We start from the raw sequence: 57,833 nt of genomic DNA, 5'->3' as shown, positions 1-57,833 counted from the left end.
GGATGCAGAGACAGGGCCTGGGTAAGATACTCGTAAAAAGTCTGACAACACCAGGTTTTAGTCCAACCTATTTATTTGATAATATTCTCACTAGCTTTCGAGGGGACAGCCTCTTCGTCAGGTGAATGGAGAGTTCTGGCCTCAGACAGAGCATATAAAACTCTGAGCAGAGCATATAATGCTCTGTCTGAGGCCAGAACTCTCCATTCACCTGACGAAGAGGCTGTCCCCTCGAAAGCTAGTGAGAATATTATCAAATAAATAGGTTGGACTAAAACCTGGTGTTGTCAGACTTTTTACTGTGTTTACGCCAGTCCAACGCCGGCATACCCACATCATAAGATACTCGTGTCAGAGAGACGGTGCAGACTCGATGGGCCGAATGGTTTCTTCTGCACTGTAGGGATTTTGTGATGACTAAATGCATTTACATTTACGTTCGTCTCATCAGCACCCAATAATTGTGGATTTCTCCAAGGCGATTATCATTATCTATTCCAGAAAGAGGCTCTAAAATCTTTGGCGGTACTATGGTTAGTACCACTGCCTCACAGTGCCAAGGAACCAAGTTCAATTCCAGCCCTGGGTGGCTCTCTGTGAAGTATGTACATTCTCTCCATGCCTGCATGGGTTTCCTTCGGGTGCTCTGGTTTCCTCCCACCCTCCAAAATTGCACATATTGGGTTATTTGGCCATGGTAAATTGCTCCTTAGTGTCAGAGATTGGCAAGGTAAATACGTGGGGTTATGGGGATAGGGCTTGGGTGGGATTGTTGTCAGTGCAGACTCAATGGGTTAACAGCCTCCTTCTACACTGTAGGGATACCATTCTATAAATTGCAATAATATTTAGAGTAGCCCTGACCCTCTTGTGCCCAGTGGCCACAGAGGTCTATTGTAGTGGTTCTCAAACTGGGGGTCTATTGACTGCTGGGTGTCTGCAGAGACTTGACAGGCGTCCACAAAATAATGTGAAAATGCTTTGCAAGCAATAGTTGGCCTAACCGGTTGACAGGGCTGCAGTGGTCAAGAGTAAGTAAGACAGCTGGAGGTAGGCTTGGTGCAAGCCAGGCGACAGAAACAAAGTACAGCTGCCAAATGTGCAGCTGAGTGGGCTGGCTGGCATATCTAGGAGGGGAACGTGCAAGAAGGAGCCCTGGGAACACCACACAAATTGTCAGGTAGACGCACAGTTACCAAGATTGGCAGTGGGCACCAGCTCAGCTTTGTACGAAAGAGGACGGTTTTAAAATATCAAATTACTACATTTTGAAATTAAAAATAGTCACCAAAATACAAGTTTGTCCAAGACATCATTTTCCTTAAAGGGAAGACAAAATACAGGGCTCATCTAGAAGTAAAGAATGATTTATGAATCTCATTGGCAAACATTGCGCGACAGATAGACTCTACAAAGAGAAACAGGAACACTGATAGGTGTTTTCTTGGAAATGTTATTAAAACACTCTTTATATGCAACACTTTAATTTAGATAAGGAAGTCTAGGCCTTTAGGATGGTACACCCTGCTGCCTCACAGCTCCAGGGACCTGGGTTCGATTCCTGACTTGGATCACAGTCTGTGTGGAGTTTGCACGTTCTCCCCGTGTCTGTATGGGTTTCTTCTGGGTGCTCTAGTTTCCTCCCACTGTCCAAAGATGTGCAGGTTAGGTTGATTGGCCATGCTAAAATTGACCTGTTGTGTCTCAGGATATGTAGGTTAGAAGGATTAGCAGGATTAATACGTGGGATTTCGGGGATAGGGCCTGGGTGGGGTTGGTGTCGGTACAGACTTTACAGGCCAAATGGCCTCTGTCTGCACTGAAGGTTTCTATGATTCTTTAAGATCAAGTATGGATCAAGTGTAAGATCAGGTGTCATGCCTGTTCTTGTCAGCTTGGATTTAGTCTGTCTTGTTTGTGGTGATCATGAATTGGATTCAATTTGAATTTGAATTGGTTTCTGGAGCAAATGAGGAGATGGATTAGGGATTGCCCCATCCACTCTGTGCACTGGCTTTGTAATTCTGAAAAATAAATAAAATGTTAAAATAAAAAAAGAGACCTGTGATTACTAATTCATTTCAAATGGAGTCATTCAATTAAAAAAGTTTGCAAACCACTCATAACCTCCTCCACATGAAATCCAGCGCACTCTAAATAGTGATATATTTGACTATACTAGTCAAACTAGGAAAGAAGAAATGAACAAAAAAGTGCAAACCCACTTCAAACGTAATTATAAAAAAGGATTGATTGTGTATGAGCCATTTTATTATGCTTTTTATTATTATTTAAACACCAAAGTATTAGCACCATTCATTAATACTTTTATTTAGTTGCTACATTTTATCTTAATAAATACATAACAAAAGCTATAGTGTAAATATAAGACTTTAGCTCAGTTTTACTTTGAAGCATTGTATTTAATTAATGTTTTTGTAATGTCAGGTAAGCTTTTAAAGTTTTTTTTAGCGATTATTTCCAGGTCAGCAGTAATGTACAGTTTGTTAAGGTTACTAACTAACTGCTTAACATTATAAATACAAGTTTATATGTTCCTTGCTTTGCACGATAAACAATGTGCACCTTCTAATACATACACTGGCAATTTCTCAAGCATTCATTCATTCTGAATCATAGATTGAAGAAATATTTAAAATTACTTTTTGAAAGTTCATTCTCAAAACGTGGGCAGTGCTGGCAATACCAGTATTTAATGCTCATCCCTAACTGCCCGTCACCACACTGGTGGTGACCTTAATTCTTGAACTGCTGCAGGTACTCTAACAATGCTGTAAGGTAGGCAGACACAGATTTTCAGGTCACGGGGCCCTGTGGTCAGCTTTATTTTGTACCCCCATCCCTGTTCACCGGGACCTGAAAGCCAAAGCCAATCCCTCGCACACACTCTCTCTGCTCCCAAACCTCTCACACTCTTTATATGCAACATTTTCATTTAGCTAAGGAAGTTGGTGGCAAGCACTTTAGACTCACAGCTCCAGGGAGCAGTGTTCGATTCTTGGCTTGGGTCACTCTCTCTTCCCCCAAACCCTCACAAGCACCCCTCCCCTGCCATAACCACCACCAGTGGTGTATTGGGAAACTTTGAGGTTCAGGACCTTGAAGAAAATGTATTGGTCATAAAATTTGTCAATATTCTATGACATTGTTTTCCTATGGCTAATGTTACGCCGTTGTTTAAGAAGGGTGCCAGGCAAAAGGCGGGGAATTATAGGCCTGTTAGTTTAACGTCTGTTGTAGGTAAAATGTTATAATCCGTCATCAAGGAGGAAATAGCGAGGCATCTTGAGGGGAACTGCTTGATAGAGCAGACGCAGCACGGTTTCCTTAAAGGGAAGTCGTGTCTGACAAATTTACTGGAGTTCTATGAGGATGTGTCTAGGGCGGTGGATAGAGGAGAGCCGGTGGATGTGGTCTTTCTTGATTTTCAGAAGGCGTTTGACAAGGTACCTCACAAGAGGTTATTGCAGAAGGTCAGGGGGCATGGAGTTGGGGGTAGGGTGTTAGCGTGGATAGAGGACTGGTTGTCAAATAGGAGGCAGAGAGTGGGGGTCAATGGGTGCTATTCGGATTGGTGGATGGTGACTAGTGGAGTGCCCCAGGGGTCGGTGCTGGGGCCTCAGCTATTTACCATTTATATAGATGATCTGGAGGAGGGAACCGAGTGTAGGGTGTTGAAATTTGCTGATGACACCAAAATTGGTGGAAAGGCAAATTGTGCGGAGGGTGGGGAGAGTCTACAGAAGGATCTAGATAGGCTGGGCGAATGGGCCAGGAAATGGCAAATGGAATTTAATGTTGGCAAGTGCGAGGTGGTCCACTTTGGTAGGAATAATGGTAGGAAGGATTATTACTTATGTGGAGAAAAACTGCAGCAGGTGACGGTGCAGAGGGACCTCGGGGTCCTTGTGCATGAGTCGCAAAAACCCAGCCTACAGGTGCAGCAGGTGGTCAGGAAGGCGAATGGGATGCTGGCCTTCATCGCGAGGGGGATTGAATATAAAAGTAGGGAGGTCTTGCTGCAGCTGTATAGGGCATTGGTGAGGCCGCAGCTGGAGTACTGTGTGCAGTTTTGGGCGCCATACTTACGCAAGGATATTTTAGCCTTGGAGGGAGTGCAGAGGAGGTTTACTAGGCTGATACCGGAGTTGAGGGGGTTGAGCTATGAGGAGAGGCTGAATAAACTGGGCTTGTACTTGTTAGAGTTTAGAAGAATGAGGGGAGATCTCATTGAGACGTATAAGATGATGAATGGGATGGATAGGATAGAGGTGGAGAGACTCTTCCCGCTCAGAAAGGATAGTAGGACTAGGGGGCATAGCCTCAAGATAAAGGGGGGGCGGTTTAGAATGGAGTTGAGGAGGAACTTCTTCACTCAAAGGGTGGTGAATCTCTGGAATTCTCTGCCCGTTGAAGTGGTGGAGGCTGCCTCGCTAAATATTTTTAAGACGCGGGTTGATGGGTTTTTGATGAGAGAGGGGATTAAGGGTTATGGGGAGAGGGCGGGAATGTGGAACTGAGCCACGACAGATCAGCCATGATCTTATTGAATGGCGGGGCAGGCTCGAAGGGCTAGTTGGCCTACTCCTGCTCCTATTTCTTATGTTCTTATGTTGAGTCTCCAAAAGACAGTAAAACTGTGTTTTTTAAGTGAAAACAAATATTTATTTGTTTTTATCAGTGTCATGTAGGCTTACATTAACAATGCAATGAAGTTATTTTGGGGGAAGGGAGGCGTGACAGGGAGAGGGGGAGGGGGAGGGGGAGGGAGGGAGAGGGGGAGGGGGAGAGGGGAGGGGGGAGGGGGGGAGAGGGGGAGGGGGAGGGGGAGGGGGGAGGGGGCATGGGTGAGGAAGTGAGGGGGGTGAGGAGAAGGGATGAGGGGGTGGGGAGAAGGGATGAGGGGGTGGGGGGTTTGGGAGGGGTGGGTGGAGGAGTGGAGAGGGGAGGGAGTGTGGGGGAGTGGAGGATTGGGGGTGGGGGAGTGAAGAGAGTGGGGGGAAGGGGTGGGGAGGGGGAGTGAGGGAGGGGTGGTGGGAGGGGGAAAGGGGGAGGGGAAAGGGGGGAAGGGGGAGGGGGGAAAGGGGGGGAAAGGGGGAGGGGGGGAAGGGGGATGGGGGAAAGGGGGAGGGGGGGAAGGGGGATGGGGGAAAGGGGGAGGGGGAGGGGGGAAAGGGGAGGGGGGAGAGGGGAGGGGGGAGGGGGCGAGGGGGAGGAAGTGAGGGGGGTGAGGAGAAGGGATGAGGGGGTGGGGAGAGGGGGTGAAGGACTGGGGGGTTTGGGAGGGGTGGGTGGAGGAGTGGAGAGGGGAGGGAGTGTGGGGGAGTGGAGGGTTGGGGTTGGGGGAGTGAAGAGAGTGGGGGGAAGGGGTGGGGAGGGGGAGTGGGGGAGGGGTGGTGGGAGGGGGAAAGGGGGGGTTAGGGGTGGGGAGGGGGAGTGGGGGAGGGGGAAGGGGAAAGGGGGAGGGGGAGGGGGAAGGTGGAGAGGAAGAGGGAGAGGGGGAGGGGTGGTGGGAGGGGGAAAGGGGGAGGGGGAAGGGGGAGGTATAGAGGGCATGCAGAAGGGGCAGGAGGGAGGGTGGGGGGTGGGGATGGGGGGAGGGGAGGGGATTGGGGAAGATGTGGGGGAGGGATTGGGGAGGGGAGGGAATGGGGAGTGATGGGGGAGAGGGGAGAGGATGGGGATGGGGAGAGGGAGTGAGGAGGTTGGAGGGGAAGGGAAGAGGGGAGGGGAAAAGGGGAGGGGAGGGGGGTAAGGTGGGTGGATGGGGTGGAGGGATGGAGAGGAGAGGGGCAGAGGGGGAGGGAGTGGAGGGTAGTGGGTGGGGGAGGGGGTGTGCGGGAGGGCATAGGGTGAGGGGAGGAGGGCATGGGGGAGGGGGGTAGGGTGCGGAAGGGAGAGGAGAGGAGGGGAGGTGGGGAGGGCATGGGAGAGGAGGGGTGGGCAGGGAAGGAGAGGGGATAGGGACGGGAGGGGAGGAGGCAGGGAGGGGGTGGGCGAGGGTATGAGGAGGGAGAGGGAGTGGGGGATGGGGAGGGAGAGAGGGTCAGGGTGGGGATGGGGGGGGAAGTGGGGTAGAGGAATGGGAGGGACAGGGGATGGGAGGAGAGGGGGCAGGGGAGGGAGTAAGTGGGAGACAGAAGGGAGAGGAAAGGGAGAGGGGGCTATGGGGCGGGGGATGGGGGCAATGGTTACAACATATTTGTGCTAACCGAGTAAACAAACACAGAATAATCAATTCCTCCAGATCAGGTGGATTTAGATATCATGTACCTTTTTTATCTTTTGCTTTTAACATATGTCAGTCTGAGTGGAGTCAGGTCAGATTTGGAAATAACTGCATCACAAGGATATTTTAAGTCTTTGAATTGTCAGCACTTTTGTTTGTCTAAACATGGAAGCTGTGCTTTACAACTTCTGAATTTTGAATCAAGAAATTCCATGGGGAATGCGCATCATATAGACTCCTATAAAATCCAGTGAAGCATGACTTTTGGAATTCCAAGTGGGAGACCAGATGGCACATGCCCTCCCACAGACAAATTGCTCACAAAGCCAACTGCTCAGTACATAGGGCCGGCTTATAGGAGGGGCATCGTCAAGCAAAAGAGAGCTGTGCTGAAAAAGGAGAGAAGGATAATCATGGTAACTGCAGACTGCTCAGTGTCACTTCAATGGTGAGGAAATTACTAGGCACCATTGTCAAGGACAAAATTCATTTTCACTTGGATAAACATGGACAGCCAGCATCGATTCGTTAAAGGCAAATCTTGACTGACTGACATGATTTCAGTCCTTTGATGTAATAAGAGAGGATTGCCAAAAATGTGCCATTAGATGTTGTATGTATAGTAGCATCTGGTGAAGTACTTCAGGGTAGAATATTCAAAAAATAGCAGCACAGCACTAAAGGGACGAATGGTGCAAAATTGGCAATGGGATTGGAGCAGAAAGTAGGGGTGAACAAATATTTTTCTGACTGGAGAGATGTATGTAGTGGGCTGTTCCACCCTCCCCCCAAGGTTTCAGTATTAGAACAATTGTTTTCATTATATTGTGTGTAATATTATGTGTAAATAACCTGAACAGAGTATAAAGAGTGCAATTTAGATGCCTACAGGGAGTACAAAACTTGGCAATGTAACAAATAATGAGTATGATATTAGCAGAATTCAGGAGCACTAGTGATTGGTAAAATGGGTAGACGCACAACTGACGCTATTTAACGTGAACAATTGTGAAGTAATGAACAAAGAAATGACACAGAGAGGCAGTATAATCTAAATGGTAATATTTTGGGAGGGATGGGGAGAAAACTCCAGCCTCAAAGGGACCTGGGGGTTCATATTCATAAATCTTTGACATTGGCTGGACAAGTTGATAAAATTGGCTTGGAAAACACATGGGACATCGGCTTTATAAACATGGCATTAAATACAAAAATGAGGAAGTCATACTAAACCTTTACAAGTTACTAATTAAGTATTAGTGTCACACGTAGGCTTACATTAACACTGCAAGGAAGTCACTGTGAAAATCTCCTAGCTGCCACACTCCAGTGATTGTTTACTGAGAGAGTATTTAGCATGGTCGATGCACCTAACCAGCATGTCTTTCAGACTGTGGGAGGAAACCAGAGCACCAGGAGGAAGCTCACGCAGACACAGGGAGAATGTGAAGACTCTGCAGTCAGTGACCCAGGTCCCTGGAGGTAGCAGTCTTAACCACTGTGCCACCATGCCACCCATGGCTTCTGCTTTAATATAATACACAACATTCAGCACTACACCATGATATATTTCATGGTTCTGAATAGGATTTGGAGGACTTCTATCAGAATGATAGCAGGGATGAGGGAAATCACTTATATGGAGAAATTGGTAAAACTGAAATTATTCTCCTTAGGGCAAAGAAGTTTTATCTTGTGTGATGTCTTCTGTGGCTGGTAGGCACTGCAGGTCTTGCCTGCGTTGTTAATATCATCCTGACTTAGTAGCAAAGTTGTTTTTGGTGGCATTAATGTTTATTTCAAGTTGATGACATCATCCAATATTGGTAGCACCCTAAATGGGGCACATATGATGATTTTTGTTTGCTGATCCTGGGGCAACATAGCGTCAATCTCATATAAAGGCAAAATACCGTGGATGCTGAAATCTGAAATGGAAAACAGAAACTGCTGGAACGTCTCAGCACAGCAGGCAGCATCTGTGGAGAGAGAATAGAGCCAACGTTCTGAGTCAGGGTGACCCTTCATCAAAGCTGTCAATCTTATCGGTTCATTAAGACAAGAGTGGCAGGTGCATAGGAAAATCACCATCTGCAAATTCCTGTCCAAGCCATTCACCATCCTGATTTGGAAATATATCACTGTTCCTTTACTGTCATTGGGCCAAAATCTTTCCCTTAGCTTTATTCTTTCAAGGGATGTGGGCATTTACTGTCCATTGCTAACTGGCCTCCAAAGATATGCGGGTTAGGTCATTTGGCCATGGTATATTGCCCCTTAGTGTTAGGAGGCTGGCAGACTAAATGTATGGGTTTATGGGGATAGGGCCTGGGTGGGATTGTGGTCAGTGAAGGCTTGATGGGCCGAATGGCTATACTATATCACTATACTATAGTGATTCCATGCAAAACTTGATACTCCTTCCCTAACAGCACTGTGGATTGACAACATGGGCATGTGGATAAACAAGGGTTAACAGGACAGCCAGCACAGATTTATGAAAGGCTGAACGCATAGACTGCTGCAGTTCAAGTTGACAGGGCAATTAGCAACAGACAATAAATGCCCACATCTCTTGGATTTTTTAAAATTCATTTGTGGGACATGGGTGTCGCTGGCTAGTTGCTCTTGAGAAGGTGGTGCCTTCCTGAAACGCTGCAGTAGTGATTGGTACAACTGAGTAGTTTGCTAGGCCATTTCAGAGGGCAGTTGAGAGTCAACCAAATTGCTGTGGCTCTAGAGCCACATGTAGACCAGACAAGAACAGCAGATTTCCTACCCTAAAGGACATTAGTGAATTCTTTTAGTGATCTTTTTTCAACAATCGACAATGGTTTCATAGTCATCAGTAGATTCTATATGAGTTTATAGAATCCCTACAGTGCAAAACAAAACCATTTGGCCCATCTAGCCTGCACCAACTACAATCCCATGCAAACCCTATCTCTGCAACCCCACACATTTACCCTGCTAACACTTAGGGAAATTTTGCAAGGCCAGTCAACCTAACCTGCACATCTTTGGACTTTTTAAATTGAATTTACTGATCCTTTTTGCTACATACAAATTCCATCATCTTGCCAAAACCCGGGTCCCTTCCACGCCCGTTGGGCAACACAGGGGCTCGAGGTGTTGGGGGGGGGGAGGGTTCTTTCAGGGAAACGCAGGGGCTGGGGTACTTTATCAACCCTAATAATCATATTTTAATTTGATGTTTTCAAGTTTCCTTTGTACTTTGATTTTTGTTCGGGCTGCTCCCCTTCCCTTTGGGGAGCTGCCCCTTTTACTTTGTCCTGATTTTAACTTGAGTTTGTTTATTTGGTTTGACCTTAAAAGCGGCCGAAACCCGGGTCCCCAGAGCATTGGCTGAATTTCTGGAGCAATGAGAGACCAGCGATAATACCACCGGGACATCGCCTGCCTCCCCTGACTCAGGTTGAAAAGAACCACGCCTGCAGCCCCTGGCGGCTGCCGAGCAGCAACTGGTGACGTCACAGAGAGGCGCCTGGGAAACCACACCGGCCGCGCGCTACTGTGGGAAGCTTTGATTGGTCAACAGCCACGGCAGCCTCCCCCTCCCCGGGCATAGTGAGCCCGATGGATTCTGGGAGCAGGAAAATATGGCGGATGTGGCGGAGCCGTGAGTATCCCAGACTGAACTCCGGCCGGTCAGGCCTCTTTCACATTGACTCCTTCCGCTCGTACTTCTCTTGGGTGAGCACGTCTGAACCTTCTTTTATTCTCTCTTTTTTTTAGGGAGAAGAAAAGAAGGAGAGTAGAAGAGCACACTGACAAGTTAGTGTTGAATGAACGTAGCGGCGGCCCTGGTTGTCTGCCGGTGCAGGGCTCTTGAGGCTGAGGGCTTGTTATAATAAGCTGCAGTTCCGAGCAGCGAGATCAATCCGGCCTCAACCAGCATCCTTATTCGTCCTAAACCTGGGAGTTAATTGCTTGGAGGGATAGGAATTTATTTATATAAAAAAGAGGAAATCTGGGGAATTGATTGGAATGATAAATGCACTTTCGTGCAGGATGTATCTATTTTGCAATAAACGTTGAAACATTAAATGGCGTTATTAAACATTTATTCAGTGGTTTGAATTTAATATCACAAGGCAAATTGTCAACTAAGTTCACAATGAAGTTTGCTCAATTTCTTTAGTAACATTGATGTGCACATTTAATTGGGACAAAGCTGGATTCAGAAGTTTTGCTGCAACTCTCTCAAATTGTTCTGGTTTAAATTTATATATTTCCATTTTAAAATTATTACATGTGGTTTGGTTTAAGCACCAGATAATTTCCTCTGGAAAGTCTGTATTCCTCTCCTATTTTAAAAAGAAATCTGTCCTATGTATTATGCCTGAAATGGGAAAGTCAGGAGGAGACTTCACAAATGCCTGCCAATAGTGCTGTGAAATGTTCAAGGTAGCAATCCTTCATGTTTAAATCTTTGAGCTAATTGCCCAGCTTTGACATAATATTGCAGGTCAGCATCTTAATTTGCTCCTTTGCTGTGTTGGAGTCCAATGATAATGTGTTGCTTGGTTACTGATATTTTATACTCCTGAACTATCTGTAGAGTTACGATCAATTATTTTTAAAGTTTTCCTTTTCCCCTTGCCTATTCTGCAATACATCAGAAGTATTCTTGGTTGAATGGGAAGAATTGCAAATTCAGTGTAAAATTGACACTTTTGTTTGGCTGGTGTCAGTGTTGCTTATAAAATTTAATGATCATTCCAAGAAGAGGCTCTGTTTTCACTTTGTTTTAGTCTTAGGTGAGATTGTTGAAAACTCCCCAACTGAGATATTTCAATTTTGTATAATTTGAGTGACTTTTTAGGTCTGACCTTCTAAATTAAAAGTTAAAAAATGTAGCTTTTTGTTTCATTCAGTCTTATTTACTTTTTAAAAAATATTGTTGTTGAAAATACCTAAGGCATAATTGTGTTCATTCATATTTCTAATAATTATGCTGTGTGTGAAAACTAAAAATCTAGTTGAGTTTATTGTGTTCTATGCAGAATGGCTGTTGATGGTGGGTATGGGGACACTGGAGACTGGGAAGGTCGCTGGAATCATGTGAAGAAGTTCCTTGAGCGTTCAGGACCATTCACACATCCTGACTTTGAACCAAGTACTGAAGTGAGAAACATTATAAATCAAGTTTGGTGTTGGATTGCAGCTCTTTTTGTTTTGCTGAACGTTTTTGTGTATCACAATGGGAGCTAACAAAATCAAACCAGTGACTTCAGCAATAGCTGAGTAATTTGGGAAAACTATCTCTGCCGTAAAACCTCAAGCTTCTGTAACTGAAACAGTCAATTTTGCAGTTTTTATTTGTTTGATTAACTCAACACAGTAATTTAGATCACGCCTGAAGTTTGCATCCTGTAGCTAGATTTGGAACATAGAACACTACAGCACAAACAGGCCCTTTGGCCCACTAGTTGCACTGATCACTTCTATACCTACTAAGCCATAGACCTATCTATAACCCCCAATCCCATTAGATCCCATATACTCATCCAGAAGTCTTTTAAAAGACCCCAGCGAGTTCGCCTCCACTACCACCGACGGCAGCCGATTCCATTCACTCACCACCCTCTGAGTGAAAAACTTACCCCTAACATCTCCTCTGTACTTGCTTCCCTGCACCTTAAATCTGTGTCCTCTCGTAGCGACCATTTCAGCCCTGGGAAATAGCCTCTGAGAACCCACCCTACCTATTCCCCTCGACATCTTATAAACCTCTATCAGGTTGCTTCTCAACCTTCGTCTCTCCAGGGAGAAGAGACCTAGCTCCCTCAACCTATCTTCATGAGGCATGCCTCCCAATCCAGGCCACATCCTTGTAAATCTCCTCTGCACCCTTTCAATAGCTTCCACGTCCTTCCTATAGTGAGCCGACCAGAACTGCACACAGTACTCCAAGTGGGGTCTGACAAGGGTCCTATAAAGTTGCAGCATTACGTCCCGACTCCTAAACTCAATTCCTCGATTAATGAAGGCCAGTACACCATAAGCCTTCTTGACTACATCCTCCACCTGCGAGGCCGATTTAAGAGTCCTATGGACCCGGACCCCAAGATCCCTCTGCTCTTCGACACAGCTAAGACTCCTACCCTATTTGTGATAGGAATTAAAATGGATTACTAGTTGGATTCAGTCAAGTTCTGACCAGTAGGTTAAATTGCCCTTTTTGTAACTGCATTCACTTTCTGTCTACAAAATCTTACTTGTCAGATTTTGGCCTACTACTCCCATTTATAAACATGAATGCATTAATTTATATTCACTTAATTAGGATATGGAAGTTGCTACTATATGAGAGTAGTTGAGACAAACATTGATGCATTAAAGCAGGAAGTAGATTTTAAAAAGAGAGAAAGCAATTTAATCTATCCATGTTACTGCCCTGAAGGTGAGGTGCATTGGTGTGGATGGAGACTCACATGGAACATTAACAACGACATAGACCTGTTGGACTGAGTTGCATATTTCTGCACTGTGAATGCTTTAAAATCGTGAAACTATCCATATAAATTTTTCTGGCTGAATTTTCAATTTCTTGTTAGTGGTAACATTGTAGAATCTTGATAATGTGCTTCACCTCAACTGCAGAGAAACTTGTAAACTCCTGTACTTTGGGAATTCCCAAATTGTCTCATGTTTTGGTATTTAATTAGAAATATATTAACAAAGACTCAAAGGTAGTGATTGAATGTTTGATTTAAATGGGGCACATATATTACAACTGCCTGCTCTAATCCCCTTATCCAACAGTCTTTAATCTTTGTTTTATTTGTCAACTATAGTTGGTCTTGACTTCCAGTGTGTAATGGTATAGGAGATCAACTGGTTTACCCCCACATTCTGTGAGCACATTTGTCCATTTATTTTGTAAATAACTTCCTATACACACTCTTTCATTTCATTTGGTACTGAGTGCCTTCATCTTTTCAGTGAGCTTCCACATGGCAAATTATCAAAAGCCCTTTAAAATCTGTATAACATTACATCTTCTATGTTTCCTTTATCAATAAACTGTGAAATCTGTATAATCACTGCTTGTAATTGGCTATTGGGGCATGCACGAATCATACAGATTTACTCGTCCTCTTAGTTCCCATCTTTGTGGGGAAGTAATTCATGACTAACTGGCAATGAATCATTATCAGTTACTGAAATAACAAAAGCATGTAATTTAGTCCCTGAATTATGCTTTGCCCTGTTGCATACAGGATTTGGCGTTGAATCAGTTGCAGACTGATGGGATTAAGGTTTCTTCTATCAGCAATGAAATGTTATGAGGAAAACATAAACTAGATCTTGAGTACATAGATTCACAATGTGAAAAAAGTGCAAATAACTGACATTTGGCTTTGTTATTTACTTTGATAATGGAATTGTCTCCTTGGTGCAGCATTGAGTAGTCTGCCAAAATAAACTTGCATCACAGAACGTTTAATCTATTTTGTATATAACCAAATCTTAGGATGCTAAAATTTGGAATGTATTCTATTCCCCAGCATAAATCTTTATCTAGTAGGGAAAAAAACATTTAAATTTGAAATCAAGCATATAATCTTTCATTCAAACTTATCTAAGTGAAAAATTAGAAGTGTACTTCCAGAATTTTCTGGAGTTTAGTTTGTATAGTGGGTGTCCAGGGGCACAGTTGATGCCTTCCATGACTGCTGGGCACTGCAGGAACTGGGGTGTATTATCGATCCCTCTAATCACATTTTAATTTGATGTTTTAAGTTTCCTTTCAGCTTTGTTTATAGGCGGTTCCCAACCTTTTAGGGAGCGGCCCTTTTTGAGTTGTCCCAAAGTTAATTTGATTTTGGTTGGTACCCTAAAAGAGGTACCAGTTGTGAAAGCTTGCATGATCTCTTTTCCCACATACTGGTCCACTTTTACATATCAAATCTCAACACACACAAGAGTAGTGTAAATTATCCATCCCTTGTATGAGTACACAAATAGAGACCAAAGCTCGGAAAAAGGAGCTGCGCTGTAAAAGTTGATGGCCCAAAGTTTGTTGGGATATTTTTATTTTTACTCCATTTTTAAAGTTACAAAGCCAGTGCTAGAGTGGACCAGGCAGATTCAAATCCATCTCCTTGCTCCAATGCAATTCATGGTCCATACAAGATCCCAGCTGACAAGATAAGGTATTTCTGTGTTCATCTTTACTGCTTTAAGATTTAGCAATATCTCAGGGTTGCGCATGAATGCAGAAATCCTACTACTCCCTGCTCTGCCAGAGGCTGCACTCTGTCCCTGCCCTCCAACCCAGCAAATAGTCATATGGTTGATGAAAGGAATTTTTCATATTTTATCAGGTGTGACTGACTTTTTTGTGATCGGCGTAATGTCTATTATTGAACAGTAGATCTGGCCCTGAAGAAGTAACTTCTTTGTGGAGTACTGTTAATGTCTCCATAATGAATTTAACCTAGATATTTAAACTAAATTTTAAAAAATGTTTTTAAAACTTCTTTTAATGACATTTCAGCTTCTATCGTCACCTAACATTTATATCCCAATTTTTATTTTGCTGCATGTAGAAGTTTTTTTAAAAGGTGGTTCAATTTTAGTTTTTTTGGCTACTCTTGAGAATTCGTTAATGTGATTGGCTGTTTAGTATGATTACATTAGTGCAACTCCATGTTGGCAATCCCCTAAAAAAATGTTACAATCCAGTCAACTGTGAAAGAGATTGCTAGATTTCAGCGAGGTTTTTATTGACAGCTTTTGTTAGCATCAAACATCTTTGCTTTGCTGCCAGCCACAAAATCCAAGTTGATGCATATTTTGAAAGCAATCCCTAACTACATAGAATCATCTTTGTGGAGTATTGTTAATGTTTCTATAATGAATTTAAACTGGATATTTATGGATGTACAATTAAGTTGAATCAAAACACATTTACTGCAAATCTGTTTAAAAGCCTTACAATTTTCTGTTTTTTTTTCTGTGATGTTGACTGAGTGATACTATTTATTTCTGCAGTCACTCCAGTTTCTTCTAGAGACCTGCAAAGTTCTAGTTATTGGAGCAGGAGGTTTAGGATGTGAACTTCTTAAAAATCTGGTAATGTATTTTTTTAAACTTTGTTTCCTGATTATACAAAAATATTCTGAAATTAAATGGGGCTGCAGTTTGAATTTAGGACAACCCTATGGCATCTGGTTTTTCGATGCAGGTGGTTCATTTATATATCTAATATCGATATTACATTAAGATTTGTTGTATCCAGCACATACATCACACTCCAGATAGTAGCAGAGTATTTCAAGTTCAGAATAATCTTTCAATAGCCAGCTATGGACCTGAAGCCTGAAATAACAATAACTGTTTAAGTCTGACCTCATCTTGAGGTTACTTTAAAGCAATTGATTTTGTGGCTTTAAAGGGACAGTCCCCATTTGGCAGCAGAGTTGCACAGTTTGTGCTGTCATTCATGTCCTCCAGTACTACACAATATCCGGCTTGCCATATGGTATTTCTGTAAAGCTTTGAATCTGGCACACCACCATCACACTTTGTGTTAATGCTCCTAAAAAAGAAAGGCAATCATTTCCTGCTGATTTCCAATGATTTAGCCAAATATTTGACAATACTTGCTAAATATTAAAATTGTTTACAATCAACAGTTAGCATTTGGATTTGTAGCAGTTCTGTGCTGATAAGGGAATAGGCATGGTTAGCACGGTGGTGAATTTAACTGAAGAATGATCAGAGTACTGAATTTGTTAAACTTTCAGGAGTTTAAAAGTAGAGAGGAGGCTGGTTTAGTGCATGGGAAATGAGCCGCCAGTCACTATGCTGGCTGACTCTAGCAATATTTTGAGAGTTCACCTTTCAGACTGTGCATCATAACAACATTCACTATGTTGTGACCCAGGTGTCAATAATGCTTTCCTTTTCATTCATAGTTTGTGGTCATTGCTGACAAGGCCAGCATTTATAGCCTATCCCTAACTGCCCTTGAACAGTGGTGGTGAGTCTCCTCCTTAAACTACTGCAGTCCATGTAGTGAAGGTGTTCCCACAGTTCAAATTCCACAATTTTGATGATGATGGAGTGATGATAAACATCTTAGTCAGGGTGATGTGACTTGGAGAAGAACTTAAAGGTGGTGGTGTCCCCTTACCCTGCCACCTTTGACCTTCTAGATTGAGATTGTGGGTTTGGTTCTTAAAGCGTTAGCAAGTAGCAACAGTGGATCTTGTAGATGGTAGACTGCACCGGTGGTAGGAGTGAATGTTTAAGGTGGTGGATGGTGAATTATATGGGCTTTGTTCGAGACGGTGTTGAGTTTCTCAAATGTGGTTGAAGATTCACTCCTTCAGGTAAGTGGACAGTATTTCATCACACTCCTGTGCTTTATAAATGGTAGAAAGACTTTGAGGAGTCACTTGCAGAATACCTAGCCTCTGACCAGCTTTTGTGTGCCTGTCCTTAAAGCTAAAGAGGACAGTATTATTACAACCTTCGTCCCTCCTTTCACCCTTAACTTTTGAACCAGGTGGCATTGTTTCTTCCTTGCTCAGCTTATTCTCTACTCTGGTATCTAACTTCGGGTCGTCTTGTGATCTGTCCCATTCACGCTTGAGGCATTTTATTCCATCATCTTCGAACTGACAGTTGAAGATATGCTTTGCATTTGTAAAGGAACTTAAATCTCAGAAATGTTTGGCTCATCACACTTTTGATCATTTTGAATTACAGTTGTTAAGTAGGCAAAAACACAACATTTTTCACATTAAGATTCCACAAACAGCAATAAGATGAATGGCAAGTGAACTTGTGTTGGAATTTGGTTGAAGGGATGATCTTTTATTGCCCATAAGAAACTCAATAGAGTGAGTTTTTTTTTAAGTGTGTCCTGGAATTTCCACAAACTTGATTTCAAGACCTAGAATGATCTAAGCATTCGTGTTTCACTGGATATATGTTGAAAAGTGAGGGAACTGTAGTATTCATAGCAAAAATGTGTCCTTTAAACTGAGGTTATGAAAAAACTTAGGTTTTTTCATAACCTTGCGCGCAGGGCTGCTTGGTCCAAATGTAGCCTATTGACCTTTGTAAATGGGACAGTCACTCCCAGCATAAGTCAGACTGTGGTAGAGCATAAAGCAGTTCTTACTGATATTTGTAATGCTATCAGTTAATCAACGGTATATTCCTGAACCATTTAGCATTTCAAATTGAACTTCACATGTAGAAATGTTGTTCATTAGCTCTGTTGTATGCTACCACTGACCTCATTTTCTTATCACAGGCTCTAATGGGCTTTAGACAAATTGACGTAATTGATATGGATACAATAGATGTTTCTAATCTGAACAGGCAATTTTTATTTAGGTAAGTAGTTATATACTGTTGCATTGTAAATTTTGCAGTTACTGATTTTCTGAATTATGACCTCTGAATTGTAGTTTGTTTAGAACATGCTTTTAAGTTGACTGTTGTAAAGATTTTTAATTTTTTTTAGAAAGTCAGTATAATTACTATTACAGATGTACTATTGTTGATTTTATGCATTGAAATAGATTTTGTTCCAAGATGTGCATTTGAGTGCAGCATTGTATGGCTGTTTACAAAAGCTTAGTTTATAAAACAGCAATTTAAAATTTAAATGTTCTGCCTGACTTATTTCAAAATGCCTCTCAGTTAAATATTTGGCAATTGCAAAAGTTCTGTATTCGCTTGTTTTCTTCTTAGTGATTGGCCATACGGGGAGTATAATATCCAAAGCTGGGTGGGATGTAGTTTAAAGCTGACTGCTTTTATATTGAAATTCTTGATTTATCTTCATATGCTAATCTTTTTACATTAGCGAAATTTTTAAAGTTGGCTTCTTGCTTCAGTTGTGTTCTCGGTGCCGTTTGATTAGTGGATGTTTAATAATTTTTTATTAGCAAAATGTTACTTCATTACTTTCAATGTTATCTTCTTTTAAACAGACCAAAAGATGTAGGAAGGCCAAAAGCTGAAGTAGCTGCTGACTTCATTAACAGCCGGGTACCTGGTTGCAATGTAGTTCCGTATCCTTTGTTCAGAAAATTACTTCATTGTTGTAGCAAGATGAAATTGATCTGAAAATGGGGTTGACCTTCAGCAAGATGGCTATAAACTAAAACCATTCTGTGGAATGCTTATCTCTAGAGTTAGATACTAGACAATTAAAATCTTGTTCCAAATTGTTTTTTTCCTCCAGGGATAGCTCAGCATTTCTAAAACTTGCACTTGTTTGTTGCCCATTATTCTCTACACTTAACTGTAATGTTTGATTGAGACACTTGAAATCTGAATTTCATGCTTGTAATATAGTGATTTTTCTGTTGCTGCATCAGTCAGGTTATTTTGTTTTCCTTTGTTACAGTTGTTTCTGCGTGTCTCTTCAATTAATTTCTCTCCTGTTAAAATCTGTGTACGAATCTACGTAGTATACAAGACTGGTTGATCAGAGGAGGAATCTTTCTGAAGCTTGGGTAGATACTATTTCCTCTTTGGGCGTAGTATTGTATTTTCTGATTAATTGAGACCTTGTGTTCTGCCTTTACATTGCAACTTACAGCTACAAAGATCAATATAGAATCAGTGCTAAACACAAAGCAACCACTAAACACAACATTTTAATGTGATTGACAATTTCCTGTCCCTGTTTATCATTGATAATGCATGATTGTCCCTTAGCTAATGTTTGGTTTACTTTAACTGGCATAAAACTGCAATTATTGATTTCCAGATGTCTTTGGGACAGGGGAACTTGAAGAAGGGACCAAGATGCCTATCAACTTACATAAATGTTTTATTTGCAGGAACTCAATCCTTGTGTTTTGCTATTGCTCCCAAATGCAGCAGTTCTTTAAATTCAGAAAGAACAACTGGCTTTTTGCAAATGAGTAATTTGCAATCCTCTTTCTAGCAATATTAAATCCTTGGATCAAATAGCATCTACAAAGGAGTAATCAAAATAAAAGTAGCCCAACCATAGGGAACTGCATTGAATTTGTCTGCAAGTGGAGGAAGAACAGTTTTGCCATGCACCTCACTTACCATTGCCCAGAGGTATTTGTTGGCCTTTGTGAGCAGAGATTTCTAATAATCGTATGTCCGATCCAACGTGATGACCTATAGAGGGAATCTCTGGTGTCTGAGCAGGGAAACGCTTCAATTAGTCAGATTGAAGAATTCTCATTGCAAAAAGCAGGAAATACTGAAATGTTCCTTGCACTCAACTCATTGTACACAAAGCAAAATGAAGATTGGAACTTGTAAAATTTTGCAGTAGCAATGACGATGAAATTGTCAGTCTTCACCATCGTTACTCCGAAAGTAACAGCGACTTCTGGAGTCCACGTGCACAGTTTTTTTTTGTTACAGAGATAAAATGATTTTATTTCCAAATGCAGCAAAACTGACATTTTCATTACAGTCCTAGTCAGTTGAGGGTGAGCCTGTCAAACAGGTACTGTCCCATGCCATTCTCAGGGGCTCCCGGTCTCTTCAGGTTGGCGGTGATCGCCAAGCTTCTTGATCATCTTCACTTGCTCATCCAAGTAGTGAGACTCCAGGAAGTCACACACATGAGGGTCAGTGTTCCCAGAGGAGGGTTTGTGCAGATCCAGCAGTCTCTGGTTCACACTCTTCATCTGCAGAGCTCTGTACATTGCCTCCAGACCATTGCCCCACTCATCCTGCTCTGGCTTCTTGACATCCTCCAGGATGCCTCCATGTTTATCACGTGCACAGTTAGTCACGGAAATCCATTTGGGTTCAAATCCTATATCTAAGACTTGTGCCAACATCTAGCAAGGTATTGCAGTACAGTAGAGGGAATGCTCAATTGATGTTTTTCAAATGAGGCATTAAACCTGATTTGCTTTGAGGATAGATGTAGAAAAGATCTCGGAGCGTTATGTTGTTGATGAGTGATTGTGTTCTCTGATGAATCCTGGTCAATGTTTATCCCTCAGCTGTTACACCAAAGCACATTATCTGGTCATTTGTCTCAATGGTGTCTGAAATCATAGAATCCCTACAGTGCAGAAGGAGGTCATTTGGCCAATGGAGTCTGCACCAACTCTGAAAGAGCATCTTGCCCTAGCGCTGTGAGGCAGCAGTGCTAACCATTGTGCTCTTGCTGCTTTTAAATTGGCTGTTACATTTCCTAGATTAAAGCATTTATTTAGCTGTAAAATGCTTTGGGATGTGCTGAGGTTATGAAAAGCCCAATATAAATACAAGTTTGTTGTTTTAACACTAATAAGAAGGGTAATTATTCAACATGTGGCATGCTGTTATGCTCATGGCATGCATAATCCTTGTATGTGGTTGGAGTAAACCTGAATTGTAATATTATGTTCTGTGATGTACTTTTACTATCAGAAATTCTTGTCTGAAGTGTTCATGTTCCTACAATTGAAACAAGAATGTATGTAGTTACAAAGTAATAGCGCCAATTACATAATCAGTTCAAACCAGCCTTAACTTTACTCAGACATTTTAAAAAGATACAAGATTTCACTGAATCCTTTTACAGACGTAAGTAATGATTCATGCTGAAACCTAGCTATTCTCAGCATTGACAGTAATTTTACAACTTAACAAAACTGCAATCTATACAGGCTCCAACCCTATTAAAGTGAGTGATCAAAAATCAGACTTACAGCCTTTGGTATAGATAAAGAAGAACAAAGAACAACCCAGCACGGGAAACAGGCCCTTCGGCCCAACGAGCCCGCGCCGCCGCATCACCCTACACCTATTCTACCCTGCATGTCTACGAATGGAACCCTACTCAGTCAGATTCAGGGAGGAAATAGTGTCAATTTGGTAAAAACCGATTAGCCTAAGAGCACATCTTTGGGGTGTGGGAGGAAACCGGAGCGCCCGGAGGAAACCCACGCAACCACAGGGAGAATGCGCAAACTCCCACAGACACAGGCCCAAATCCATGTGTCTGCACAGCCAGCAGTGCTAGTCACTGAGGTGTTGCGGCGCCCATCTACCGGTCCAGGATCAAGCACACACACACCGACATGAAGTACTAGGCCACTCCTGGACTTCCAAGAGCAGCCCACGCACGACCCGCCGTGTGCATGCCCCTCACTTGACACGAGGTGGACCTCCACCTGTGGAATAAAGACAAAAATATTAATCTTACAGCCTGCCCTTCCGGTGTCTCCCGAGGTTTAACCCTATTTAATAGCCCCTACCATATCCCTCCATTCTCATTTCACTCATGTGCCTATCTAACTGCATCTTAAACGAGTCCAACGTTCCTGCCTCCACCACCCTACTCGGTAGCGCGCTCCAGACCCCCACAACTCCCTGCGTAAAGAACCTTCTTCTCACCTCCAAATTATACCTCTCCCCCCTCACCCTTAAATGATGACCTCTTGTGTTCGTACCCAGTCTAGGGAGCAGTCTCTCACTATTAACTCTATCTATTCCCTTCAGTATCTTATATACTTCTATCATGTCCCCTCTCAATCTCCGTCTTTCCAAGGAGAATAGTCCCAGTTTCTTCAATCTCTCCTCGTAACCCAGTCCCCCCATGCCAGGCAACATCCTGGTAAACCACCTCTGCACCCTTTCCAGAGACTCCATGTCCTTCCGGTAGTAAGGTGACCAGAACTAGACGCAGTACTCCAAATGCGGTCTAACCAACGTTCTGTACAACTGAAGCATTAGACGGCAGCTTTTATACTCTATGCCCCTTCCTATAAAGGCTAACATCCCATAAGCCTTCCTAACAACCTTCTCCACTTGTGACGCAACCTTCATGGATTTGTGAACCTGCACTCCCAGGTCCCTCTGTATGTCTATACTCCTAATCGGCCTACCTTTTATCACATAGCTCCTCTCTGCATTATTCCGTCCAAAATGCATCACCTCGCATTTGTCAGGATTAAATGCCATCTGCCACCTATCTGCCCACTGCACCAACCTATCTATATCCTGTTGTATCACCTGACAATCCAGTTCCGTACCCGCCAACCCTGCCATCTTGGTGTCATCAGCAAACTTGCTGATCACACCACCTACGCCCTCTTCCAAGTCATTTATGTAGACTACAAAGAGGAGAGGTCCCAGTACTGAGCCCTGCGGCACACCACTGGTCACTGGTGTTCTCTGAGAAGTAATTTAAGAAAAGCTGTGCTTGGAATTTGTTTGATCATCAAGTGAACTGCTTATTACAGCTCTTAGAGCTCATTAGACCCAAATATACCACAAGCTTATACATTCTGAGATATTGAAGTCTACAAAATGCTATTCAGGATTGTACATGCTGAAAGTTCAATCTTTAATAAAATATTTTATGACCTGTTGTGATTTTAAAATACTTGACTTTGCTACCATCTCAAAGTTGTGATGATGGAAATATTTTTTCCTTTCATATTGATGAATTTCTTTGGGATATTTTTTCATATGTTGATGACCCTCAGCTGCAACATCCAACTGATCATTCTTCATTTTTGTCTGGACGTGTGCAGCTCTTTGGGGGTTGAGCATCACAGCCAAATTGACCCTGTACTGTACCAGCGTTCACGGAGTGACACTTTACAGAAGGGACTAGAGCCGGAACCCATTGCACTGAGCTCATTTATAGGACTCTTACATCTCCTAGCTGAATAAGACAGTTGAACTAAATCTGTTTTTTCTGAACTGACTTGACTCTTATTTATAAACAGTTGATCCATCAAGGGAATTGATCTAAAGCAATTTAAGTCTTAATGTTATGATCTCAATGGAGAACAGTAACTTTTTTTTTCTGGATATTCAAAAAACCAGGTATTTACTAAAGCATTGATACCACAAGTTTCCTTTTTAAAACAAAAGAATTTGACATTACAAAAATCGAAGAACATGAATTTGGTCAGTTACATTAAGTAAATATGTTCATCATACTTAAACTCTCTCCTGCTCCTTTTAACTCCACTTGTCTTCTACAGCCATCTGACTCGCATCTGTCTCTGCCCCCCCACACACACACACACATACACACACAGCAACATACTTAATTGGAAGACTAACACTTGCTATGAGTTTCAAAGATTGTCATAGGGTTCTGATTTGTTGGGCTCTTTGACAAGGCTGCTCTTTCAAATTTCCTCCAGTTCCAAGGTTTTGGATTCCCCATTTAACACAGTGACAGCTACTTCAGGTCAGATCTCTCCTGGTTCTAATGTTCTTAACTCTGGAGTCCTGCATCTAGAACTTTCTCTTTTCAGCTTGGCTATTCCTGGAATTCCAACTCACTATTGTAAGAGTCCTGTAATTCACAAGACTTTTAAATGTTTTTAGCCAGCTTGTTCTAAAACTAACGTGCTTGAGCACAGCATAACACACACAATCTACTCCTATAGTCTACTTGTTAGCCCCTTTTCTGTTGTTTATCTTCCAGACAACTTAATCACATGATTTGTTGCTAGTGGCATGTGTTTTTTTCAGAAATAATTTCCTAAAGAAATTTGGATCTTAAAGGGTACATCAGCCAAACATAAAATATAGGTTTTTATCCTCAAAACTAGTATCAGTCCTCCAGGTTTTCGAATTAATTGTTCCAATGGAGAGCAGTGTTGAAATTAGCTGTAGCATCACTAATTTCAGGGAAGGAATGAATACCTGCTTTCTACCTCTTACTATACGTTGGGAGGGTTGGTTAGCTCAGTTGGCTGGACAGCTGGTTTGTGGTGCAGAGTGACACCAACAGTGCAGGTACAATTTTGATACGAGCTGAAGGCCCACCTTCTCAAACTTGCCCCTCACCTGAGGTATGATGATCCTCAGGTTAAATCACCACTTACACCCCCTCAAAGGGGAGTGCAGCCTATGGTCGTCTGAGATTATGGTGACTTTACCTTTACATTGACCTTTACTGACATTTATGTATGGGTACAGGATTCAGCTGAGTTTTTTCCTTCCCCTTCACAGGCTCCTTGCAGTTCCTGTTGAAATTCACACACATTTAATAGACATTTCGGTGATTGAGTGTGACCGTAGTGTCACTGAAGAAACCAATGTTTTTGAGCAAAAAAGAAAAATGTTTTTATAAGAAACCATTTAAACTCATTTGAAGTGAGGTGTTCTTCACTTGCCTGCTGTAATTCAAGTGCATTCGTTTTGCATCAATTTCAACCTTCCAATTTTCCCTCTAATTTTAAGGAAACTGCTTATTGCAGCTATTTCTATGTGGTCAACATCACAATCCTGTCATGTGGCCAGTTTGCCATATAGACTTGGACTGATTCCAAGCGTGTCAGGCTGACTGCATAAACTGTTGTACAAATTATATCTTAGTTTGAAATGTAGTTCCTACACTACTTTTAACATGAAGTATAAAGACAATTGAGTTTTAAGTCTGCTTCATTTACGCTCACTTAGGTCTCCGTGCATCTCTTCTTTGGAAGCTAGTGAATCCTGACAAGTTCTCTAAAATGGAGGCTAATTATTTAAGTGGGAGAGAAAATTTGAGGACAAATCTAGCTGTGCATGTCTCACTTGCTATTTCAAAGATGTTACTCTGGTAAAATGTTGGGAATTGTCTACTGAGTAATCAGCTGGTGAAGAATAATTTATGTTGAGAAGTTGAGTGGCCCGAAGAGAAGGAAATAAAACACATTAGGGTCTCAATTTTTATTTAGGCTAATAGTAGTGATAGTTAGCAATATTTTTGAAAATAGTCTTCAAAATGGAAGGCTACCGTGAGTTGTTCAGTTCAAATTGGTGTTGAAGATTGCTACAGCAAGCTTTCTTTGGTCCTGGCTAACTTTCTTTTCCAAACAAACATTTGCAAAATAAATTAATAGATTATTCATCTCTGTGGAATTTCGCTGTGTGAAATGGTTGTCATATTTACCTATGGTAACTTTGCAGTCTACATAATTAAATATATGTAAAATATTTTGATAGTTTAAGACTTGATGTGATTATATAAAACCAAGTTTTACTTATAAAGCTTGAATGTGGAAATCAGTCACTTTAAAAGTACTTTTTCTGTTTCAGAATTTCATATCGTTATTAGTGGATTAGATTCTATAATTGCCCGAAGGTGGATCAATGGGATGTTGGTATGAATATTAATACATATATTCATGTAGAATAACAATTACTTAATGATCGAATAACAACAATTTAAGGAAGGAGTTTGAATAAAGTAACCATAAGAACAAAGCTCAGGCAGTATACATTTGTCACTTTGCTCACTAGATGAGGTTAAATCAGCAGATGCTGGAAACCCTCAGCAGATCAGGCAGTGTTTGTGAAGAGTTAAACAGAATTATCCTTTCAGATCAATGGCCTTTATCAAAATAGCATCTTCCTAGCATCTGTTAATGAAGCTAGCTATATTCTGTTTCCTTTGTTCACCCCAAATCAGATAACCAAGGTACTCCAGACATATGTATGCTGGTACTCGACCGTCTGTGACTCCTCTGTGTTAGAGTAATAATTAGCAGATAATTTAAAAAATGCTGTTGCTGTGTATATCTTGTAAACAATATTGGCCAGTGGTTTAAAGTGGACAGAAAAACATACCAAGTGAGACCAGTTACATAGAGACTATGCTTCAACTAACGAGTATCAAGCTAGCTCTATGTTTATAATAGTCATTGTGAGAAGTTCTACATATGGAAATGGAGTGTAGTATGTTCCCAACAGTGGATCTAGGAACTTAAAATTACTGAGGTAGCACAAATATAACTAAAAGAATATTTCAGTAAGACACAAGTTAGGAAACAAAGTGATATAACAGATGATAAATATGTAAAGAAAAATTTGTATCCTTTTGTATGTCCCAAATCAATGCAGACTTAATTGCTGTCTCAAGCCACATTACTTTTTCTTAAACTTCTCTTCCAAGGCACTGACTAGTAATGAGCCTTCTCCCCATGAGTGTAAGAAAAACCTTAATTTTCTGCTCGTGAATTAACTTTAGTCCTTTGTTTGTGGAGTTAATTCAGTATCCTTTTTATATTTATCTAATTGAAAACTCTCTTTGAAAAAAAAAATGTTTGTTGCTCGTAGATATCCTTGCTGAACTTTGAAGATGGAACACTAGACCCAAGCTCCATTATACCATTGATTGACGGTGGCACTGAAGGGTTTAAGGGTAATGCACGTGTTATATTGCCAGGAATGACAGCATGTATAGAGTGTACACTGGAACTATATCCTCCTCAGGTAACTAGGTGTACAAAAATGTTACTGATTCAGTTTTTGGGGCCCGATATGTTAGAAGGTGAAGTTATTTTAAAAAAAAAGTTTCCTCGTATTCCAAACAACTTCCCTATCTCTGGTTCAATATTTTAAGGTAGTTTTTCTGATTAGTTACGTCTGATTCCCAATTTTGCTTTTCGACTTAATTTTTTTCATCTTCCCCTATCAAATTTAATGAAGTCCTATCTATGTTTTGTTTTATTTTCAGCTTTAAAATACTATATTTGTGGAGGGGATGGTCCAGCGGTATCATCTAGTGGTATTAATCCAGAAACTCAGCTAATATTCTGGGGACCTGGGTTCGAATTCCGCTACAGCAGCTGGTGGAATTTGAATTTAATAAAATCTGGAATTAAGAATCTATTGATGACCATGAAACCATTGATTGTGGGGAAAACCCCAGTTAGTTCACTAATATCCTTTAGGGAAGGAAATCTGCCATCCTTACCTGGTCTAGTCTACATGTAACTCCAGAACCAAAGCAATATGGTTGACTCTCAACTGTTCTCCAAGAGCAACTAGGGGTGGGAAATAAATATTCCACAAATGAATAAAAATAAGTTACCATGGTAACATTTTCTTGGATCAGTAAACATTATTTCAGTCATGTGCATAATACCCTGATTCTTAAACCAATCTGTGTTCTGCTTTTAGTCCCTGTGAGGGTGGGTTGGGGTGTCAAATTATTTTCCCCTTTCTTGACTTCTCCCTCAATGATTTGTTTCAAAAAATTGGAGCCCAGTTTTAGAAGAATTATATCCATTTTTTTCTTTTATTTTATACATTGAGAAATTTTAAATGGGTCAGATATTTTACCTTGTATGCATAGACCTGGAATTTTACACAGTAATTTTTAAATAAAATGAACTGAAAATAATTTTGCTATTTGCTTTCCAGATCAACTTTCCCATGTGTACCATTGCTTCTATGCCTAGGCTTCCAGAGCACTGTATTGAATATGTCAGAATCTTGCAATGGCCCAAAGAAAACCCCTTTGGAGGTAATCTTAACTAAATCTAATATTCTGAAGTTTGCTTTGATAATGTTTCAGCAGAAGAAGTAAAAGCTTTTGAACATTGTTGTTTGGGATCCTTGCACTGATAATTTGTGTATATGATATCCAAGTCTGCCTGAAAGTGCAACCCCTTATTCAACTCTTGAACTTAATTTTAAAGTAAAGTTTATTTATTAGTCACAAGTAGACTTAAATTAACACTGCAATGAAGTTACTGTGAAAATCCCTTGGTTGCCATATTCTGGTGCCTGTTTGGGTACACTGAGGGAGAATTTAACATGTCCAATCTACCTAACCAGCATGTCTTTTGGATTGTGGGAGCAAACCAGAGCACTCGGAAAAAACCCATGCAGACACAGGGTGAACGTGCAGACTCCACACAAATGCTGAGCCAAGCCAGGAATCGAACCCAGGTCCCTGTGAAGCAACAGTGCTAACCACTGGATTCGTGATGACCAAACAAATGGTGTTAACTAATAGTTCATACTCTTAAACATTGTCTCTTACCTTTCAACTACTGGTGTTCAAGATGATGAAGATTATCAGTGGTTACCAAAGCGGTTTGTATTTCATCCAGGACACTTGTTATCCAATGTAGACTCTATTCAGTAGCACTAGAAATATGAGTAGCGATGTTAAACCATATTGCTTCAAAGGCATTTGTTAGTTTGGTACCAAACTAGACTATATGTGATCTTGAGCCTCAATGAATATTGATAGTATTCTTCAGACATTGGGTTTCTTAACATACTTTTTGGTTCTTGCGTGTAAGGAATTGGAGGTATGATTGACCATGAAGAAGAATTGGGATTGGATAGAACACCCTGGGAACAACTAAGTGATGTTTCTGAGAGGGACTGCACTGCCCCTGCCATGTTTGATCACTCTTCCAGGAGTTTTAGGTTCATCCTATGGGTGCTATTCCCAATGCAAAAACATGAGGCTACTCTGAGACCTCATAAACGTTTGTATTGGTCAGCAACAGATGTCCCAGATGGATGCATCTCTGTACTGCCTTCAGAGTACCCTTCAAACTTGCCACTGTGCACATTGATCACCATCTCCCCTCAGAATAAACTTCAACCCTGAGTTGTTTGACTATTTTTCTCTCAAATTTGGCATCCATAGTTCTGAACAGAAAAGTTCATCAGCCACATCGTTGCCTTGAATAAGAAAGTGTTTAATTTTGCAGGGTTGTTGGGTAAGAATCACTCCAACTCCTGCTTGATTAAAGTCAAGATGTTGCATTACGCTGAGCTTCTACGCAGCATGGTGCCACATGCCACCTGAGATCTAGCAGGTTTGCTTCTGTCCCTTTATGTAACAGTTCAGACCTGTAAAGGGTTTCTTCATCGTGCTTCAATCCAAAAATGTAAGAGAATTTCCTTCACTGCTGGTGTCTGCGGAATGTATGTATACGCAGTTGTATTTCAAACCTTGTAACCTTTAAGCAACTTCTATTAAACAAATTGGTAGCTTGATCATGACCTACTGAAGGTTTTTTGCAAAAAGGGATCATGCAGTAATTTGCAGATAACCTCCTTGACCTTGTTGTGAAAATCAAAAATTCTTAAGTGGATTTCTGGATGAATTACAAGATTCCATTTCAAAATACATTTTAAAAGCCCTTGGTTAGCTTGTTTGTGCACCAACTCTATTATAAAAGTTTCAACCTACGATGACCTTCGCAGTTGAAACAGTTGCCTAGCATATTGAATATGCATGCTATTGCAGGCTCTGACAACTGAGTATTACTGGTGAGCATCCCCTCAGTGGCCTTGGCCAACAGTTACATTTGTGTTAATGTGTAAATTGTAAATACCAATCGTTACTTGCTCTAAAACTCTCCAATTCTTCTCCCACACCCTGATACAGCCCTAATCCTGCACCTCATGATAAATCACTGACAGCACAAACTTGCAGTGCTGCTGCACCTCACTGTGGCTTTGGAACAATAGCATGTCCCCTGCCACTGGGTAGCCCTGACTCTACCGAACCCACTTCTCTCACCTCCCGTTCTCTCACTAGCTTTCACAGACATCTGTGGTCCCTCCTGCGAGCACAGCCAGCTGCTCCAGAGACATGCCATGGCGCCCCTTGCTTCATCTTGTTGGTATGCAGGTGGTGTGAAGTGATATCTGGCCTTTTACTTTGGTGTGACTGACTAAAGGACCTCAAAACCTACTGTTGTTGTTAAAGCTTTGGCTCACTGCTGTCCCCTGCAGAAAATTCTGCATTCTCTCTGTGATATTCTTTAACCTGGCACCACATAAACAAAAAGGACAGCTACAAAAATGCCAGTCTGTCTCCTTATCTATAGAATCTTCAGTGCTTTTTGTTCCTCTGCAAACTCCTTTGCCTGTTGGTGCCATGATCTGGATTGCACACCTTCAAGGCATTGTCATGCCCATGAGTCTGCAATGCTAAGTACCAGGTTATAGTGACATGCATGACAAGAACCCCTGCCTCCTGCTCCTCCTCTAGTTAGCCATCTATCTTGTCCTGAACACATGCTGCCTGTACAATGGCCACTTCCTAAAATGTGCAATCCATCAAACACTCCTCATGCTCTTCAGTGACTCCAGATGCTCTTTAAGCTCAGTAACTGTGCTCAAGCTGAAGCAGATGGAGAGCCTTCCCACGCTTGTGGTTTCCTAAGACACACTGTCATGAAGCTCCCACATGGCACAGGAATTGCAGGCAACACCTCTCAGCTGCCTGTTCATGATTGAATAAATAATCATGTTTTTTAAAATCTAGTTGGCATTCTGTGTGAGCTATTAATTTTAATTAATGCTATCAGTCCTTCATTTCTTCCATCCTCTTGGACTGTTCCTTTTTTTGTGATTAGTGAAAGAGCACTTCTCTCACTACATCCTTCAAATTCCCGCACCTTCTAAATTCCCCAAGTTTAGTACACTGCAAAAGCAGTACTCTTTAGAATTGCGCTTATAATAATGTAAAGTTTAATTGGTCTCATTCAGTTTCTGGCGAGCGTACATCTGAGGCTTTAATTGTCCATAATTCAGAAATTGCAGCTAAGTTGGAAATTCACTGGAGTAAGGCTAACTGGTATTGGGACAAAAGAATCCACACAAGTGCTGATGTGATTGACTTTTGAAGATAGTTTTGGCACATTTTGGCATGTTTTGACAAGAGCTTTATCCTGCAAATATCTGGTGCTTGATGCTGAAAGTGTGCTTGAAGTGGAAATATTCTAGTTCCCAGCATTGATTTACTCCGCTGAACAAAAAAGTGCAAAAATATCTTAGTCTTACAGATTAACTTGAGATTCCCTCATTGTCAGTATCAGTGTATGTGTGCGTGTGCAGCAGGCTATGTTACCAAAATGAAGTGTCTTGTTTTTTCCTACAGAGGGCGTTGCACTGGATGGTGATGATCCAGAGCATATACAGTGGGTTTTTCAGAAATCACTTGAAAGAGCTGCTCATTTCAACATAACTGGCATCTCGTATAGACTTACACAGGGTATGTCCTATAAAATTAGAATACTTTTTTGTACATTTATACTACTGTAAATCTAAATACATGTTGATGGGACCTTTTGCCATTTGTTCCAGGGGTTATCAAGAGAATTATCCCTGCAGTAGCATCTACCAATGCAGTAATTGCAGGTAAAGATAATGTTAAGTAACGTCTTGAGCTGAGTTTTTTTTTGAATGCAATAAAATATCAAGTTGTGGATTTGAGGTTTAAAATTGTAAAATCTATGGAAACAGAAAAAGTACAACATCAGAACCAGTTATCCTGTTTAATTTTACTGTTGCTGAAGAGTAGAAAATTGTTTTGAAGGATTTGGAAACATTTGAGGCTTCTGTGCTTTGTAACTGTCAAAATGGTTTATCCGTCATGGATTCCATTGGTGAAAGAGCCAGCAATTTAAAATAAATGGCAAAAGAACCATTGGTGATATGAGAAAATGTTTTTTCACGCAGTTTATGGTAGTGCACTACTGGGGAGGATAGTGGAGGCAGACTCAATCTTGGTTTCAAAGATGTTGGATAAGCATCAGAAGAGAGAAAATTTGCAAGGTGACAAGAAAAAGGCGAAAGAGTGGAAGTTGTCCTTGCAGAAAGCCAGTCTCCTTCATTGCTGTGGATGTTCTATGATGCTGTGACTCTTTCTTACCAAGGTTGAGTGAATGGATGGGTCATTTTTTACTTTTACTTACAACAACTAGTATTGCACCTTAACATAATGAAGGCACTTCACAGGAACATTATAAGACAAAGTTGACATTGAGCCACATAAGGAGTTATTAGGTCAGATGACCAAAAAGCTTGATCATCAAAGTAGGTTTCAAAGAGTGTCTTACAGGAGGGAAGTCGATAGAGAATCCCAAAGCTTGGGGGTGAGGAAACTGAATGTTTGGATGCCAATGATGGAACAACTTTTAACCAAGAATGTACAAGAGGTCAGAATTAGATGAGTGCAGATATCTGAGGGTTTGGGGACTGATGGGGTTAAGGTGATATAGAGAGGCAGGGTCATGGAGGGATTTGAAATCCAGCAAGAAAATTTCAAAATCAAGATGTTGCTTGACTGTGAACCAACGTAGATCAGTGCATTGTTTGAGTAAACTGGCAGTAACCTAATTACATAACTATTTTAAAGCAATAATAGTTGGTTTTACAACTGATGTGTTTCTGATAAGCAATTGCAAAACCCTCTGATGGAAGGTAGCTAATAGAATGTAAATAGTTTTCTGTTTAGCTTTATTTCATGGTCTGTTTGCCTAATGCATTCTTGTGTGGGACTGATCACTTTCATACTAGGTGTTGATTTGATCACCAATTTGCAGAAACATATTTCACACTGAATTACTAGAGCCGGCGACAGAGCTAGGTCATCTTCCCAAAAATCCCTGGGCTGGTTTCACCTTAAGTTTCAGGAATGAAGAGGCAATGTGGGAAAGAATTACACTGTAATCCAATCCCTTCCACTCTAACTTTACGTTGATAAGATTTCTAACATGGAGAAATTAACCCCTTCAGATAGATGAAGGCACAAAACATTTTTATAGTATTTCACTCTCCATCCTTGAAATAAATTTCAATACAACTGTTTCCAAGGCTTGAAATTAAAATTTTACATTTGTAATGTGATTGTATTTCAGGTTAGAAGTGCAGAGGTTATATTCCGTTTACTTAAAGACATCACACATGTTCCTACTTGCAAAGGAATATTGTGTGATAGTTATTGAACAATCCATTTCAGTACAGATGCAGTTTTTAGTCAGTGAGTACTTAGCTGTCATTGCTGAGTTAGAATTACAGAATCATGAATCCTACAGTGCAGAAGGAGGCAATTTGGCCCTTTGAGTCTGCACCAACAACAATCCCACCCAGATCCTAGCTCCATAACCCCATGTATTTACCCTGCTAGTCCCCCTGACACTAAGGGGCAATTTGGCTTGACTAATCAACTAACCTACACATCTTTCAGTATTCCAAGTCTCAAAAGTAACTAATTATCATGGTATAATTATAATTGCATAATATCTTCATCATTAAAGATTCACGTGCACTTTTGGCATACTTTGAATTGTATGAGGTTCCTCTTTGTGAGGCATGACGTTAGCATTCATTTTAAATGGCAGTGAGTATGCTCTAAAGTGAATGTTTGGAATATCAGAATTATTGCAGTACCCGGAGGTAACAACAGATGGTAGCACAGCTCTTTCATCGTGTAATGCCTTGCAGTAGAACCTTGAAATTACATGCACAATGAATCAGTTGGATCAGTAGAGTACATGGAGAGCAATACTGATGAATTATTAACTACTGTTTGCCAGATTGCATCTGGACATAAATTTATTGTAATCTTAAAAGGTTAAGCCACTTCCTCATTATATTAATGCCAAGTCTAAAAGTTAAGAAGACGCTTTAGCACTATTATTTGTTTACATTAATGCTTGATTGAAAAATTAACTTTTTTGGTTATGCATTAAAGGTTAATTTTCAAATAATGGAGTGTTTCCTTCCCCAGCTGTATGTGCAACAGAAGTATTCAAAATTGCATCAAGGTAACTTTTTTTATTTTTAAACAATTGCTTAGTTGTGATTTTCATACTCTTGTCTGTTTTCAAATAAAAGTTTAAATTGCACAGTGTTACTTTTTCAGCGCATATATTCCTCTGAATAACTATTTGGTGTTCAATGATGTTGACGGTCTTTACACCTACACATTTGAAGCAGAACGTAAGGTGAGTGAGTACCTGCCAGTTTATAAAATGATGAGACAATTGTTTATCTATTGATGGGCATTTTGTACAATTCATAATTTTCTTCATTTAAAAAAAAATCACTTTTGAAGCAGAACGTAAGGTGAGTACCTGCCAGTTTATAAAGTGATGAGACAAATGTTTATCTGTTGGGCATTTTGTACAATTCATAATTTTCTTCATTTAAAAAAAAATCACTTTTGATATCACCACTGCATAGAATAGCATATTTAATGTGTGAATGACTGGAATTGCATAGCAGTCAGAACTAAACGTGCACTAGTGTGAATCCCTGTTCAGTCAGGGTGCAGTGCAATGCCTGTATCCCATCCCATGCTTCTGCCAAAATTACCTGGTGTTCTAACCCTCTAATAATAGCAAAAAGATGAAGCACAACCTGGTTTATGATCAACAGTACAAGACAAGTGTGTAAATAGGACAGGTAGATAGGAGTTCATGACTCATTAAAGAAAAGCAGAAAACATTGCTAAAGCCTGAAAAGTAAACCTTTTTAAAAATTGACCATGACCATGGAATACCCTCTTTTGAGACTTGAATCTTGAAAAACAAGATGTGCTACTACTTCAGTGATGAAATGTCTAGCTCCAAATAGAAAAGAATATGGAAAGCTTAACTAGTAATCAATTTGAGAAATGTGTTCATCAAAACTACAGATTGGATACACTCCAGAAATGGACAAAAACAAGATACTTGAATGGTGAGAGGTTCTTGTGAATATTTAATTTTCTATTTCTGGAGATGCAGCAGCTGCCAATTCCTTGTCAGTTTTTTCAGTACTGGAAGTATAGTAACTTGATCCCACCAAATCTTGATATTTATTTCCATGATAAATTGTTGCCCAAATCATATGAGGAAACCTTCCAATTTGCATAAAAGGAACTGATCTATCTTAAATTTTCTAATTTGAACCAGTAACTTTTGCCTGTTGGAATGCTTATTTTTATCTCCTAACTATCAGAAGATCTAAAACTGGTAACTGGAGAAGTTCTAAACTTTCCATTGTTTTTTTTCTATTAAAAGGAAAACTGTCCTGCCTGCAGCCAGGTACCTCAAGATCTACAGTTTCCACCATCAGCAAAACTTCAGGAGCTCCTAGATTACTTGACTCAAAATGCTTCACTGTAAGCTTTCTTTTAAATATTTTCTTCCTCTCTTTCAGATCTTTTATGTTTTACTATATCTTTGTTTTTGCCAACTGGAGGTCATATTGTTATTTACAATTAAGGTTTCTGCCGATTTTGCCACTTCGTGGTTTTGACCTCTATTTAGTGACAAAGCAAGGGAAGAAGGGCAGATATCTGCAACAAAAAGTACTGGGAGGAAAGTTTGTCTATCAAATTTTTCATTTCATATTTAACTGGGGCCTGAAAAGAGAGTGTGTGAAATTGGAGAGGTTTATTGACTGAAAGCTTTTTTTCTGAACCGTTCTAGGTAATAGATAATAGTTGCACAAAATGTGCTTAATGTTAATTGCCAAGGCATTCAGAAATACATTGCGATAGTTAAGTTAGCATATCAAACTGGAAACCTCCCAGCTCTTCTCCAAAAAAAGCAGTGTAATGCTTATTCAGAAAAGGGCCTTCATTAATTGGCAGTCAGTATCGGTTCTCCATTAAAATTATCTTGCACAGGAATAAATAAGCTACAGAAAAATAATATTTCAACAGCAAGCAAGGACACTGCAGCCTTAATTGATCGCGAATGATCTTGATGAAGGGAGGATGAATGTTGATGAACTTAGTCATTTTTGTCCACAGGCAAATGAAGTCCCCCGCTATCACTGCAACTCTGGATGGAAAAAATAAAACACTGTATTTACAAGTAAGAGTTTAATTCTGTGTAATAATTTTATTAATTGTTGTCTCAGCCACAAAGTTAGTAAGGTTACTGTATTGAAAGCTAATGTCATATATTGTTTTACAGACTGTAGCATCAATTGAAGAAAGGACCAGACCAAATCTTTCAAAAACCTTGAAGGGTACGTGTAAAATGTTTAGAGTTCTTATGATTTTGTGAAATTCTCCCATGCGCTAAAATGTTAGCATGTTACAGTTTGATAAGCTATCTTTTTAAGTAGTTGAGCACAAGTGTTGCAGTCATCAACTCTCAGCCTTTCTTGATGCTTACTTTTACTAATTTTCTATCTCGCAGAAAAGTAAAAATCTAGAATCGTGAAAGTATATCAAAGCCTCTTTTAAAAGCTGTTATATTGCTGAATATCTCAGTAATATATTCATACAAAATACTCATGGAAAGGGTGTGGAGAGCTGGAGAATAGGAGATAAAATAAAGCTGTATTCCTTTTGTCAAATAATTTTTGCTTTCATATTTTCTAATTCCAAATGTAGATTGCTTCTGTGAAGCTGCTTAAAAATTCATTATCAATTTGGTGGGGTGGGGGAGGTGCAGGTGGGATTCATTAGTTCCTCTCTGAACCTCAGTGACAAGCCCAGTAATCAGCCCTGACTTTCCTGATGATGTGTTGCAAAGCAAAACCGTCATCATCTCTCACTGAGGAGAGGAAAGGAATCAATCTCTTAAAGCAAAGTAATCAAGCTTGAGTTGCGTCTTGCTCCGGAATCGACGAGAAAGAAAACACATTGGATGTAATAAAGTTGTCAGTGAGATCAAGTTTAAAAAAAAATGAAACTAATCCAAGTGGCTCTAATGACCATGTTTGTTTTATCTGGAATTTTATCTGTCTTTTTTGGACCTCAGAAGATATGTAGGGAGGTGTGCGCATGTGCGTGCGTGCACGCTTGCATTCAGGGTATCATACATACCTTGAATGTATAAATACTATGTCATACAAGAATGATACATTTAAAGAGAATAGAGCACTTTTACAAGTTGTGAACAAAAGAATAGTTCATAATTTCATGTTTGGCTTATCGAAGGGTAAATGATTGACGTGTTTTGCTCCAGAACAGCGGTCTAGGCAGTTTCAATAGCTGGAGTGGTATGTCAGAATTTTTGCCGGATTCCCTTGAAAAGATGGGTGGTCAGGTTATTAAATTAGTCACTTAATAGGAGGTCAAGTTTATTTGCAGGAAGACTTAGATTAGGAATTAGGCTAGGAAGCTTTCAGAATGGAGCAGCCTCCAAATGTAAAAAAGTTTTTGATGTTACTGCCTTGGTCTTCAGCAGTACTCCTTGCAGACTGCCTGTTACTCTTTTGTTCCTGGGATGATAAAGGATATTTGGTATCAGAAGCCAGTTTTGTTCACATCAGCTATTGTTCACCAAGAATGATTTAAAGCCAAAAGCCATTGCTGTACAATGGAGATAAATGATGACCATTCACACGTGCTATTGATTAATTGGTTTTCTGCCATTCACTTCTGTTAAATTGCAAACTTGGGAACATGAAGTCCATTAATTTTGAATTTAGGGTAACCCACGAGCAATGGCAGGTCTGACTTCCACAGAGGGGCTCTTTCTGAATATGTCTGTTCACTGGAGAGGCCCCCTCCCAGGGTGGTTCAATTAGGAATTTTCCAGAAACTTGAGGTAGTCTGAATTGAATTTGGAGAAGTCACCTGACCCTTGTCACCCAATGTAGCCACCTTGTCATGTCCATTTTATTTAAAAAAATATTCCAGAAGTTTCCAGACTGATACAGTCCATGTTTGAAATTATGAATAGAACATACCTTCCCTAATCACAACGTTATGCCTCCCTTAAAATGAGTAGACCCTGCATTTTTGTTACCCAGAATAGTTAAATTTGTTTAAACAAGGAATTGTTCTTGTGGCCCTCTGAAGCTTTTCCATACGTACATCACCCACCATCATGGGAACTGAAACTGGACAGATAATTGTAGAAAGACAAAATGATGTGCTTTGTTTTGTACTGGTCAATCAGTATCCCTCTGTGTTGAACTTCATTTGGAAGGAGCATTGAGGTAGCATTGGGTGAAAGACTTCAATGTCCATCACTAAGAGTGGCTCAGTAGCACTGCTATAGGATTTACCTGCCAGACAACCCTGTGGCAGCTCGTATGAACCAACATGGGGGGGAAAAAACCTACTTGATGTCATCCTCACCTAATTCCCCATCATCTGATTGACTTGTCCATAACATCATTGCTATAGAATTTTATTCAACCACCATCTGTAACCATATGGTCTGACACATCCCTCAGTAAACCATTATCATCAAGCCAGGAGATCAACCCTGAATCAATGAGAAAGGAAAGAGAGCATTTGATTGGATTTTGATATGTTATTGTCACATGTATTAACATAAGTGAAAAGTATTGTTTCTTGTGTACTGTACTGACAAAATATACTGTTCATAGAGAAGGTAAGGAGAGAATGCAGAATGTAGCGTTACAGTCATAACTAGGGTGTAGAGAAAGATCAACTTAATGCAAGGTAATTCCATTCAAAAGTCTGACAGCAGCAGGGAAGAAGCTGTCCTTGAGTCAATTGGTACGTGACTTCAGACTTTTGCATCTTTTTCCTGAAGGAAGAACGTGAAAGAATGTCCGGGATGTGTGGCGTCCTTCATAATGCTAGTTGCTCTGCTGAGGCAGGGGAAGTGTAGATTGAGTCTGGTTTGCGTGATAGATTGTGCTATATTCACAATCTTTTGTAGTTCCTTGCGGTCTTGGGCCGAGCAGGAGCCATACCAAGCTGTGATACAGCCAGAAAGAGTGCTTTCTATGATGCATCTATAAAAGTTGGTGAGAGTCGCAGCTGACATGCCAAATTTCCTCAGTCTTCTGAGAAAGTAGAGGCCTTAGTGGGCTTCCTTAACTATAATGTCGGCGTGGAGGGACCAAAACAGGTGGTTGATGATCTGGACACCTAAAAACTTGAAGCTCTCGATTCTTTCTACTTTGTCCCTGTTGATGTAGGCATCAACATTTACGTTTCCTGAAATTGATGACAATCTCCTTAGTTTCATTGACATTGAGGGAGAGATTGTTGTTGTCGCACCAGTTCACCAGATTCTCCATCTCATTTCTATATTCTGTCTCATCACTGTTTGAGATCTGATCCACTGTGGTAGTGTTGTCAGCAAGCCTGAAAATCAAATTGGAGGGGAGTTTGGCCAGACAGTCATGGTGTGTCTGAGGAGTATAGTAGTGGGTTGAGAACACAGCCTTGTGGGGCACTGGTGTTGAGGATGATCGTGGTAGAGGAGGAGTTGTTGCCTATTGTTACTGATTGTGGTCTGTGAGTTAGAAAGTTCAGGATCCAGTTGCAGAGCGAGGTGCCAAAGCCCAGGCCACGGAGTTTGGAGATGAGTTTCATGGGAATAATAGTGTTGAAGGCTGTGCTGTAGTCAATAAATAGATGCCCAGAGCAGCACAGCCATATCTAAAAATCAGATACCAATTTTGTCCAAGCTACAACACAAGACTACCAGCAAGTTAGATAAAGAGTTGAGTAATCCCAGAACAAATGGACCAGATCAAAGCTCTATAGTCTTGCCACATTTCAGTGTAAATGGTGGTGAATAATTAAGGAACAAACCTGAGGTGAAGGTTCCATGAACATTGCTGTCATTGATGATTGAGGGTCCAGCATTTTAGCAAAAGGCATTTGCAACCATTTCAGCCAGAAGTATATAGAATGAATGATTCATCGCTGCCTTCTCCTGAGGTCCACAGCATCAGATGTCAGTATTCAGAAAGCTTAGTTCACTCCTTTTGTCAAATAACAACTGGAGGTGCTGAATACAGCGAACTCAATGGGCTGTGACAATAGCCTGACTATAGTCTGTAAACACTCTGCTCTAAAATTAGTTGTGCCCCTAGCCAGGCTGTCCCAAGTATAGCTACAATACCAGCATCTGCTACACAATATGGAAAATTACAGGGTTATGTTCTGTAAAAAGTAGGACAAATCATTCTATTCACAATCAGCAGCAAAGCGATGGAAGGTATCGATGCAAAGTACTCAGCAATAACCTGCTTATCGATTCAGTTTGTTTGTATGCTTAGCTTGGGAGCTTATTACAGCCTTGGTCCAAACATGGACAAAAGAGCTGAATTGCAGAAGTGAGTGTCATCCTGGATATCAAAGCAGTATTTGACCAATTGTGATATTGTGGAGCCCTTGCAAAATTGAAGTCAATGATAATCTGGGCAAACTCTCCACTGATTGGAGACATGCCCAGCACAAAGGCAATGAGCAACAACAAATGCTGGCCTTGTCAGCAACACTCATGTAAGAGTATTGAAAAACAGGATGGTATGGTTGTTGGAGGTCCATCATCTCAGCCTCAGAACATTGCTGTAGGGGTTCCTCAGTGCATTGTCTTTGACCTATCTATCTTCAGCTGCTTTGTAAAGCAGCATAAGATGAGAAATGGGGATGTTTGCTGATTCCAAAGTGTTCAGTACTATTCACAACTCCTCATGCTGAAGCAGCTGGGTCTGCATGCAACTGGACCTGGACAACATGAATTGTCAAGTAACATTTGCACCACAAGTGCTAGGGCAGTGACTATCTCCAGCAAGCAAGTATCTGAACTATTTCCCCCTTAACATTCAATGGCATTACCATCACTAACTCCCCCACCATCAATGCCAGGGAGTGAGTGGTTTCCATTGGCAAAAGCCTAACTGGACCAGCATAAGGAGCAAATCAAAAGCTGAGAATTCTGTGACCAATAACTTACCTCCTGAGCCCAAGTTAGGAGTTTGATAGACTACTCTCTACTTGTCTAAATGAGTGCTGCTTCACAATACTCGAGCTCAACATCACTCAGGACAAAGCAACCCATTTGAATAGCATCTCTTCCATTCACTAGATTTACACTCAACACATGGACCAAGGCAGTTCAACAAGGTGGGCTGAACACCACTTCTCAATGGCTGTATGAATGGGTGACAAATGTCAGACATGACAGTGACACCTCATAAATGAATGCAAAAAATAGTTCATGGGAAACAACATTGGGATGTGTAAGAATCATTAATGTCTTCCCAGCAAACATTTGCACATGATTGTTCGTCAATTTCTTACAAAAAATATATTCCTAATCTTAAATTGAAATGATTTTGTTTTCTAGAGTTGGGCCTTACAAACGGACAGGAGCTAGCTGTTGCTGATATAACGACGCCTCAAACGGTGCTTTTCAAACTCCATTTTACTACTTGACTGATTTTGAAGACATTCTGAACAAATTGTACAAAAAATACATTTATGAAAAATATTGATCTGTTTATCATCAGCGTCCTAGACTTTGTCACTTTCTAACAGGCTTGGATTTGAAGTTAGATATTTGCTAGTACCACATCAGGCCAAAAATAGTTGAAGGTGCATTGTACATATTATGTTTAAAATGGGGTATGACCTAAGTTGCCAATTTAAAGATATTGCAGTAGCATTGTGTATAGGAAACTGGGGCATGTGCTGTTCCTTTTCTTGATTTCATGCACTGTAACCTCTAATTATTGAGTTAAGATTGATTTACAGTAAGAAAGCAAGGAATCATATTGTTTCAAAAATGTAATGAGTTTTTATCAATTTGTCAATGTTTTTGTTCTGTGTTGCAATTTAGATTTTATATTTATTGAATGCGGTATTAGCTCGAACAAACATGTCTAGTTTATTTAAACATGCATTGACTGATGTCCTTAAACATGATATTTAATTAGCCTGGAAACTAGACTCATTTCAAAAATGGAAAGTTATCTACCCACCACTTAATGACCATTTTTGGCTATGAATGTTTTTAAATGCTGCAAAAAATGTTACTTCACACCAAAAACGACTCTTGTGATGTGCTGTACAGTGGAGCCCCATATCAGAAACTGTTATGACTGAGATTTTTTAAATTCTAAAATGTACAGTAACCTTCATTCTTTTGCAAATTCTCAAAGTTGTGAATACTGTAATAAAATGAACAATAATACTCAATTAGGAGTCTTGCATCAGTCTGTAACAATAGCTTATGTTTATAAAGCACCTTAACATAAAATGTTGAAAATTTTGCTTGACTGTGAACCAATATAAGTTAGTAACAGTGAGAACAGGTATGATAGGGGAACAGGACTTGCTGCAAGAAATCAAGTGCAATTTAGGGTTTTGAATGACCCTAAATTAATGGAGTACAGAATGTGGGAGACCAACCAGGAGGATATTGGAGTAGTCAAATCGAAAGGTAATGAAAGCATGATGAGGTTTTAGCAACAGATGAACAGAGGTGGCGAAAAGTCAGGCAATGTTATAAAGTTAAGAAAGAAGCAGTTTTAATTATGGCAGAATGTGAGGTCAGAAGCTCACGGGGTTAAATGTGGGTTGTGAGCAACCTAGCTTAATCTCTCTTTTCAGTGAGAGGGGTGGAGTCGGTAGTTAAGGAATGGAGTTTGGAGTGAGGTTCAAAAACGATGGCTGGAATCTTTCCAATATTTAATTGGAGGAAATTTGTGCTCATCAATTACTGGACATCATTCTTCCTAACAGTGGAGGAATTGAGGAGTGGTGGTGTGGTGCATACATGCGAAAACTAACACTAAATTTGGGTGTTACTGAGGGGAACCATGGAGATGAAAAATAGGAGGGGCCAGTAAATCTTCATGGGGAGGTGGGGTAATGGTGTGGGAGTGGAAAGAGAAACCGTTGATGTTGTTCTCAAGTTCTGGTTAGATAGAGATCAGACCGACCCAGCTGGACAACAGTCAAGAGATATTGAAGTAAAATACTGTGGTAAACTCTGGCAAAAGTAGCAGCTAGTTTGAGAAGGACAAAGAAGGAAAGTTTCTATTTGGCACAGTTATATAGGATATATAAGGGATATAGGTGGAGGCTGCCTCGCTAAATATTTTTAAGACGTGGGTTGATGGGTTTTTGATAAGAGAGGGGATTAAGGGTTATGGGGAGAGGGCGGGAAAGTGGAACTGAGCCACGACAGATCAGCCATGATCTTATTGAATGGCGGGGCAGGCTCGAAGGGCTAGATGGCCTACTCCTGCTCCTATTTCTTATGTTCTTGTACACAAGGATGGAAACTGACAGGAAGGGTTCAAGTATAGAATTCTGGGAAAGATGGGAAACTGAAGGACTTTTGAGACCAGGAAGATTGGAGATGGCCTGGTAGTTTGCAAGAAAAGTGAGGTTGAGATTTTTGAGAACAGGTGTGCTAACATCTAATTTAAAAGACAATGGGGCAAAACCTGTGCGAGAATTGTTTCCATTACTGATTGATGTGAGGGCCAAGAGGGGAAGTTGTGTGATCAGCTTAATGGGAATAGAATCATGAGAATGAGAGATGGATCTCTGACAAGGTGAGTTCAGATGGCATAAAGGGAGATGGGAGAGAAACTTGAGAAAAGGTGAGCTTGTGGAAGGGAGGCACATGATGGAGGCAGCTAATTGGATTATATAAATCTTGTCTTTACAAATAAAGCTTCATTATTTTTGGTGGTGAGGGGTATGAGGAAAAGCCCCAAGTCATAATGCTTATTTGGCAATCCGAGGCAGATGTGACAGGCCAAATGAACAATTCTATTGGTAAAGGGACAAGGGAGAGGGTAAGTATTTGTCTTCAGGGCATTGTCCTAATTCAGGCTTACAAAATATGCTTGAAAAGCAGTAGTTTTCTTTGTATATTTTTAAAAAGGAACAAAACAAAATTTTGCAACTATTGAACGTCAAGGAAGCATCTGAGAAGAGAGAAGCAGGTTTGAAGGCCTTTTATCACAACAGGGGTTGCACCCACCCTAAACTTGAATGTATGCAGAATTTCTGAGGTTTTTCTGAGAATAATTGGACCCACTGGGTTACTGAAGTAGAAGAGAAAATGCAAAAATAATTAGATGAACCAGGCAGAACCAAGAGGACGGGGAGAGGGATCGTAAGGTGTGGTGGCATGCTGATTACTGTTACGAGATGAGTAAACCAGCAGTGTTCAAATCCTACTGGCAATTGGGGAATTAAAATTGATTTAATTAAATAAATCTATTGTGACTGTATTTGCAGCCAGGGAGCCGCGAGGGAGCATGTGGTGTCCACTGGCACTATTGAGGCTTTTCATGCCTGCTGGGCACCACAAACTTGGATGTCTTTGTGACCCCTTTAATCACATTTTCATTTGTTTTAAGTTTCATTTATGACTTAGTTGAAGGCAATATCTCTTTTAAGGGGGCTTTTTGTCCCTCAGTTTGTTTAGTTTAATTGTTTTGTGCAAAAGAGTAGGACTAAATAGTAATTCAATAATGGCATCAATGAAATGACTGGATTGTTTTAAAATTTATCTTTATTAGTGTCACAAATAGGCTTTTATTAACACTGCAATAAAGTTCCTGTGGAAATTCCCTAGTAGCTACATTGCGATGCCTGTTTGGGTACACTGAGGAAGAATTTAGCAGGGCCAAGGCTAAATTCTTTCAAACTATGGGAGGAAACTGGAACACCTGAAAAAAACCAATGCAGACATGGGAAAATGTGCAGACTCCCCACAGACAGTGACTCAAGCCAACAATGAAATCCCAGTCTCTTGACGCTGTCAGGTGGCAGTTTCCAAAAATGCAACACCTTCACTAATGTCCTTTCAAGGAAGAAAATCTTTACTGTCCTCCAAATGGTCTAGCAAAGTACTCAAATGCATTAACAAAAAATGCTTGCAGAATGAGAATAGCTTCATGAACTGCAGCAGTCCAAGATGCCAGTAATACCTTCATCCTGTGGATGAATGTAAAAAGATAGTTTAGCATGCCAAGTAGGTAGTGGCAACAGGAATGAAAATAATGGTGGTGTATGGGATATTGAAATTGTTTAAGAAGCACATTTGTTCACCTATACTGGAAAGGAAATCTAATAAAATCAATGCATGTACATTGTTGATTAGCTTTTGTAATGTACAACATGTCAATTCCAAGATGAAAGTCTTGTAAATATTATTGCATTTAAACAGTGCATTGTTGAATACACATGAGCATATGGTTTAGGAGCAGGAGTAGACCATTCAATAAAATCATGGCTGATCTGATTGTAACCTTAATTCCACATTCTAGCCTATTCCCATTAACCTTCCTTATCTTGCTTATCAAGAATCTATATATCTCTGCTTTAAAAATAAGACTCTGCTTCCTTTTGAGGAAATGTTCCAAAGATCCTCAATCCTTTGAGCAAAAATAATCTGTTCATCGCTGTCCTAAATAAGCAACCCCTTATCTTTTTTTCAGTTCTCCCACAAAAGGAAGCATACTTTCCACATTGACCCTGTCAAGACCCCTCAGGATCTAAAGGGTTTTGATCAAGCCACCTCTTACTCTTCTGAAGTCTAGCAGATAAAAATTTGGCCTATCCAACTTTTCCTCATAAGAACACCCTCTCAGTCCAGGTATTAGTTTAGTAAACCTCTGAACTGCTTCCATTTATAACCTTCATTAAATAAGGAGAGCAATACTGTACACAGTGCTCCAGATATGGTTTCACTAATGCCTGGATAACTGAAGCATAACCTCATTTTTTTTATATTCAATTCCCATCACAAATCATTTCATTAGCTTTCATTCTGATCTTTAGCAATTAATGTATGAGGACATTTAGATCTCTATGCATCTCAAGATTCTGTAATCTCAAACCAATTTATTTTCCCTGGTAAAATTGACAATTTCATACTTTCCCACATGATTTGATTGAATTGGATTTAAAAAAAAAAGTCCAATTCAGAGTCTCAAGTTGAGACATTCCTGATCCAAGCTGACAAGGCAGGGCTCTCACCTCCTGTCTTGGGCTTGATCTACATGATCCAAGCTGACTGGAGTAGGCACTGCACCTCCTCCAAGATTTGATCTTATTTGCATCTTAGCCAAAAGGCCAAGATGCCGCTTTTAAAAATGGCTTCAAATGAAGCTAAAGTGTAACCTCATGACTTCAACCAAGCATAGCATATCGATACTATGCTTTTATTTCAAAAATATACTTTATTCATAAAAAAACTCACTGAGTTGTTGACCCTCCAGCAGCAGTTGATATTTGTCTTGGTGTGCTTCCCTGGAAACCACCCGAAGAGCACCACGTCCTGCATCACTGAGCTGCTCGGGATGAACCTTGACAAGTACCACTGCATCTCACTCATGTCAATACTACACTTCTTTATATTTCAAAAATATACTTTAGTCATAAAAAAACTCTCAAATAAACTATTGCAAAATGATATATCCAAAAATTACAGTGCAAAAATGTTATTTTTAATTTACTATATGATGCTTATTTACATGACATTACATCCATTATATATTACTTAAAACTATATATGTACATCAGATTTGTTTTTCAGATTAGCACGATGTGTATCTCCGTTGCGCTCTATCTGCTGGGTTGCTGAAGACGTCGTGCAGCTTAGCATCTTTGACTGTTTCCAGCAGGACTCTGGACATAGTGTCCAGTTTGTTTTCAGCCCTGCTGGATTGGCTGGCCTCATCTATAATACAGTTAAAATCCCCACCCAGAATGATTGGCCTGGAGCTGATGAGCAGCAGTGGCAGCTGTTCAAAAACTGCCAGCCGCTCGCTCTTAATGGCGGGGCGTATACATTAATCAGTCTAAGAAGGCAGTTCTTGTCAATGACGTCTACTACGAGGAGGCATTCTCCCGTCACCTCTTTAACTTCGGAAATGCTGAGTGTCGATAATACACTTGATCTTAGCTAAAAGGCTGAGGTCTTTGCCCACTCACTTAATTTATCTATATGCCTTGAAGCAGCCTTATTTCCACTTCATATTTTACTATCCAGTTATCTTTGTGTCATTAGCAGTCATCCTAACACAATCTACCAGTGCAGTCTTCCCCCCTCCCCCACAGGTATATTCAAACATATTGCACCTGAAGACCTTATACTGTCTATGAGTAAAAGAAACAAAAATGTACAAGGAACATGCTTGCACATTATTATGCAAAACCTGATTAGAAATGTCCTAAGTTTTCATTTTTGTTTAAGTATATCTTAAGCATCTACATTGAGACTTAAGATGAGTAGGGATGCTATTTTTGGTTTGATATAAAAAGTTATGCTATGAATGGTTCTTTACCTCAATAATGTCTCGCTTTGCTCTGCATGGTGTCAGCAAGCTTTATATAATCAAAATAATAGCTACTGATTGCTAACCTCAAGCAGGCATCTGAGTGGCACCTATCAGAGTAGACTGGGATTTAGATTTAATAATCTTCACGTGTGAGAAAGTTGACTCACAAAGGTAGATGGTTCTGACAAGTGATGTCAAGTACATGTAGTTAATTTACATTGCTGAGATGTCAGTTTAAAACAAAAGCTGAATTTAACAGCCAGGCTTTCAGTGAATTCCTACAATGCAGAAGGGGCCATTTGGCCCATCGAGTACACTAACCTCAATCCCACCCAGGCCCTATTCCCGTAATCCCACATATTTCCCCTGCTAATCCCCCTGACACTAGGGTCAATTTAGCATAGCTAATCAACCTAACCTGCACATGTTTGGACTGTGGGAGGAAACCCATGCAGACAAAAAGAGAATGTGCAAACTCTACACAGACAGTGACCTGAGGCCGGAATTGAACCTAAGTCCCTAGCGCTATGAGTTACTGTGCCACTGTATCTTCTAACATGTCTTTGTCTTCTAACTGCTTGTATTCTACCTCTTTTGTGGCCTAAATTACCTTAATTTCAGGCATCTAAACCTCTGCAGAAATGTATCTCTGTTCAGCCACCTGACATCAGTGTGCAACAAAAGGTTTGTGTGCTCTGTTTGAGACCAAAAGAAGTGCTTCTGCAAACTTCTGGCCTGAATGGCATATATAACTCTTGGACATAATATGCATGATATCTTTCATATTCAACATTTTAGCACACAAAGCCTGCTAATGAAGTATGCAGTGGTCAGAAAACATGTTGTCATTTTTGCATAGAGCAGTGAACCCATTGACATGGCAAGTCATAGCAGGTGCTCTGTCAGTAGTCATGGATACAAGTTTGTGAATCAGCAACTGCATATTGTCAATGAAGTCTTGAATGCCCGATGAATGTTCTCCCCTTGGGCTTTTCCAGAGATGATTTTGAGCATTTCCTCTTTTGCAGTCATGTTATCAAATACCATTCTAATTAAAATGCATAACTACAAAGTGTCAATCAAATCTGTAAGTCAGTCAAATTGAAGTGAAAAGAACACACTCATGCATGTCTTTTTTCAGTTGTTTGCCCAAACCCTCTGCCATTATCTCACAGCACCATATCACAGTGTTTCTGGAGAGCTAAACTCCCTTAATAGCGGCCACATTTTTCTGATTTCTTTCCACAATTTTGAAACAATAACTCTGCTGCCTCTAAAAAGACTTTTCTGGCAGCTTCCTCATCCTGAAAAGGTTTTGTGTGTTCTGCAAATATACAACTCAACTGAAACAATGCCATTGTTGCTACCTTTGATTTTGAGTTGAGACTTGCAAAGATCAATTGTTGGCTAGTAAGCTAAGATTTGAATTTGTTGATTTTTCTCTTTCAAAGTTTACTTTTAGGGCATACCTCTTGTGAATGGTTTTGAAATGCCCTCTCCATGTTTCCGTTCTTGGCAAGAGCTATACTTGTGTGGCAGATCAGAGACACACATTTGGAATGTGTCATTGTACAAAAACATTCTTCCTCTTATCACTCCTTGTGAAAGCGGTAAGTTTTAGATTTCTTGGTACTTGGCCCAGCACTCACTTTAAGACTCTAACCTAAAATTAAACAATGAGAAAGGAATAGGTTGGTAAAGTATATCAGCTTATTTTAATTATGTCAATGAGTAAATGCAATCTCCTGCCTAAATTGAACTGCTACCTTCAATGAAGACGGTTGATATGGTAGCAAGTTAGTAAAAATGTATAATGTAGATATCAGACTTGTGCAGCCACACATCTGGCAACCTTATTCAAACTGCAGAGAGAAGGGGGCAAGAAGTTAGAATATTACTGAATGAGAAGAAGCTCACTATAAGTGGGGGGGAGTGGAAGGAGAACTAAATGATGATATTTAGGGAGATAACTAATACTATCAATAATTTGTACTTGGAGTGTGCTGATGCCTGCGATAATGGTTTGCCTGTGCTAGGATAAAGCAAGCGATCAGGGTAGCCAATGAAGTTAAATCTGGGCTTTACCTGATGCAAATTTTTAAAGCCACCTGGGCCTTTTGGCTAAGATGAAGCTGAGATCAAGCCCAGACGGGTGTGTAGTGCCTCACTCTGTCAGCTTGAACCTTGTCTGATCAAGCCCAAGATGGGATACACATTCTTGTCTTGTCAGCTTGGATCTGGTCTGTCCCTCATGTGGGACTTTGATTGGACTTAATTGGATTTTTTGGTTGGGGATAAAGTACCAAAAGGTACAAAAAATGTCGACTTGATACTAGTTCTAATCTTCCCTTCCTTATCAATCTTTTATTCTATTCATTTTCAGAATCTGTAGTATCAATGGATTTTACTCTGTAATCACACTTTAAGATTAAATGGCTCGGTTTTGATTTTCTTTTGGGCAATTAGCAGTCAAGCTATTTGGGGGAACAGGAAAAACGAATGTCCACGACGAAGCAAACTTGTTTTATTACTTTATAATGGAATTCAATGATTTGAGTCTTGAGCTGGAAATGTTTTAATGGCCACAATATGATTAAGTGTGTTGCTTTTAAATCAGTATGACGGAATTGTTAAAGCAGTCTGAGCTTAGGATGGCCTTGTTTTTTTTTATATTCTGTCCAATCATCTGACCTGCCACCCATCTTTGCACCATTAAATGCTTTTTCTTTAAGTTTGATGCTATATTTATTTTGTCTTAGTTAACCGTAGATGGTGGGTTCTCCCCTTGGAATTTTTCTTTCTTGTTGGAATGTACCTATTCTGCATATTCTGAAATATTCCCTTCAACGTCTGCATCTCTATTGACATAATTTGCTAATTCAATTTAGCTAGCTCTGCTTTCTTGCCCTCATCATTGTCCTTATTTAAGTTTAAAATATTAGTCTTGAACCCATTCTTTTCTCCCTCAAACTAAATGTAAAATTCAATCATATTATGATTGCTGCCTACACTATGAGCTTATTAATTATTCCTATCTCACTTCACAATACCAGGTCTAGTATAGCCTGCTCTCTGATTGATGTCAGAATGTGCTGCCCTAAAAAACTATCCCAAAAACATTCTATGAATTCCTCATCCAGATGACTCTTGCACATCTGATTTCCCCAGTCTTTATGTAGATTAAAATCTTCATGATTTTTACTGTATTTTTCTGATGATCCAAATTCACTCCTCCTGTTGGCTATAGGATGCAATTCATCTTGTGTCACCCCACCTTTGCAATAATCCTTACCCCATGAGTCATAAACTCCGGAAGTTTACATTCCATCGCAAACAAATGCATATCTCCTTTCAGTTGCAGAGAAGCCATGAATAAAGTCACATTCTCTGACATATCTTATCACAAGCCCCACACTCAAACTATTAAAATCAACAGTTAAGACCACATCTTATCAAAGAGTAAATATCAAATAATATCAAAGAGTAAAGGTTTCCTCTCTGGGACAGGTCAATAAAAGAAATCGATTGCTTGTTTAAACATAAGACCGTCCTAAATTCAGGCTGTTTTAGCTTTTCCTCATCCTGATTTAAAACAAACACTTCATCGTATTGTGGCCATTGAAACAGCTTCAGTTCAAGACTCAAATGAGCTCCATCATAAAACAATACATCTGTTTTTCCTGATCCCCAATTACTTTGACTGTTAATTGCCCAATAAAAAGTCAAAACTGAGCCATTTATTTTTAAGGTGTTACAGAATAAAATCCATAGATATTGCAAATTCTGAAAATAATAGAATTATCAAAATCTTACTCTAAAACATTGGTCCCAGCATGGTTCAGGTGTAGGCCATCCCAACAGCAGAACTCCCACTTTGCCTAATACTGTTGCCAATACCCCACAAACTGGAACCCACTTCTCCCATAACAGTCTTTGAGCCATGTACTCACCTATTTAATTGAATGTGCCCTGTGCTAATTTGCATTGATTCAGGTAATAGCAGTAAGAAGTCTCACAATACCAAGTTAAAGTCCAACAGGTTGATTTGGTAGTAAATGCCACTAGCTTTCAGAACGCTATTCCTTCATCAGGTGAGTGGAGAGTTCTGATCGCAAACAGGGCATACAAAGGCACACACAATTTACAGAATGCGAGTCTTTGCAGCTAATCTGCTATTCAAATCTTAAAGATGCAGATAATGTGAGTGGAGATAGCATTAAGCATAGGTTAAAGAGATGTGTATTGTCTCCAGACAGGACAGTAAGTGAGATATTGCAAGTTTAGGCAAGTCATGGAGGTTACAGATAGTGTGACATGAACCCAAGATCCCGGTTGAGACCTTCCTCATGTCTGCGGAACTTGGCTATCTGCGCTGTCATATGTCGTGAAGGCCATCTTGGAGAATGTTTACCCAAACATCAGAGGCCGAATGCTCGTGACCACTGAAGTGTTCGCTAACAGGAAGGGAACAGTCTTGCCTGGTGATTGTTGAGCGGTGTTCATTCATCCATTGTCGTAGTGTCCGCATGGTCTCACCAGCATACCATGCCTCGGGACATCCTTTCCTGCAGCGTATCAGGTAGACAACGTTGGCCGAGTTGCAAGAGTATGTACTGTGTACCTGGTGGATGGTGTTCTCACATGAGAAGATGGCATCAGTTAATAGTCCAGAGATTATTACCTTTGAAGGTCTGCTTTTTAATTTAGTGTCTCATACTCTCTACTTCCCCTTATCCTACTAAAACTGTGGCAGTAACTATTCAAGAATTTTATTTTCACATGTTCTACTTTGGTGTCAGGGTTTTGCCCTTAGCCATTGGCTTTTGTCAGAATTGTTTCATAAAGTTGGGCAAAATTCTGGTACCTAGCATTCTGCATTTCAGTCCAAATTGTAATTCTTGGCATGCTATCTGTAACACTGTTGAACACAGTCTTGATATCCATGTGTGCACCCATGCGCAGCAATAGCCATGAGGGAGTAATCAGAAGTTAGGGTCATCTTTCGTTATTCTATTATCTGAAGAATTGCAAATGACGCATGAACACTGCACAATCATCAAAGAACATTCTGACTACTAACCTTATTATGGAGGGAAGGTATTGATAAAGCAACTGAAGATAGTTGGGGCTAGGACACTACCCTAAGGCATTCCTGCAGTAATGTGCTGGGCTGAGATGAGCAGTCTCCAACAGTAGAACCCCCACTTTGCCTAATACCACCTTGGTGTGTCAGTTATGACTCTAATCAATGAAGAGTTCCCCCCTGATTCCCACAACTTCATTTTTGCTAGGGCTTCTTGACTTCTTTTAGGTACTAGGGCTCCTTGGTGTTACACTAAGTTAATGCTGTCTTGATGTCAAGGGCAGTCAATCTCATCCCTCCTCTTCAGTTTTGCTCTTTTGTCCATGTTTGGAACAAGGCTGTGGAAAGAGCAACAGCTGGCACAATGCAATGTGAGCATCAATGCAGAGATTATTGCGGTACAAGTACTGTCAAAGAAACCTTCCATCACTTTACTGATGATCAAGAGTATTCTGATGGGACTGTAATTGGTGGGTTTGCATTTGTCCTGCTTTTTGTGGACAGAACATAGCTGGGTAGTTTCTCACTATATACAGTAGATCTTAGTATTGTAAACTGCACTGGAACAGCTTGGAGGGGGTGCAGAAAGAGCTGGAGAAAATATCTTCAGTATTATCATAGGATGTTGTCAGGGCCTGTAGTCTTCACAGTCTGCAAAACCTTCAACCATTTCTTCATCTCACTTGGAGTGAACTGACCTGCTTGTAGACTCGCATCTGTAATGCTGAGGACCTCAGGAAGAGGGCGAGATGGATCATCAACTTTTGGCCAAAGACAGTTGAAAATGCTTCAGTCCTGTTTTTTATCTCCCCCCTAACTGAGGATGTGAATATTTGTTAGGCAGGAGGAGATTGACATTTGGCATATAGGAATCATGGGGTACTTGACTTAAAAAAAAATCCATTAAAGCTTGTATAATGTTTGCGAGGGATGATGAAATGAGATCGGGGAAGGGAAAAAGACATGAGAATGTGACTAAGGAAAAAAGAGATCAGTGGAATAAAATGGAAAGATCTCATTAAAGGTTAAATAGCTGGTCCAGTGAATTTTGAGTAACTATATAAATTGATGTGGAGATGCTGGCGATAGATTAGGGTGGGCAGAGTAAGAAGTGATGGCCACCTGCTCTGAAAGCTTATGATACCAAATAAACCTGTTGGACTTTAACCTGGTGTTACGAGACTTCTTACTATATAAATTGACTCCCAGACATTGTACTGTAGAAATCCTACAGGCCTTCACCTTGTATGTTTATTAATAAGGATCACTCATTTGAACAAGGTATCTGACTCTGGAGGAGTTTTGGCATATCAGGGCAAGCCTTCACCCTTTCAGCCCCTCCACCAGTTATTTGTTCAATTGTCCACAATTAATCACAACAAGATGTGGCAAGATTGCAGAGCAATGGTCTGATTTGCTGGTTGTGGGATTGTTAACCATGATTACTGCACATTGATTAACTTGAGCAGAGTTCTTCTGTTCAGTGCTTCTATTATGAGGAGGTAGCTGACTATTTCTACCACCTTAACTTCGGAACACTAAGGTCAGAGGAACAGCAATATGCGGACAAGATTGATGGCTCATGGAACCACCATTTTTTTCCAAAAAAATACTTAAGTATCAGATTTGTATAAACATACTACAAACATTTCAAACTAAACATTACAGAAATTACAATAAATTTCATTTTTTCCATACAGCATGTTGCACTCTGAGGTCCCTGAACATAATTAAAAAACTCTTGCTTTCTCCACATTTCATGTGAAACAGGAAAGTGTTCTGCCCTGTAAAGTGAGAAACAATGCATTTTGAGAGGAGTAACAAGGCAAGGGAATACACAGTAAGTGGTAGGAACCAGGAAGTACAGTGGACCAGAGGGACTTTGGGTAAATATCTAAAGACCCCTGAAGGCAACAGGAGACATAAATAAAGTGGCTAAAAAGGTGTATGAGATACTAGCCAAGGCATAGAATACAACAGCAGGATGATTATGATAAAGCTGTGAAAGGGTTAATAATCACACATTTTTAAAAATCACATAAACAATGATGAGAAAATAAAAGGTTTTTATAAAAGTCTTCACAGATTAGCATCATGTCCTTCAGTCTGAGAGAATTCATGAAATCAGACATCTGGATTTGGAAGAAGGGAATGATACCAACAGAGACTGATACAAACTGGGTCATCACTGGTAACTTGTTCCAAAGATTGATTAGGTCAGCTAACATGACTAAGTCTTCACGTTGATCGGACATTATAATTTTTAAGCAAGGATGAGGTGATTGTGATTGGTTTTAATATCTGTATCTTATGAACGATATAACCTTAATCAAAACTATGAGTGGGTATAGGTAACTCCTATAACATGTATGGTATATGCTAGTTACTTGTAATCAAACTCAAAACCATAACTGCTCGTGTATTCCTGAAGTCTGGACTCTGGCTAGTTACTGGCACTTAGCTATGACTGTCCAGGTCCCTCACTATATAGCTTGATTAAAACAGCTGTTTAAGAGAACTCTGTGACTTGGTCTGGTTACTTGAAGGGTAAAGTTGTGATCAATTCAAAGACTAAACATCAAAGCCTGCAACAAGCTGTATAAAATACTTGTTATTCCACAGCTAGAGTACTGTGTGCAGTTCTGGTTGCCACACCATAGGAAGCATGTGATTGGACTAGAAAGGGTACAGAGGCGATCCACCAGGACATTGCCTGAGCTGATGCATTTCAGCTATGAAGAGGTGATTGATACACTGGGGTTGTTTTCCTTAGAATCATAGAATCTACAGTGCAGAAGATGGCCATTTGGCCCATCAAATCTGCACCAACCATAATCCCTCCCAGGCCCTATTCCTGTAAGCCCCCATATTTACCCTGCTAATTCTCCTGACACTAGGGTTAATTTAGCATAGCCAATCAACCTAAGACACACATCATAGGACTGTGGAAGGAAACCGGAGCACCCAGAGGAAAACCATGGGAAGAATGTGCATACTCTACACAGATAGTGACCAGAAGCTGGAATTGAACACGGGTCCCTGGTGCTATGATGCCAGCAGTGCTGCCCCAGCAGAGAAGGCTAAGAGGGACCTGATTGAGGTGTACAAAATTATGAGAAACATAGATAGGGTAGATAGGAAGTCATTTTTCCCGTTCATATGGGGGTCAAGAATCAGGGGATATAGATTTAACACAAGGGGTAGAAAATTTAGGGGGTATTTGAGGAAAAACATTATCACCCAAAGAGTGGTGGGAATCTAGAATTCACTGCCTGAAAGGGTGGTAGAAGCACGAAATGTCACAACATCTGAAGAACTTAGATGAACAATTGAAACTTCATAGCATACAAACCTACAGATCAAGTGCTAGAAAATGGGAGATAGGAGCTTGAAGGCTGGTGCAGATAAACTGAATGGCCCCTTTTTGTCCTGTAAAACTCTACGATTTTAACATATAGCCTGAAGGGCTCTACACAGTTGCCGACCCTGGCCATTGGTGTGAGACACTCCTGTGTTACTGCATGCAGTGCAGGTCTGGCCCATTCTTCATTTCTAATCAATGGCAATCAGCTGAGCTATTTAGCCCTTTATCTGGAAGTCAAAAATAGGCTATGTTAGCACTGGCACAATGTACAAACCTCTAGATAAAGGGGAGGGGGGGGAGAGGGAGGTGGTGGGGGTGGCGGTGTGTGCGGAGTGTAGCATGCCCAACATAACTCTCATTCTGATGGCTGTCTTTGCGTGTGGCTGCCTCAAGCTGTGCATAGACCCCTTAGTACAGACATCAAATGTCACAATGTGCTGAGGTTTACCTGTCCCTGATTTTGTGAAGGATGGTTCTGGCCCCACTGCTCTGGAACACTCCAAGTAGTTGGACTCTGCTGTCCCATCTATCCCTCATAGAAAAATTTATGCAGAGAAACATTTTGACCACAGGTCTGTCAGAGACCCTGCTGGAAAAGAAGATGGTGGATTTTGTTAAATAGTTTGCTGACCATACTGTCAAAGTCATTTGGTAGAATGCTTCATTGCCAGAACCGGATCACTCCCTCCGCAAGCTGCCCTTGAGATGACTGTGGTGGGGGAGAGACCAGTAAGCACTTCCTTGTGGAATGTGCCTTTGTAAAGAAGGTGTGGAGAGAAGTGCGGTGATATTTGTCAAAGTTTATCCCGAACAACATTCATATTTCCCTGTTTTTTTTCTGGGTGGGGCAGCAGCCACAGAGGTGCAATGAGGGATGGTCACTATTTAAGACCTTTCAACTTTAATGCTCCGAGGGGCTGGAAATCCTCAGACTGCATCACTCACATTGAACATAAGCACTGGGTATCACAATTATATTGAAACATCTCAGACTGCAACTTGATCTGTGCAGAAAATTTGAATATTATTGCAGTGTTGGTGATGGCCATTATGAAACGATTTTTATAGAAACATGCTGAAAAATCTCAGCAGGTCTGACAGCATCTAAGAGTCATCGAGACTTGGAGCATTAGCTCTGCTCACTCTCTCCACAGATGCTGTCTGACCTGCTGAGATTTCCCAACATATTTCTGTTTTTGTTTCAGATTCCAGCATCCGTGGTATTTTGCTTTTATGAAATGATTTTTAATGTTCTTTCAGATATTTTATGAATAAAGTATATAAAGCCCGGTGGCCTTTCCCTATTGTGCCTCGGTGGCAGCTGCCTTAAGCTCTAGCTTCTACCTAAACATTTAGTCCTGGATCGTGGGATCTGTTGTCTGCAACATTCGGTCAAGGACAAATCTTAGGATTTGAGCGGATCTTCACTGCCGATAGCTGCTGAAGTACAATAACCCGCATTCCTCTGAGTACCACAGGTCAACTTTATCCTTGCTAAGACACTTAAAGTCAAAGCGTATTGTGCAATGGTTTTATGTTATACACGATTATAGACGTGATATTCAAAGCCTTTTCTTTCTGAGACCCAAGAAATTCACCAACTGCTTAGCCTTTCCCACAATTCCAGCATACATGCGGTGAAACTGGCTTAACGCCAGTGTATGAATCGTAGTATATTGTTAAACTTAATATATAATGCTTGGCGTTACTTTTTTTTAAGAGACAGTTTGATATTTGCTTGGATACAAATTCAGTAAGAAGTCTCACACAAACACCAAGTTAAGTCCAACAGGGGACTTGTTTAACGCGGTCCGACGCCGGCATCTCCACATCACGGATACAAATTACACAGCAGTACGATTTAAACAAGGCTCTTCCGCCTGGTTGCAACTTCCGGATAACCGTACTTTTAGTCTCCCCTCACTCACGCCTACAAAACTCGGTTTACGGGTCGAATAGGAAAAATAATGATTTTCATTTCCCCCACTTGACTACAACGCAGTTTGTGACTCATTAAAATTCAGAAACAACGTTTACCGAACAAGAAGTTTACCCAGATAAAATCATTAAACTCCAATTCTATTTTTTAACCGAAATATCAGTCTCCGCAGAGACTGTCAAAAATTGCCATTGCCGACTATATTTCAAGTCGTCAAAGCGGGGTATTGGGAAAAGTTTTCAATAAGCAATAATCGCGCCTCGGTTAAACCTCATCGGCTACGATACTGCCACTGCGCAAAGCTAAAGACAACTTTCCGAGGAGCTAAGGTCTATGAGACACAGACCGTTTACAGTTGTGGTGGCTGTAAACGAAATAAATTCACCTTCAGAAAATATTGTATGATCGGGTAGAGCTGTTACTTTTATAACCAGAATCAACATTTTGCATTGGAAATAATGGCCAGAAAGAGGTTTTGTCAAGAAACTGTTGAAATAATTGCAAGGTATTATGGGATAAGGATATGCTAATCACTATCTGATGTCATGGCCTCCCTGAAATACAAAGACCATTGATAGGGAAGTAAATAACGTTAATATTATACAGGTATCAGGAGAAGGTAAATGCAGTTTTAGCTCTCCGAACATTAGTGTATTTTTATTCTTTATTTATATACTATGCT

The 57,833-nt window shown here is 40.5% G+C and overlaps 1 protein-coding gene and 1 non-coding gene across 4 annotated transcripts; one reads left to right on the top strand and one right to left on the bottom strand.

Annotated features, from left to right (window-relative positions):
• The first annotated feature begins 9,852 nt into the window (after nt 1-9,852).
• Nucleotides 9,853-41,654, top strand: uba3 (ubiquitin-like modifier activating enzyme 3). Of its 3 annotated transcripts, XM_080183411.1 has the most exons (18): nt 9,853-9,890; nt 10,007-10,045; nt 11,278-11,398; nt 15,275-15,355; nt 17,550-17,632; nt 18,235-18,315; nt 20,775-20,818; nt 25,286-25,350; nt 26,306-26,461; nt 27,395-27,497; nt 30,888-31,001; nt 31,094-31,147; nt 33,522-33,558; nt 33,657-33,738; nt 34,798-34,898; nt 35,535-35,598; nt 35,701-35,755; nt 40,804-41,654. In XM_080183411.1, exons 1-18 carry the CDS (start codon nt 9,871-9,873, stop codon nt 40,890-40,892), a joined length of 1,389 nt encoding a protein of 462 aa, XP_080039537.1. In that variant the 5' UTR covers nt 9,853-9,870; the 3' UTR covers nt 40,893-41,654. The 3 variants fall into 3 exon arrangements, with proteins under 3 accessions (XP_080039537.1, XP_080039552.1, XP_080039544.1); XM_080183426.1 differs by lacking the exon at nt 10,007-10,045; XM_080183418.1 differs by lacking the exon at nt 10,007-10,045 and having other exon boundaries at nt 9,863-9,964.
• Nucleotides 41,655-57,314: 15,660 nt separating this feature from the next.
• Nucleotides 57,315-57,455, bottom strand: LOC145341622 (U4 spliceosomal RNA). Its single transcript, XR_013886392.1, has one exon. It is a non-coding gene; the product is annotated as a U4 spliceosomal RNA (small nuclear RNA).
• Nucleotides 57,456-57,833: the final 378 nt, after the last annotated feature.

This window comes from Carcharhinus amblyrhynchos, chromosome 3 (genome assembly GCF_965287045.1).
Source record: "Carcharhinus amblyrhynchos chromosome 3, sCarAmb.v2.hapA, whole genome shotgun sequence".
Lineage (NCBI taxonomy): Eukaryota > Metazoa > Chordata > Chondrichthyes > Carcharhiniformes > Carcharhinidae > Carcharhinus > Carcharhinus amblyrhynchos.
Note: the sequence above shows the minus strand (reverse complement) of the source record. Positions and strands in the feature narration are given on the sequence as shown.

Excerpts from the sequence above, each read along its gene's own strand:
- uba3 (XM_080183411.1), top strand. The coding sequence starts at position 9,871 with ATGGCGGATGTGGCGGAGCC. Across the intron at positions 9,891-10,006 it reads ATGGCGGATGTGGCGGAGCC|GGAGAAGAAAAGAAGGAGAG; the intron begins GTGAGTATCCCA and ends TCTTTTTTTTAG. Across the intron at positions 18,316-20,774 it reads CCTGGTTGCAATGTAGTTCC|ACATTTTAAAAAGATACAAG; the intron begins GTATCCTTTGTT and ends AACTTTACTCAG.